The sequence below is a fragment of the Macaca thibetana genome, chromosome 2, assembly GCF_024542745.1.
Source record: "Macaca thibetana thibetana isolate TM-01 chromosome 2, ASM2454274v1, whole genome shotgun sequence".
NCBI lineage: Eukaryota > Metazoa > Chordata > Mammalia > Primates > Cercopithecidae > Macaca > Macaca thibetana.
Window position 1 is genome coordinate 98916426 of NC_065579.1, and position 71103 is coordinate 98987528.

Consider the following 71103-nt stretch of genomic DNA (forward strand, 5'->3'; position numbering starts at 1 on the left):
AAATAGCAAGACCCAGTCTCCACAAAGCAAGAAAGTAAAAGAGATGGAAGGAAGGAAGGAATGAAGGAGGGAAGGAAGGAAGGAAGGAAGGAAGGAAGGAAGGAAGGAAGGAAGGAAGGAAGGAAGGAAGGAAGGAAGGAAGGAAAGAAGGAAGGAAAGGAGGGAGGGAGGGAGGGAGGGAGGAAATTTTCTTGTTTCCTTTGCACTTGCATCAAAGTCTGGTCTGAAAACTACCCCTGGAACTGTGATTTGGGTTCAAAAAACATGCCTGCAGCCAGTTTGGATAGGAGTGAAGCGCTCACCTCTTTTTTTAACTTTCAATAGCCAAAAAAATCATATGGAGCAGCTTGATTTTGCTTGTGATTCAAACTATGTCAGTTGTCAGAATAACTTTACTACCGTGTAAGTTTCACATATAAGAACTGCTTTGTCTTGTAATTCATTGGGAAACATTATCGAGTCTGCAACAAAAACTGAATTTCCAAAGCAATTCTGTTTTGTTTGTTTGTTTGTTTGTTTGAGACGGAGTCTCTCTCTGTCGCCCAGGCTGGAATGCAGTGACACGATCTCAGCTCCCTACAAACTCTGCCTCCCGGGTTCACCCCACTCTCCTGCCTCAGCCTCCCAAGTAGCTAGGACTACAGGCGCCCGCCACCTCGCCCGGCTAATTTTTTTGTATTTTTGGTAGAGACGGGGTTTCACCGTGTTAGCCAGGATGGTGTGGATCTCCTGACCTTGTGATCCACCGGCCTCAGCCTCCCAAAGTGCTGAGATTACAGGCGTGAGCCACCGTGCCCAGCTGCCATTCAGTTTTGATCATTGTTGAAGACGGTTCTTATTTAGAAAAAATTCAATCTTACTTCTGATTTCAAAAAATCATAATAAAACTTTACCACTCCTAAGTCATTCAACTAGCATACGGTAGGGTAAGTTGAGATATCTAGCTTTTATTTGAGACAAAAATACACAGAACTGACAATGATTTGGTCTACAAGAGCAAATGAAGTTCACTGTTGACAATACTGGTTCAACAACACATCTAAGACATTTCCACACACTACCTGCTATGAATAACCATGTGTTTTTAACAACCTACATGCTCACAAGCTTTGTGCATTTATCAACTAAGCCTTTCCTCCTTCACACATTTTTTTGTTTTGTTTTGTTTTTGTTTTACTGTCATTCGTAACACTCTTAGCAGATTCTACTTTAGGTTGTACTGAATTGGTGTTTTCTCAGCTTCTTTGAAAATATTCTTACCTGTAGTTGTTACGTGCATATTACTCATAAAGGATAATTCTTTAGTCACTTCAAACTCAGCATTGACTTCTAGAATATCAACAACTGATCAGTAGAGCAATATCAGTAACATCTGTCAACTCATCAAGAGCCAGGAATTGCTTAAGGCCAGGGGTTAGAGACCAGCCTGGGCAACATAGAGAGATCCCACCTCTATTAAAATTTTTTTTTTAATTAACTGGGTGTGGTGGCATGTGCCTGCAGTCTCAGCTACTCAGGAGCCTGAGGCAGGAGGATTCCTTGAGCCCAGGAGCTGGAGGCTGCAGTAAGCTATGATTGTGCCACTGCATTCCAGCCTAGGTGACAGAGCAAGACTCTGTCTCTTAAGAAAAAAAAAGTCCTAGGCAAGTGCTATTGAAAGTGGAAAGTTTAGAGAATACTATCTTTGAAAAATGAAAAGCCCAACTTAAAATGGCCTAATGAAAAAGGAAATGTTTTGGTATGGGTTACTGAACAACCAAGGAGGGTGGGCTTCAGGGTTAGCTAAGACCAGTAACTCTGGCTCTGTTTCACTGTGAATTTCTTGCTCTGCCCTCCTCTAGGTATTGGCTTCATCCCCAGGCAGACAGCAACCTGATTATAGTGTTATGTCTCTGATAGCCACTCACAACTTTGTCCCCTACAAGAGAGAACTGTTTCTGGATGCTTGCTCAGAATGCGAAATAATTCTTTTCAGATACCTCCTTTCTCTCTATCTTGCCCAAAATGGGTCATACGTCCTGGACAGATTACAAAAACAGCTATACATTCTTCCCCCATCTCTCTGGAATGTCACCTGCAGCTCTTCCCATTAAGTGGTGGAGTCTATTTCTCTACCCCTTGAACATGGTCTCAGCATGTGAATTGTTTTTCCCAGTGAAACATTAGCAAATTTGTTGTAAGCGGAGACTTAAAAAGTGTTTGTACATTGGGGCTTTCCATCTTCTGCTGCTCTGTGGAACTCTGAGGTTACCATGTTAAGAAGCCTGTGATTGAGGGAGGAAGAGTGACCATGTGGAGCAGAAACAAGCCATCCCAGCTGAGCACACCACCCCCACCCCAACCCTCACCAACCAGCCTTCCAGCAACAGGACATAAGAATGAGGCCGTGCTGTCCTAAACAACCCACTCTGAGCCAGCCCAGATATGAAAGCCACTTAGATGACCCACAGAATTATGAGAAGTAATAAATGTTTGTTATTTTAAGCCACTAAGTTTAGGAGTGGTTTGTTAAGAGGCAAAAGCAAACTGATATATGACCATTTCTGAGGCAGTCACAGGCAAGGGGAATTTCATTACTCTTAAGTGAATCAAGAGAGCCCTTTGGAGTTGGGATTATGTTTCCATGATGACCATGGCTGCATGGAGGAAGGGCAGATAACTAAACAAAATGGGGTTTTGACAGGAAGAAAAAGGGGAGAAAATGCATGTTGAATTTGGCAACTAATAATTCCACTAAATATACTCTACACCAAACTTTATGTTGCTTCTTTATTTAAGAAGGGAGACTAAGTTACCATTAGAAGGACCATGCATAGGAACTAACATATATTTCTGTGCAGTGAGTGTGTCCTGTAGTATGCTTTGGGAGGGCAACTGAGCTACCAAAACTTGGATTTCACTGCAGCAGGGGTTGGTCCTTAACAGAAGGCTAGTGATTATTTTAGGTTTTGAGAGTCATATGATTTCTGTCACAACTACTTAATTTCGCCATTGTTGTGTGGAAGTAGCAATAGACAGAAAATAAATGAATGAGCATAGTTGTGTTCCAGTAAAACTTTATTTTGAAAAACAAGCAATGGGCTGGATTTGGCCCACAGTTTGCCAATCCATCAACCAGAGGCTAGAGATGTATCATGTGGCCAGCTTTAGCTGAGAAAGAACTTGAGAAATCTGGGCACAGTGCCACTCTGAACAAAATTCAGTTTGGTTAGTAAGGAGGATGAGGAGAATAGATATTTTATGGGCTACTTGCAGTACTTGCCATGATTATCCTTGTTAAACTGGTGGCCAGTGGATCTAAAATTCGTGGATGTAGTTCTGACTCCCTTAGAGATGATGTGGGGAAAAAGGAGAAAATTTAGACAAGGACAACTGAAATGATGAAAAGGAAAGAGCATTGTCTGCTGTAGCCTTCACTAGGCTTGAAATTCAAAGTTCTAGCTTTCTGACCTGATTCTGTAATGTACAAACTATGTAACACTGGTTGAGTCAAACTCTATAAGCCTGTTACCCTTGTCTGTAAGACGGTGATGGAATGTTAGAAAGAAAGGGAGAAATGGATAAGCAAATGCAAATGTGTGCTATATTTGTATGCAACACAATATAGCTTTTGCATACAAATATAGCTTTTCTTTTTTGTAGCCTTGGCGATAGCCATAGGGATGTAAAATAACATTCTGTAGCAGCAGGTAAGGAAACTATGGAGCGCTCACCAGTGGTATGGAGCACCATAACAAAAAGGCACAAGAATGTATTTGGCTACTTTAGTGCAAAATGTCTAGGACAGAACTGGAAATTCAGTTCAGTTACTAAGAAACAAACACTAGAACTTGATATAACTTCCAAAAGAGCTCACTCACATAGTAGTACATATTATTCTAAGTGATAAAAAAGTGCTAAGGTATTTACAGATATAATGGTTGTACAGTACTTTTTAAATCTGCAATTTAGGTTTCTGATTTTCCATTAAGAATTAACTGCACTGAAATTCTATAAATTATACTTAAGCTATTCAGCTATGGGAGTGTACAAAAAAGAGATAAATACTGCCATCCAAATTATTAATTACAGTTCGACAATAATCTCAACATCAGCAACCATTGTAGCTATTATTATCTGACTTGTTTGGGCATCTTTTAGTCTCATGTACTTCGTGGTTCACAAAATCATCCTGGATATAGGAAAAGATCAAAAAATTATGAAACAATTAGACTGCACATCAACTTTAAAAAATCACATGCAAGACTACATTGCAGCAGATGTTTCAAATGCCTGTTTTAAGTTAAAGCACTCATTAAAAAAAGAAAAAAACCTGGGGTCTTTCAATAAAATTCTACTATGAGCTTTGTAAGTCTGAAATTTTAAGAATGACTATTTAGAAAATCTGGTTTACTTAACAGTATCTTTTGCAGAAGAGAAAAGGCGTCTGATTATAAACTACATCAACACCTAAATGAATTGCACTATGCCCTTGTGGCCAGAAAACTGCTTTTTTTCCTAAAATGAAGGCAGTCTTTTATTATTATTTTTTTGACTTCCAAAACTTGATTTATAGTGACTACAAATATCACTACTTTTGGAAGATTATAGAAAAACTCTTAGAAAAAATAATTTCAAACATTAGTCACACTATTGAAATACTCATCCAATATTAATAATTTGTTCTTCAGTAAGAAGTAGAATTCTTCATAACAAATGCCCCAGAGTTGCCTCACTCAAATACTACAGCCATTAAAAACCAAACTGTTAGAGAAATCATCAAAGTGTTTTTGTAGTCTTACTGAACACCTGTAGCTCTATCCTCTGTTGTTCCAATAGGCACCATATTTATTTGAATAAATAACAGCAGGTCGCATCTGACAGATACTAACACTAAGCTTACATACTGTATGATAAAACCTAACACTGCTACGTGTGTTTGCTGTAGGTGTACTGTCTGATGCACATGAAAGCGGACCTAGTTAACACCCTTTGGGTACAGGAGCGTTTACTTTGCCTTGACTGGTTCTCATTCTAACCAGCGAACTCTAACTTTGTGTTCATAATGACACAATTTTTTTGAGATGGAGTCTCGTTCTGTCACCCAGGCTGGAGTGCAGTGGCGCAGTCTCAGCTCACTGCAAGCTCCGCCTCCCGGGTTCACACCATTCTCCTGCCTCAGCCTCCCGAGTAGCTGGGACTACAGGCGCCCGCCGCTACGCCTGGCTAATTTTTTTTTTTTTTTTTTGTATTTTTAGTAGAGACGGGATTTCACCGTGTTAGCCAGGATGGTCTCAATCTCCTGACCTCGTGATCCGCCCGCCTTGGCCTCCCAAAGTGCTGGGATTACAGGCATGAGCCACCATGCCCGGCGAAGAATTCTTTGAAGGGCTTAATCCCAGTTGTAAGGCAACATTTTCTCTCGAGGGACTGCTTTGTTGCTGAAGAGTTGAGTCTCCTATGCTGATGTTTTTCTCTTTGACATCTTTGACAGACAGACATCTGTCGGAGTTCATGTCAACATTTTCACTACGGCTTCCTCCCTCATGACGGAAGAGATTCTGACACCTGTATTTGAAGTTACTCCACATTTTTCCCACTTTATCCATTGATTATAAAATCGTTGGGGGCGCGTGGGGCGGCCTCATCCAGGACACCTGTGGCCCAGCAGGAAAGGGCGAGTCCGCCCACCCTCCGGTGCATCCTGTGCCCTCGGACTGCCCAGCGATCGCAGCCTTGCTTCCTCTGGACGGAGCCTGGGGATCCCAGCTCCACCAGATTCCCCCACCAGGCCCCTATCACCTTCCCTGCCGCCTCCCCTTCTTCACCTGTTTCCCCTCCCCTCTCCCCCCAAACTCCCCCTGCCCCGGAAAATACCTTCATATAATCTCTTTTGGCAGGTAAGGTAAATATGATTTAGAAGGAGTTTCTATTTCTCACAGGGAAGCAATATTCATCTCTGGAGTACATATTTTAGGTAATGTGGGGGAAGAAAGATAATTTTCCAGCAGTTTTAGCTCTCAAACAAGCAATATACATCTATATGGAATAACTATTTCCTGTAACTTGTTGGAAGTTGATGGTGACTAAGTCATTCATTAAATACTGATTGAACGCCTAGTATGTCAGCCAGTGCTCTAGGTGCTAGAGATACAGTCTGAACAAAACACAAAAGGCCCCTGCCTTCAAACAGCTTACATTCTACCAAGGGAGATAACAACTGGATAGAGTGAGCTGAAGAAATGGGAATATGCCAGCTAGGTGGTACTTCCTTTCAGATGTGCAGAGAGCTTGCTTTCTGGATTTAATCTATGGCATCCTCATTTTTCAGTTTATCAAAAATGCAAATAATCTAAATTTCACCTGTATCTGATTAATGATTTCAACAAGTATTTATTTATTGAATACCTTCTCTACCAATCATTGTACTAAACACTGAGATATAATGATAAGTAATAGCTCCATATAGCTGAGTAGAGTTGTATAAAGATGAACTGATTGGGTCTTTCACAGTTGTCCTTGGGTGGGATGCTACTTGTGTGTATCTTCCTAACGATACCTATGAAAGAAGTACAAGTGTATGCATTTAGCAGGGCACTGAATAGAAGGTTAGCTAGAGCTAGAATAATTAATAGTGATATGTGACTGTAAAGACCCATAAGGGCAACCGTCTAGGTGGTCAATTGAGAATTGGCATTGGGATTTGAAGAACCAGGATAAATTGGATAGCTGAGGTTAGGGAGAGCAGTTAGAAGGAAGGGAGATTATTCCAAAGGGAAAATCCTGGGGAAAAGATCTAGAGTCAGGAACAGGCAAGGGATTTCAGGGGGCCAATGGGAATTCAGTAACGTTAGAGCAGAATGTATATGATAGGCAACCAAGAGACGTTGATATTGAGGTCAGTTTGTGTGGGCCTAGATTGGGAGTTTGTCCTTTATTCTAACATAACAGGGCATCACTCAAGGTTCTTAATAGAGACTTATTTTAAGCAGATAGAATATACTAGTTTCTTGTTGAGATGGCCCATTCCGGCTCCTACCCAGCATCCTTTCCATCCCAACGTCTCCCTATACAATTTTCCTGAGGGTTGAGGTAGCCACTGTGTTTCAGGCCAAGATAGTTGTTAATGGGATATCAGTAAAGCGACTGGGCTTGACGGGAAACAAGGCTGGAGTTACAGACTGGGCTTGGAAGGAACGCCTTCTTCTAGGGTCCCATAGAGCTGTTCCTCCCGCTTCCTAGAGAATCAGAGAATGGCCGCGCGACCCCGCTGCTGACGCACTACCGGCTGCGCCACCACTCTTCCGGTTTCAGAAGTTAAGGCTGGTGTCCTGGCTCCCGTGAACCTCCGGGAGCGCCCGCGCCGCTCCGCGGGGAGTCCCTGGATCTCACAGTGAGCGGGTTGGGACCCAGGGAAGGGAAAAGAGGGGACCCCGGTGAGCCACAGCTGGGGCGGCGGGCTGGAGGGTTATTTGGGAAGTCAGCCCCGGCCTCGATCCTCCCTGAGTTGCTGCCTACGCGTGCCGCCCGAACCTGGGACACTCCTGGCGGCTCGGCCCGCCCAACCTGCAGCCTCAGCACTGCAGACCCCAAGGCCCAGCACAGTGCCAAGCACAGAGGAGATGCCTAGAAAAATGGCAGAGTGAATGAATGAATGAGTGAGTGAAGGATGGATGGATGATGAAGACCTAGGACCCATGTCAGGAAACGAGATCCTGGGGATCAGAATTCTCAGTTCAGATACCAGTTTCTTTCCCCGGCCTATCCTGTAGCTCCGAAACTTGTTTAGAGCCTGTTTTTATAGGAGACGGCACATAGTGTAAAGTGCGCTCGTTTGGAGTCTTGAGACCTGAGTTACAATTCTGGAGGGTACAGAAATCTCTAAAGTACTGTGTAGAAGTCTGTTCCTTGCTTCTTCACAAAGCCCAGTTGACAGTTGTATGTGATAGCATGTATGCAAACCTTAATGCCTCCCAATGAAGGGTTACTATCCATTACATGCCAAACATTACACCGAATTCAGGAGTGAGGCTACAAAAGAGTGACGCCGGAGACTGCCAAATGTAAACATGCTTCCAGTCTTGTGTAGGACGATAAGTGCATAAGCAGATTTTGGTGGTAATATTTTAAACTACATTTATTTAGCACTTACTGTATACCAGGCACTATTTGAAGCATTTGTGCTAATTGATTTAATCTTCACAACAGCGTATTATGTGTAGGGTTTTTGTTTTTTTGTTTTGTTTTTTGTTTTTTTGAGACGGAGTTTCATTCTTGTTACTCAGGCTGGAGTGCAACAGCGCGATCTCGGCTCACCACAACCTCTGCTTCCCGGGTTCAAGCGATTCTCCTGCCTCAGCCTCTCGAGTAGCTGGGATTACAGGCATGTGCCACCACACCTAGCTAATTTTGTATTTTTAGTAGAAACGGGGTTTCACCATGTTGATCAGGCTGGTCGCGAACTCCTGACCTCAGGTGAATCGCCCGCCTTGGCCTCCCAAAGTGCTGGGATCACAGGCGTGAAATACTGTGCCAGGCCTATGTATAGTTTTTAAGTGAGGGAACTGAGGTACAAAGAGAATAGAAAACTTACAAAGACAATAGAAAACTTGTCCCAGATCACATTACTAAGTGACCCAAGGCTGCATAAGAGATAAAGTGTACTGCCGCAGCTTGGTTGAGTGCACTGTATGGTGCCGACATGCAGACCAAGAAGGGCTTCAGAGAGGAGTACATTTCAATGTGGTCTCATTGGAGGGATTGTTTAAAATTCTTGAAAAACTTCATCTAGCTCGCCTAGATTCCTTTAGCTAATTATTGAGGGGTAAGGAGGTAGCATCTGGGCAAAACCTTACAAGGTAGAGGGAGGAAGCCAGCTCTCTATTAGGTTAGCAGGATAGGGCTATTAAGAGCCTGTTTCCTTTTATCTTTCACCATAATACTCATCTTTCCCCAGATCTGCAGAGGGATCTTTTTAACATCTTAAAATCAGTAACAGCCAGATTATTCCACAATAGGCATTTGTAGAAGCACCCGTACATTACTTTCTGGGCAACTTATAGACCTAGGAGTCAGCAAATATGGACCAAATTTGGTCTGCCACTTTTTTTTTTGGTAAAACTGTTTTATTAAAACACAGGCAAATTTACATATTGTCTATTTCTGTTTTCAAACTACAAAGGCAAAGTTGAATGGTTGAGGCAGAGACTATATATCCCATTTAACCCATTAAACCTAAAAAAATTTGCTTTCTGGCCTGTTACAGAAAGTGTTTGCTGACCCTTGACATTGACAAACTGCTGACAGCTCAGATGATCCATGATTGGAAGGATGCGGTCATCACCAAGATGTCTTTCTTTCTCTGTAGGTTTTAGTATCAACCATAATAGCATCTAACCCCTGTTGAGTGCTGCCATCGAGTAGATATCTTTTTGAATGCTTTATGTGAATTAACTCATCAAGGATTCACGGATTATGAGAGCTGGAATGACCCATAAATATTGTCTAAGTTGTTACCCTTTTCAGATAAATGGCCTGTCATGTAGGCCCACTCACATAGGCTATTGGCAGAGCAAACTTTCCTGACTCCCAATCCAATCTACTATCATCTTGTGAATGGGAGGCCAATACCATAGCCTTTTGTTTTTGTTTTTGTTTCTGGGTTTTTAAAAAGTAACTTTTTCTAACTATAAAAGTAATATATGTTTATTGAAGGAGAAGTAAAATATATAGAAGAGTATAAAGGACTAAAGTAACCCATTAACCGATCTAGAGATAAGTGTGTAGGCTGTCTTTATGTCTTTTTAAAATGTGTGTGTTTTATCTGTTTATTAACAATAGTTTCTGTGTATTGAGTGCTTAGTCCCAGTATATGTGTGCATATTTCTTGTTTTTGTTTTAGTGTTTTGTATCTTCCTGTTTTAACATATTATATTTTCTCATGAATATTCTTTGAAATTGTGATTTTTGATACTTTCATAATCTATCTTTGGTAGTCTGTCAATGTTTATTTGCCTGTTTAACAATTGTAGTAATAGTGTGATCTTTGTACATAAATCTCTGTGCCATCTCTGATTATGCTTTTTCACTTTTTCTTTGATTACAGAAGTTAGTTATTCCTATGGGAAAATTTTCAAACATTACAAAAACATAGGCTTTAAGGCAAAAGTTTACCATAATTTTATTCTTCAGAAATGATCACAATAAATAATTTGATATATATTCTTATAGATTTGTTAGTTTTGGTTTTTTTTTAAGCAAAAGTAGAGCAAAATATAGATAATAGAGGGCATTTGGGAAAATTATTCACAATTCATTATTTTACCACAGTGATGATTATTTTTCCTTCTTGATCTTATTCAGATGTATTTTTAAGTTTTAATTTTTGAGCGGGGTCTCACTCTGTCACCCAGGTTGGAGTGTAATGGTGCTATCACAGCTCATTGCAACCTCTACCTCCCAGGTTCAAGTGATCCTTCTACCTCAGCCTCCTGAGTAGCTGGACACAAGCACGTCACATGTATATTTTAACAAACATATATTTTACATTATATTAATACTTGAAATTTTACTATATAGGGTATTTAACATATGGCATAAGTATTTTTTCCCAATAATCATATATTTTCATTTTTAATTGTCTTTATGTCTAAATAATTTTCACCAAGTAGAAGTATCATAATTTGCCAATCCTCAGTGTCCACCAATAGACAAACTTTATTTCTGTGTACATTTCAGGGGATATTTTTACAAGTAACAGAAGAATTCTGTTTCTCTTCTCTCTGGAAAGTTACTTTCTGAGAAAGTTCTAGTAGAATTACTAGGTCAAAGAATATAGTATAGTTTTTTTTTTTTTTTTTTTTTTTGAGATGGAGTTTTGCTCTTGTCGCCCGAGCTAGAGTGCAGGGGCGTGATCTTGGCTCACTATAGCCTCTGCCCCCTGGGTTCAAGCAATTCTCCTGCCTCAGCCTCCTGAGTAGCTGAGATTACAGGCGCCTGCCAGTGCGCCTGGCTAATTTTTTGTATTTTTTAGTAGGGACGTGGTTTCGCCATGTTGGGCAGGCTGATCTCGAACTCCTGAACTCAGGTGATCCACCTGCCTTGGCCTCCCAGAGTGCTGGGATTACAGGTGTGAGCCACTGTGTCTGGCAGAATATAGTCATTTTTTATGGCATACTGATGACTCTGAGGTACACTACAGATGGTGTATATACAAAATGAGCATTCTGTTCTGAATTCCTGTATCCACAAAATGTTGACCACAGCATCCTAACTATAACTAAGCTACAACTTTCACACCTGATATATATTGCTAGATTCGCTCCAGAAAGATGGTACCAACTTACGTTTGCACTGGTGTGTGAGAAACTGTTTCTCTGCACCTTTGTGAATCTTGAATGTAGCATTAAAAATAGATTTTCCACTTTGATGTAAAAATTGATTCTTCATTCTTTCAGTTTCCATTTCTTTGTTTACCACAAAGATGGAACATTGTTTTGATATGTTTATTGGCCTTTGTAATTCTTGGTGTATTTTTTGTATTTTCCGTTTTTCTCTCAGTTCACCTTTTTTTCTTACTCATTTGTAAGAAATCTTTGTTAGATCTATCTATCCCTTGATATATAACTGAAAAATACTTTTTTTAAAGCTTGTTTGTCTTCATTTCTTTGTATTTTGGATATACAGGGTATTGTTTTTATGTGGTCAGATTTATCAATTTTTGTCCTATCCATTTTGCATCATGCTTGAAAGTGCTAACCCCAGAACGAATTTTTGGTCATTTTTTTTTTTTTTTTTTTTTTTTTGTTGAGACAGAGTCTCGCTCTGCCGCCCAGGCTGGAGTGTAGTGGCCGGATCTCAGCTCACTGCAAGCTCCGCCTCCCGGGTTCACGCCATTCTCCTGCCTCAGCCTCCCGAGTAGCTGGGACTATAGGCGCCTGCCACCTCGCCCGGCTAGTTTTTTGTATTTTTAAAGTAGAGACGGGGTTTCACCATGTCAGCCAGGATGGTCTCGATCTCCTGGAATTTTTGGTCATATTTTATTTTGTGGTTTTATTTTTTATATTTAACCCTTTAATTGGTTTCGGTTTATTTTGGTGTGTGGCGCGATATAGTAATCACACTTTTTTTTCCAGGTAGTCAGCAATGGTGCCAACTTGATTTATTAATTATCTATCCTTTTGTGATTAGAAATGCTGCTTTTATCATATATTAAATTATTTTTATTTACATCTCTTAGAGGATTAGAGATATTTTATTTAATTTATTTATTTTTAAGACAGGATGTTGTTTTGTTGCCAAGGCTGGAGTGAAGTGATGCAATCTTTTTTTTTTTTTTTTTTTTTTTGAGATGGAGTTTCACTCTTGTTGCCCAGGCTGGAGTGCGATGACACGATCCATCCTCACCGCAACCTCTGCCTCCTAGGTTCAAGCAATTCTCCTGCCTCAGCCTCCCGAGTAGCTGGGATTATAGGCATGCGCCACCATGCCTGGCTAATTTTGTATTTTTAGTAGAGACAGGGTTTCTCCATATTGGTCAGGCTGGTCTCAAACTTCCGACCTCAGGTGACCCACCTGCCTCAGCCTCCCAAAGTGCTGGGATTACAGGCGTGAGCCACCGTGCCCGGCCAATGCAATCATATTAATAGCTCACTGCAGCCTCGAACTCCTGGGCTCAAGTGATCCTCCACCTTAGTAGCTGTGACTATAGGTGCATACCACTACACCCAACAAATTTTTGTTTTTTGTAGAGATGGAGTTTTCTCTGTTGCCTAGGCTGGTCTCAAACTTCTAGCCTAAAGTGATCCTCCCACTTTGGCCTCCTAAAGTGCTAGGATTACAAGTGTGAGCTACCTCACCTTGTTGGGATTAGAGATCTTTTAAGTGTTTGGACTCACTGTTGGAGTTTTCCTAGCCACATTTCTTTAAAGATTTTATCTGTTACTCCTGTGATTTCAATTACTTTTTTTATGTCTAAAACTCTTCAGGCCACACCTGTCTCTCTTTCAACTATGTATGCCCTGTTCTACCTTCTATGTAGATATTTGAAACTAAAGGTATCTTATTGCTTTCCAGACCAGTGTACCCACCGTCACTAAAGGTCACTGTCATCACCCAAAACTGGCTAATTATCCTTGACATCTCCCTCTCTCACCCCTCCCACCAATATTCATTCATTCTGGTTGATTCTTTCTTTTAATCCAGTCCCCATACTGGACTACTGAAATAGCCTTACAAGGGATCTTCAAGCCTTCACCTTACCCTCCCACTCCCCCCTACTACACACATTATCTGTTGCTGTAGACAGAGGAATGTGTTTCCATAAAACAGCAGATCTAATCATGTCATGTATTTTATCAAACTTTTCAAATCCTTATTACGGCTTTCTCTTCACTTTAGGGTAAAGTCCTTAAAATGTTTTTTAGGGTTCTGTTTGAACTGGCTTGCCCTCAGGCTTTATGTCTCATTTCTGGTGTTTAATACTTTGGGCATTACTATGATTCCTTACTTGATTCCTTTTGTATGTTCATTTTGTCTCTCTACTTTTTCCTTTCTTTTTTCTTTTTTGAGACGGAGTCTAGCTCTGTCGCCCAGGCTGGAATGCAGTGGCACAATCTCGGCTCACTGCAAACTCCGCCTCCAGGGTTCACGCCATTCTCCTGCCTCAGCCTCCCGTGTAGCTGGGACTACAGGTGCCCACCTCCGCACCCAGCTAATTTTTTGTATTTTTGGTAGAGATGGGGTTTCACGGTGTTAGCCAGGGTGGTCTTGATCTCCTGACCTCGTGATCCGCCCGTCTCGGCCTCCCAAAGTGCTGGGATTACAGGCGTGAGCCACCGCACCCGGCCTTTTTGTTGTTTTTTTTTTTTTTTTTTTGAGATGGAGTCTCACTCTGTCGCCCAGGCTGGCGTGCAGTGGCGCGATCTTGCCTCACTGCAACCTCTGCCTCCCGGGTTCAAGTGATTCTCCTGCCTCAGCCTCCCATGCAGCTGGGACTACAGTCATGTGCTACCACGCCCAGCCAAGTTTTTGTGTTTTTAGTAGAGATGGGGTTTCACCATGTTAGCCAGGACGGTCTCGATCTCCTGACCTCATGATCCGCCTGCCTCGGCCTCCCAAAGTGTTGGGATCCCAGGCGTGAGCCACCGTACCTGGCCTACTTTTCCCTTTCACATGTCTAAAGGGGACCCAGACTATATCAGGTCCCCTCTGCTCTACATTCTGTAGCACCCCATACTTGCAGTTTTATAACTCCCATATTTGAAATGATTCATTTAATGTCTTTATCCAGCTATGACACAAGTTGGAGCCAGATAGGGTGTCTGGCTTCTTTTTCCAGTGTCTAGCACTGATTAGTCACCCAAATCCCAGTCTGCTTGCATGAGTCTCTGAGTCTCTGTAGGATTGTATAGTAGCTTACAGGTCCCTTTATGTTCTTCCTGTGAATGAGAATCAGGAAAACCCAGATAGGATCTTCTTTTTTTTTTTGAGATGGAGTCTCGATCTGTCTCCCAAGCTGGAGTGCAATCGTGTAATCTTAGCTCGCTGTAGCCTCTGCCTCCTGGGTTCAAGTGATTCTCCCACCTCATTCTCCTGAGTAGCTGGGATTACAGGCACCTGCCATCATGCCCCGCTAATTTTTATATTCTTATGGAGACAGGGTTTCGCCATGTTGGCTAGGTTGGTCTCAAACTCCTAACCTCAGGTGATCCACCTGCCTTGGCCTCCCAAAGTGCTGGGATTACAGGCCTAAGCCACTGCTTCCAGCCAAGTATCTTCTTAAAACTTTAAAGTTCAATGCAAAAGCATAGACTTCACTGAGAAGTCCATAAGACCAGCTTATTATGTACTTGAGCAGACTTATTTTATTCTTTCATGTCTTCCAAGTTCTTGACTCTGGTAAAAATCATCTCTGGATCTTCCCTTTTTCCTTGAATAATGCTGCCAGTTCTGCTTCTCACTTCAAGGTTAAATGGAGAGATATTTTTGAATGAACAGTTTTGATACTGACATTTTTAAAAAGAAGCATTTACAGAAACTGGTATTTTTGCAACTTTTTTGTAAGTCAAAACTTATTTCACAATTAAATTTATTTTTGTTTCTTTTTAACTGCAGCCTGTCCTCTGACACTGAGCTATACCTGAAGAAAAACTGTTTAATTGATATGACATCTTGAAGAAAGGACAATCAGTGTGTCTCTAGTTTGTATCAAGTAGATAGCATTCCCTGACACTATCTCAGCCTCTTGGTGTTTGGTAGAAGTGGGTAAATCAGACTTAATACACAAGCCTTGCTATGAGGACATTTTGCTATATAACTTTTAACTATATTGACTGGCTTTTCATATAGATTATTGTATGATGGACAGAGTGTACTAATTGATATGAATATACCTATTCATTTAATCTTTATCATTATAAAAAGGTAATGAATAACATTCTGATTTATTTATTAAGTACTTAAATATTTGATAGTATGTTAGTCTGATGTTACCACTTTTTGGACAGCTAACAAATGGGGTATGAACCTAGGAGGCTACAAGCCAATGCTGATTTTTGCGGGTGCTTCCACATTGTTATCCTGAGAGTTGTGTGTGTTATTAGATAGTGTCACTAGGCAACAGTTCTTTGTTCTGTTTACTGGGACAGTAATATTCCCTCTCTCCCTGCACCTTTTTTCCCATGAGCAGGGCTCCCAGTTTTTCAAGCCTGAAGTGTTTTCCAATCAAAGTGAAGAGAGACAGTCTGTGGATGTTGAATATGCAAGGAACCGAAGAGAGAGAGATTAGAAGAGAGACTTGTCCAGGTGAGTGAGCAAGGGACAAGCAGTGGAAGAAATAGCCAGCCAACAGGAAGCCTTTGGAAATTATAGAAGAGAAGCTGGGTGAGGCTCAGGAGATAAAATAACTGTCTCTTATAGGGATGTTGGGGGCAGGGGTGGGTGAACATGTCTGCGGCCAACTTTTTCCCAGTACTAATTTTATTCTCATTTCTAGCATTTTCCTGTTTACATTCTCCCAGTCTCCACTCTGGATATAAAGCATTCATGTTTCCTGTCTTGCCCTAATCTTAGCCTATGTGTTGGTTGTTGTTTTTCATTTATCTCCATTGTCTCATTCTCTTGCTCCTTGGGTGTCTGTAGCTACCCCTTCTATGGGAGTTCCTCATTAATGGTAATCATATTTCCCTGATACATATCTCTTCTACCAGTTGCAACTCTTAAGTTACTTGCCACACTTGTTGTTACTGGCCCTTCATCATAGGCCATTACTGAGGTCTGCCAAAAGTAAAGATCAGGGGCTTTCACTCTGCCCTGTATAGGAGATATTCATTCTGCTCTTTTCTTTCAGGCTGGGTAAACAAGAACAAGCCTGCTCCAGAGCAGGATGTCTGTAAAACTGATTCATCAGGGATAGTAGTAAAGGGATTCCAAGAGGATGAATACCAAGATTCTACATTTGAAGAAAAATATGCATGTGAGGGCATGAAGGAAAACTCTCCTAGGGAGATTGCTGAATCATGTCTTTTCCAGGAAGGAGGTTTTGGGGGAATAACTTTCATCCACAAAGAAGCACCCCCTGAAATTATTAGTCAAAACTACAATTTTGAGAAAAGCTTGCTTTTGACCTCAAGCCTTGTTACACGTCTCAGGGTTTCTACAGAAGAGAGTCTGCATCAGTGGGAAACAAGTAATGTACACACCAATGATTTTTCAGACCACAGTAAATGTCCAACTCTCTGCACACAGAAGAAATCTTGGAAATGTAATGAATGTGGAAAAACCTTTACTCAGGGCTCATCCCTTACCCAACATCAGAGAACTCATACTGGAGAGAGACCCTACGCATGTGAGGAATGTGGGAAAGCCTTTAGTCGTAGTTCATTCCTTGTTCAACATCAAAGAATTCACACTGGAGTGAAACCATATGGATGTGAGCAGTGTGGGAAAACATTTCGATGTCGATCATTTCTTACTCAGCATCAAAGAGTTCACACTGGAGAGAAACCTTATAAATGTAATGAATGTGGGAATTCCTTCCGCAATCACTCACATCTCACTGAACACCAGAGAATTCACACTGGAGAGAAACCTTATAAATGTAATAGATGTGGGAAGACATTCAATCAGAATACACACCTTATTCATCATCAGAGAATTCACACTGGTGAGAAGCCTTATGTATGCAGTGAATGTGGCTCTTCTTTTCGAAAACATTCAAATCTTACACAACATCAGAGAATTCACACTGGGGAAAAACCCCATAAATGTGATGAATGTGGGAAAACTTTCCAAACAAAGGCAAACCTCTCTCAGCATCAGAGAATTCATACTGGAGAGAAACCCTATAAATGTAAAGAATGTGGCAAAGCATTTTGTCAGAGCCCATCTCTTATTAAACACCAGCGAATTCATACTGGAGAAAAACCATATAAGTGTAAGGAATGTGGCAAAGCATTTACTCAGAGCACCCCACTCACTAAACATCAGAGAATACACACGGGGGAGAGACCCTACAAATGCAGTGAATGTGGTAAAGCCTTCATTCAGAGCATTTGCCTTATTCGGCATCAGAGAAGTCACACTGGAGAAAAACCCTATAAATGCAATGAATGTGGAAAGGGCTTTAATCAGAACACCTGCCTCACTCAGCATATGAGAATTCATACTGGAGAGAAGCCCTATAAATGTAAAGAATGTGGGAAAGCCTTTGCTCATAGCTCATCTCTTACTGAACATCATAGAACTCACACTGGTGAGAAGCTCTATAAATGTAGTGAGTGTGAGAAAACCTTCCGCAAGTATGCACACCTTAGTGAACATTACAGAATTCACACTGGTGAGAAGCCTTATGAGTGCATTGAGTGTGGAAAGTTCTTCAGACATAGTTCAGTCCTTTTCAGACATCAGAAACTTCACAGTGGTGAATAATGCTGGCATTTAGGTTATGACAGTTTCTCTAGTGAGGATGACTATGAATGTGACTGGGAGTAGAGGGGCAGGTAGAGTTCCTGGAGGGAAGGAAGAAGGAGCCTTGGCTACTGTACTCTGAGAGGAATGTTTCCAGAAATGGAGGTGAGAGCTTAGGGAATGCAGAGCCTACTCGAGGTGGGCATCTGGGAATACAGGGTAGAAAGAAATTCCTGCTTTTCAGATAAAGCCTACACATTGCCACTGTCTCCCCATGTGACTCTTACAGCTTGAGGGGGCATTTGTTAAGTTAGCACTTCTGCTAACTTTACTACACCCTGCCCCATCTTCTGACTTATCACCCATTTTTGTTGGCTGGCAGGTTGAGATGTTTTTCTTAAACACTGCCTGTCAGTGTGAAGTGGCACAGTTCTGATGTAGTGCTAAGTCTAGCCTCCAGATTTGAGGCAGCCCTGACCATGCTACCATGGGGAAAGCTCCCAACCTGTGGAAGTGGTCCTGTAAAGAGGAGACAAACAAATAAGAACCAAAAAAAAAAAAAAATCCATATTCATTCATTTAAAAAAAGGAGATATAAAGCAACAACTGGGCTGACCTCTATAGATCTGCCAGTAAAGAAGGTCTTTCCTGATTCTTCCAAGCTTTGGGGTGACTCAGAGCTAAGAATGAAACAGGAGACCAAGTTAGAATTCATGATTTTGGTTTCTGGGAAGGCAGTCATACCTGTTCAGAGAACCAGTAAGACCCAATATCTATCTCAGAGGAATAATGGTTACCCAGGAAGGAAATGGTCTGCTCAAGTGACAAGCCTCAGAACAGGAAGCCTGCATGTGACTGAGCAAGTCACCTACATAACCCTGCCTGTGCTAAGGTGTACACCTGTCTGTTGTAACTTTGCCTAGGCTCTTGGTGTACAGAGACCAGAGGAGAGAGACCCACTAGGACTAACAGCATCTTAACAAAGTGATAGTTAGTTTGTTGGTCTTTAGGAGAAAGCATTAGTAATGAAAGAAGATAGAATTTTCAGTTGATTGGACGTTGGGGCCGCTTAAGAAAGTGTTGACATTTGTCGTGGAATGATTTTGGAAAGACTTCTAAAAGAATCTTTTTCAAATCCCTGAAAATCAGGATAGTACATTTTGCCACTGACTGTGAGAGTATTTTATTCTTTTGAGAGAAATGACATAGTTTTCCCTTTATTTCCCAAATTCCTTTCATGTTCTTAACTGCCACCCAGAAATTGAGCTCCAGAAGATTGAGGATAGCCTTTGACTGGTATTTAAAATAGTTTCTAAGCTGTGAAGCTTATAGCATTTTTAAAGTGTGGCTATTAAAAACACTAAATTAAGTTGATTCTGGAATACTTGGTTATTTGGAACTCATCGATTTTTCTAGAGCAATTGCCTTCTAGGGATAGGTTTGGGCCGTGAATTATCATTAATGGGAATATGGTATAAATATCATATATCTTTTTCACTTTCTATGAAGATTATGTTCTTAAAACCTACCACCAATGAAGTCATAATTGAGGAAATTAATACATTATGGGTAAAAATGCTGTAAAAGCTTTCTAAATATGTTCATGAAAATATTATTTTACCAAAAACAAACAATGTATTTATACTTCCTAGATAAAAACACTGTATAATTAATTACTGGCACATAATACATGTTCAGTAAATATTTATTTCATGAGTTAATATATCAACCATTCCCCAACAGAACCTTTCTTGGAACTTCCTGATGAATATTTATAGCAATATTTGTACACTATCTTGAGAATTATGAGTGGAGACTAGAGAGAATAGGGAGAGTTTTCTTAACAAAGAAACAAGAAAACTTTAAAGATATCTTGGGAGGCTGAGGCACGGCGAATCACTTGAACCTGGGAGGTGGAGGCTGCAGTCAGCCGAGATTGTGCCTGTGTACTCCAGCCTGGGAGACAGAGTGAGACTTTTTCTCAAAAAAAAAAAAAAAAAAAGATATGTGTAAGTTCTTGTGGGAAAAATTTTCTCAAATGGAACAGACTTGATCCTGGATTTTTAATTCTCAGGCTGAGAAAATCTGGCATGTTTTCACATTCTGGGGAAACAAAGGTAAATAACTAGTCTTTCCACTACCATGACCCCATATTCTCACACTTGCACTTATGTGCTCTGATTTTCTCTCAGTTGCTGGCCCATGATGTGCCTAGTCACTCCAGTGTGGCCCCAAACCTAGGCATTGCCCTCACCCTCAATTTTCCCGCTTACTCAGTCTTCATAGCCATATAACCACTATGTCCTGTTGAAATTATCTCCTATCTCTGGAAGCCATCTCCACTGCAATTGTAGTCCAGTCTCCTACTCCTTTAATTTTAATTCTTTCTTTTTTTTTGAGACAGGATCTCACTCTGTTGTCCAGGCTGGAATGCAATGGCATGGTCTCTGCTTACTGCATACCCTACCTCCCAGGCTCAAGCGGTCCTCCCATTTCAGCCTCCCAAGTAGCTGGGACTACAGGCATGTGCCACTATGCTTGGCTAATTTTTGTATTTTTTTTTGTAGAGATGGGTTTCACCATGTTGCCCGGGCTGGTCTCGGACTCCTGGGCTCAAGCAATGTGCCTGCCTCAGCCACCCAAAGTGCCGGGATTATAGGCATGAGCCACTGTGCCTGGGCTTCCTATTTTAAAATTTATCTTACAGTCTTCCGGTTTCTTGCCCCACTACGCCATTTTCCCATTTCTTCTTGATCTTTGTAAGCATAACTGGCTACTTACTGTTTTCAGAATAAAGTACTAGTCCTTTAAAGAGGCATTTAAGGCCCCTCATCTGGCCCATGCCTGAATTGCCATCCCCAGCTGCCATTCCTTGCCTGGCATGTTCTATTCCATAGTTCAAATTCCTGTGATTCTGGAATATCACCTCTGGACTCTACTTTGGCACTTTTGCACATACTATTCCTGTTGCCTCAATTCCCTTCCCTGCTTCTGCTTGCCTGCAAAACTCCCATTTTTCACTTAGGAATGTGCTCAGGCAATATCTCAAAGCTGTCTCTAACCTCATGGATGTTTTATTCTGTCTTGTATTTTTCATCATTTTATTATGTTACATTATAATGGTTTGTCCAAACATCTTTCCCTTTTTCAGCTTTGCTAGGGAAGGAACAATGTGAAATTTGTTTACCTTTGTATCAACAGTGCCTGGTACTTAGGAGGTGCTCAATAAGTATTTGTTGAACTCAGCTGAAGAGTCAGACATTTCTGTGTGCCAGTCTGCAGGTTGTGCCTTAGGTCCCCAGTTGTCAGCAGGAAGGAGGCATGGTGAGTATGTGTATCCATGAAGTGTCTGCCAGGAGCAAGAATTCTGCAACTTTCCCTAAGATAAGGTATGTGGTTTTATTAAACAGAAGATCCCATAAAAAACAGTATTTTTCAATTAGAGATTTAAAAGTCCTATCACAATTTAACAAAATGCTTTCAATTATATTGATGTCAGGGTCAGCAGGAGGAGGAAAATGCATGCAACTGCAGAGACATACCTGTGTCAACTGGAATAGCTATGAAATAGTAAACAGGAACGGAAGAGTAATGCTGGCCTAGCAGGAGGGCATTTGGAGCTTACAAATCCTAAAGTGTGCCAGGCATGGTGGCCCACACCTATAATCCCAAATACTCAGGAGTCTGAGGTGGGAGGATTGATTCAGGCCAGGTGTTCGAGAGCATCCTGTGGAACATAGCAAGACCTTGTCTCTAAAAAAAAAAAAAAAAATGCCAGGTGTGGTGGTGCATGCCTATAGTCCTAGCTATTCTGGATGCTGAGCCTGAGGTGGAAGGATTGCTTGAGCCCAGGTGTTTGGAGCTGCAGTGAGCTAGGATCACGCCACTGCACTCTAGCCTGTGTGTCAGTGAGACCCTCTCTCTTAAAAAAAAAAAAAAAAAATTCCAAAGTGGAAGCACTTCCTGAGATTTTGGGCTCTGGGATGATAAAGAATTTGAGTGTCTTGCTTATTGTGCACTGAAATTTAATTCATGACTTCAGAAGGACACAGTGGGATGGAGCCACATCAGATCCTCAGAACAAAAGAGGAAAGATGTGATTGGGGTTGCTCAAGACTACACAACCAGTGTCAGATGAGGTTCAAACTGCAGTGTCGTTGTATTTCATTCACTTTCCCCTGTATTGGTTATACCTCTATTCCATATGCCTCTTTATCTTTTGTAGAACTGACCACTTTTTTTTTTTGTTTCTGAGATGGTTTCACTCTGTTGCCCAGGCTGGAGTGCAGTGGCATGATCCTAGCTCACTATAGCCTAGACCTCCCAGGCTCAAGCGATTCTCTCAACTCAGCCTCCCAAGTAGTTGGGACTACAGATGTGAGCTACCATGCCTGCCTAATTTTTAAAAAGTTTATTTTATGGCCGGGTGCGGTGGCTCACGCCTGTAATCACAGCACTTTGGGAGGCAAAGGCAGGCGGATCACACGGTCAGGAGTTTGAGACCAGCCTGACCAACATGGTGAAACCCCATCTCTACTAAAAATACAAAAATTAGCCAGGCATGGTGGCGCATGCCTGTAATCCCAGCTACTCAAGAGGGTGAGGCAGGAGAATCGCTTGAACCCGGGAGGCGGAGGTTGCAGTGAGCCAAGATCATGCCACTGCACTCCAGCCTGGGTGATAGAGCAAGAGCCTGTCTCAAAAAAAAGTTTATTTTATTTTATTTTTTGGTGCAGACACGTTCTTGCTATGTTACCCAGGCTCATCTCAAACTCCTGCTCTCAGGTGATCCTCCTGTCTTGGACTCCCTTACAGGCCTGAGCCACTGCATCCAGCCTAGAATTGACCACTTAGTGCTCCAGTCTTTTCCTTATCCTGAGGATGTGAGGAGCTCACTTGTATAAGATTGAGAGGGTTTTTGTTCTCAGAATCTCAGACTTTCCTGAGTGTGAGGGTGACAAGTAAGTTGATTATACCTTTTGGCCCCTACTTTTTCTACATAAGGCAGAAACCTAATCTTGACCGTATGTGGCATTAGTTTCATTTCTTTTATCCACTGGCCACATGAGGGCTAAGGTTATTTTAGTGTTATGGAATGTTTTTGGTGTGCATCCCTACCATCTATTTTACACCTCATTGAAAGAAGCTCAGCCCAAACTGCTATTAAACTCCAGATTACGGTTTCTAGTAACCTGCTCTACCTAGGGTACCTCACTCCAGACTTAATGTCCTCCACACACTAGAGCCTGCTGATTTGGAGATTCTTTGAAGCCTGATGTTTGGGGAATGAATAATTAGACCTAGGCTCTCTGGCCTGTGAGATGTTAGGGCTGGAGGGAAGAACTTGCTGATTCCAAAAAAGTGCTGAGAATGTGACACCTGGAAAGAGAAACTTAACATTATTGTTACATGGCATGTCAACTGACAATTTTACGAAGGGTCACTTTTTAGCCAAAGATAGTGATGGCCCCAGTCTGTGGCACCACCATTCCTGATTTGTGTTCAATAGGGACTCCATTTTGGGAAAACTGCCAATCTGAAGATTGGAATGGATAATTTTTTTTTTTTTTTTTGAGACGGAGTCTCACTCTGTAGCCCAGGCTGGAGTGCAGTGGCACTATCTCGGCTCACTGCAAGCTCCCCCTCCTGAGTTGACACCATTCTCCTGCCTCAGCCTCCGGAGTTGCTGGGACTACAGGCGCCCACCACCACGTCCGGCAATTTTTTTTTTTTTTTTTTTGTATTTTTTTAGTAGAAACGGGGTTTCACCATGTTAGCCAGGATGGTCCTGATCTCCTGACCTCGTGATCCATCCGCCTCGGCCTCCCAAAGTGCTGGGATTACAGGCGTGAGCCACTGCACCCGGCCAATTTTTTTTTTTTTAAGGTGGAGTCTGGCTCTGTCACCCAGGCTGGAGTGCAGTGGCATGATCTCGGCTCACTGCATCTCCACCTCCCAGGTTCAAGCGATTCTCCTACCTCACCCTCCTGAGTAGCTGGGATTACAGGGGCGCACCACCACACCCGGCTATTTTGTGTATTTTTAGTAGAGACGGGGTTTTGCCATGTTGGTCAGGCTGGTCTCAAAACTCTTGACCTCGTGATCCATCCTCCATGGCCTCCCAAAGTGCTGGGATTACAGGCATGAGCCACCACCCCTGGCCTGGAATGGATAATTTCTCTGCTGCATCTCATTAATTTACTCAGCAAGTGTTCTTTACTATATGCTGCACACTAGGGATATGATAGTATGCACGCAGCCCCGTTGTCCTGAGCTTGCAGATCAATAGGAATGCTTGGAAGTGAATAAGGTACTCTCCACTCATGCCTTTATCTCTAGACTTTACCTGTCAAGATGAGCCCATGTGTGCAAATATTTCCTGGTTAGGGCCAGCAAGATCTGAAGTTTTGTAGAAAGGGATGAGTGTGCTGTCTTGAGGCCCTAAAAGGTCACTGAAGCCAAGGCAGAACAATAGCACTGGAGCTGGGATTTGAGAAGCAGATAATAGTTCTAACATTTATTGAAGATTTTAAAAATACTAGATGTTAGTAATTCACACGTATTAACCTCATTTAATCCTCACAACAACCGTATGGTACCATTATTATACCTGATAAGTGAGGAAGCAGGCACAGAGAGGTAAAATTGCAAAGTTCATACACTGAGAATCAGGGATTTGAGCCCAAAGCAGTGCTTTTTTTTTTTTTTTTTTTTTTTTTTTTTTTTTTTTTTTTTGGCCACCTGAACAAAGATCCTGGGTCAGTAAGGTGTCAGGGGTTTCTGTGAGGAGGTCAATTTTCTTCCAGGTTAGGATGTGTGTGAAGAAGGTGGAAGCCAGTTTTGTGAAAAGCCTTGATAATCCCCAAAGGACAGTAACATAGGAAGTTAAATGTGGCGGACTTGCAGGATGAAGTGATGCACAGTAAGAGCTCCTTGTGGTCGACCCTTCTGACTTCCATTCCGTTTCCCTGTACTGGAAGACGCGCGTCAGGTGGGCTCGCAGGTTGTTTCTGCAGGTTGCTTATCCCGCACAGCACCGAAACCCGAAACCCGTAGCTGCGTCGGGGGGAGGAACCACAGAGAGGAAGCCGCTCCCGCCTTCCTAGAGAGGAGACGGCCGTGGTTATTGGCCGAGGCGCGGACTGCTGACGTCACGCCGGCGGGGCGCGTCCGGGAATTACTCCTTTCCACAGAGCAGACCCAGGCACCTGTCGCAAGGTTCGTGAGGGGAGCGCCGCGGGAAGTGCATGGTGAGCAGTTTCCGCTGTGCCGGGCTGCTGCGGGTCGATTCCAGCGCCTCCCTCGGGAGGCAGGGCGTCTTCCTTCCTGGAGGGCCTTTGGAGCAGAGGCCCGAGGCCTAGCGCAAACTTGCCATGAAGGGAGGAGAGGCTGTTCGAGAGCCCTAGGCTGGGAGTCGGGGGACATGCGTTCGATTTGTACATACTTGAGCAAGTTAGTGAACTTCTGGACACTTCAGTTTTCTGATTTCCAGAAGTAAATACTGTTTCTTGCCTTGCCGGTTTCCAAAGTTGTGCGGGTTGAAATAAGTGTATGCAATAATTATCCACTTCCTTTCATTATTTATTCTTCTCTAATAGCAACAAAATAGGTACTGTATGAAGACATACAGACTCAATATTTTAACAGCAGGCACTATTTATTGAATGCTTACCAGCTGGCATTCTTCTAGGTAGTTGCCATGTAGTAACCCACTTATTCATGACCACAACCCTATAGAGTGGTTATTGTTATCGTCTCCATTTAACAATTGAAAAAACTGGAGCAAAGAAAGGTTAAGTAACTTGTTCAAAAGTCCTAGCCCCAGAGCCCATGCCATACTTGTAAGTTTGGTGGAGGAAGACAGAGTGTAATCAGACTAGAAAGTCCTGCAGTGGAAACTTGTAAAATTCTTTGAGAATGTAGACGAAGAAGTGCCTTGGAAAAGTCAAGAAAAATTTCCCACATGGAAGAGGTGTGGAGGTTCACATTTGAGCTAAATATTAAAGGTTGACTGCAAGCTTGAAAATAATTGCTGGCTTATTTGACCAAATGGGGGAAAAAAAGAGAAGTTTGAAAATAATTAAACAGTTTGTTCAGTGTCAGTTAAGAGATGCTAGTAGATTGGCATGTATTAGACAGGAAACCAGGTTCCTGCCTTTGAATACAGTGTTCTTTACATTAGGAGGGGTTCTTGAAACCTTTCCCTTATGAAGGGTCCTTGACATCTTACAGCAGATACTCTTCACAAAAAGGCAGTCCTCTTGTTATTTTCGAGAAATTCCCCCAATTCTAATTGGAGGATAACTGACAGGAAGTTTCCCTGCTGTTGATTCAGTGTGGGGAAAAGAAAGATCAGACTGTTACTGTGTCTATATAGAAAGAAGTAGACATAAGAGACTCCCTTTTGTTCTGTATTTGAGATGCTGTTAATCTGTGACCCTACCCCCAACCTTGTCCTTGCCAGAGACATGTGCTATGGCAACTCAAGGTTTAAAGAATTTTGGGTTGTGCAGGGTGTGCTTTGTTAAACAAGTGAAGGCAGCTTGCTGGTTAAAAGTCATCACCATTCTCTTAATCTCAAGTACCCAGGGACACGCACACTGCCAAAGGTCACAGGGACCTCTGTCTAGGAAAGCTAGGTATTGTCCAACGTGTCTCCCCATGTGATAGTCTGAAATATGGCCTCGTGGGAAGGGAAAGACCTGATCGTCCCCAGCCTGACACCTGTGAAGGGTCTGTGCTGAGGAGGACTAGTACAAGAGGAAAGAAGGCCTCTTGGCGGTTGTTGGCAGTTGAGACAGAGAAAAGCATCTGTCTCCTGCCTGTCTCTGGGCAATGGAACATCTCGGTATAAAACCCAATTGTATGTTCAGTTTACTGAGAGAGGAGAAAACCGCCTTAGGGCAAAAGGCAGGACTTGCTAGCGCAATGCTGCTCTTTATGCAGTAAAAAGGTTTATGGACATGTTTGCATATGCATATCAAGGCACAGCACTTTTCCTTAAACTTATTCATGTCACAGAGATCTTTATTCATATGTCTTACTGCTGACTTTCTCCCTGCAATGATCCTATTATCCTGCCACTTCCTTTTCTTTAAGATGGTAAAGATTAATTATCAATAAATACTAAGGGAACTCAGAGACGGGTGCCAGCGTGGGTCCTCTGTATGCTGAGCGCCGGTCCCCTGGGCCCACTTTTTCTTTTTCTATACTTTGTCTCTGTGTCTCATTTCTTTTCTCAAGTCTCGTTCCACCTAACGAGAAACACCCACAGTTGTGGAAGGGTAGGCCACCCCTTCATTCAACCTGTTCTTAACAAGACCCACTCACCTCACTGCTAGCTCCTTTAGTACTTTTCAAATAAATGAATAAACAGACTCAATCAAAGATGGACTGGAAGGGCTTGATTTTAGGTTTTTGCTCTTTTCCCATCTATATAGAATCAAAGCATCATAGAATGTTGATATTAGAAGAAGCTTTAAATATTATCTAGCTTTTCACTTTCATTTAACAAATAAGAAATGGATGAGACTGAGTGACCTGCGTTAGGTCACTGAACAAATTTGTGGCAGAACTGAGACTAGAATCCACACCTCTTGACTGAGTCTATTACTGGTCCTGCCCTCTGTTGTAGCCCTGCAGCCTTTGACTTTTGGAATAAATGGCTTTTCCAGTAGGCTTAGGGGAGCCATTGGGCTCCAACCTGATCTCCTATAAAGAAATTTTTACCCCCAGATGCTTAGTCCTTAGAACAACCTGCCCTCTTTGTGCATTGCCACATCGCTCTGAAGTGTACCCACTCACTAATTTTTGTCATTGGAGATACTCCTCTAGGATAATAACGATATTCTTTCATTTAAACTTAAAATGGTCATTTGGTTAGAGATGGGATGTTCTTGAGTTACCCCGAATCCAGAATATGTAGAAAAGTCGGCTGGCAATTTATGGGTGGCTCTTTTTCCTCCCTCAGTGCCTCAAATTCCTGCCTTTCCTCAAGAAGAGTCCCCAGGAGAAAAGCCAGTATTGCTTGTGTGCCTAACAACCTGTCTCTTGGTAAGTTAATTCTAACTAGATGGTGGTGGTTGTGAGACTGCCATCAGAAGTGATGGGACCCACCAACGTCCACTATATGTGGACCCAGGAGACTGAAAATGCAGAACCACGCAGAAATGGGTACCATATTACTCAAATCAGTGAGAGTGGCCCACTGTGAAAAAGGCTATGGAATAATTGGTTAGAGTGCACTAAGTTCTTATCAGAGTACCTGAACTGAAGACTCTACAGTCATCTGGTAGCACATCTTTAAACTACTTACTGAACTGCTAAGTATGATGCCTTAATGATGTAGTGGTTGGATCTAGGAATATGGGTAGTAAATTATTGGAAGACCCATTGCAAATGTGATTAGGTGTTTCCTCAGAGAATATGGAATGGGTTTCTGGCCGTGTTTAGAACAAGTGCTTAAGTTACTGCAACTGATACTGTCACTGGCTATCAAAAGGCAATTGGAGCCTGGGTGTCTGTCAAACTCAGTAAAATAATTCTGGGTAAATTGTATTCTTAGGTTATGGGAACTCTGTGAAGAGAATATGACTGTGTCCTGAAGAATTTGGCCTAGTTTAATATGTATGCATAATACATGAACACTTATGTATGTATCTGTGTTTATATGCATCAAGAGATACCTAGAAGAAAGTCCATCAACATACTAACTCTATTTTCTGTGGTTGGGTTTCAAGTGATTTCCTCTTTGGAGTAGCTGACCATTTAATAGAATGAGTATGCATTCTTTGTATGATAAGATAAAAACCTTTTTATTTTGGAAAAATATGCGTAAAGGAATTAAAAATGTGCTTAGAGTTTTGGTTTTACATCTAGTTGCTTAAACCAACTGGAGTTTGTTTTTGTATATAGCATATCCATGCTGTAAGTTAATACATCAGATAAAGATAGGTTTAGGTAAGGTAGTCGACATATTTAACAAACAGTATGGTACAGGCATTGCCCAAGCAGGTAGTCGTGAACAATTTGTACAGATATACCAGTATGTATCAGTTGACTCTTAGCCCCAGTAGATCCATATGTACCAACATGAAGAGATCTCTAAGACACATTTTTTAGTGGGAAATAAAAGCAAATTGCAGAGCAGAACCTGTAGAACTGTTTCATTTATGTAAAGAGAATTAAGTGCTATATGTATGTAGAAAAATATGAAGAAAAAAGGAATGAAAAAAGATACTCCAAACTTGATAATCAAGGAATAGGTTTATTTTGCTAACAAAAATTTTTTTAGGGACGGGGTCTTGCTCTGTGTCCTAGGCTGGAGTGCAGTGGTGTGATCATGGCATACTCCAGCCTCAACATCCTGGGCTCAAGTAATTTTCCCACCTCAGCCTACTGAGTAGCTGGGACTACAGGTGCACATGACCACACTCAGCTAATTGTTTATTTTTTGTAGAGACAGTATCTCACTATGTTGCCCAGGCTGCTTTTAAACTCCTGGCCTCAAGTGATCCTCCTGCCTCAGCCTCTCAAAGTGTTGAGATGATAGGTGTGAGCCACCATGCCTGGCCTATCTTATATACTTCTATATTATCTAAATATTTTAAAGTGAGGATATATAGTTGTGTAATTTACATGATTAGAAAACTAAGACAAAAATGGGCCTCAGAGAAAAAGAATGTGTGTCTCCAGCACCTACTAGGGAAGAGGTTGCTCTGATGTGCAGCACCTGAATATTCATTCTTTAATTCCGTGTAGCTTATTTAGGGCACCAGGGTTTCAAAATTTGATGATCGTTTAGTTATGATCAATTAAATATTTTGTTCTTTCTCCAGTTCTTTGTTTCCCAAAGAGTGCTCTAATGACAATGATTTGGTTCACATACTGTTTTTCTAAAGTCCAGAGAATGTGTTAACCAGCTCTATATTGAGCACAAAAGTTTTATTTATTTTTATTGTAAATAAATAAAGTGACTTTATTTTCTCTCTCATTCCCCTTATAAATCTGATTAGTATACTTCAGATTCTGAAGTATTTCTTTGGCTACAAAGGTGAGGGCCAGCACCTGGACCAAGATGCTACAGTCAAGTTACTGTCCAATTAAACCTTCTTCTTTAAGGACCACTTCTCTAATTTTCCTGAAACAAAAGAGCAACATCTTACTTTCTTCCAGTAAGCAGGACTCTAGTTTTCAAACCTGTAGGTTTCCAGTTAGACTTAAGGAGAGAACTATAGATGGTGAATGTTGTGGAGAGAAAGAGATCCAGTGAGACACCTGTAAACGTGACTGAATAAGGAAGGACTGGTGAGATAGGCCTAGTGAAAGTTACAGCCTGAATCACATTTGAAGTTTTAGAAGGGCAACTCTTTGAGTATCACTAGTCTGCAATGATTATAGGCAACCTAAGAAAATAGAATTATTATTCCTCTGTTTTTTGAGGAGTAGAGACTAAGTGGACAGTAAGTTTCCCTAACACTTATATGTCCAAGTCTAGTATACTTATTCCTTTCATATTTTCCAGTTATTTATCACTGTGGATGCAAATCTGAATGATCCCAAATTACCTGGGTTAGTTTTTAGTATTTGATTGTTTCAGAATCAATCGTGATACGGAATTTTATAGAATTCCTAATACCTGTCACAACTTAATCTCTCTCTTCAGAGAGGCTGATCATCAGGGGTTCACTTTTGGAGAAGTTGAGAATACAGGCTGAACAAGGAAGAGGAAGGGGAATCCTGCAGGGATGAATGAGAGGACAGCAATGCATGTGTGATGTGTGTGAGCACACACACACAGTAACCTTTCCTAGAACAGTATTACTCTAATGATAATCATCTGTGAGGAAAAAAAAATTTTGTAAGTATGAATTTGGTGTTACAAGCAGCATGAATTCCAGCCAAATATCACTCAAAATGAAACATCGGAGAGTTAACATGCAGAAGAAACCTTCAAAGTGTAGTGAATGTGGAAAGTTCTTTACTCAGAGATCATCTCTTACCCAGCACCAGAGGATTCACAGAGGAGAGAAGCCCTATGCGTGCACTGAATGTGGAAGTTGTTTCCGTAAACAGTCAAATCTTACTCAACATCTGAGAATCCATACGGGAGAGAAACCTTTTAAATGTAATGAATGTGACAAAGCCTTTCAAACAAAAGCAATTCTTGTTCAGCATCTGAGAATTCATACTGGAGAGAAACCCTATAAATGCAATGAATGTGGAAAAGCCTTTTGTCAGAGCCCATCCCTTATTAAACACCAGCGAATTCATACTGGAGAGAAACCGTATAAATGCACAGAATGTGGCAAAGCCTTCAGTCAGAGCGTATGCCTTACTCGTCATCAGAGAAGTCATTCTGGAGATAAACCTTTTAAGTGTAATAAATGTGGGAAAGCCTTTAATCAGAGTGCATGTCTCATACAGCATCAGAGAATTCATTCAGGAGAGAAACCCTACACATGCATTGAATGTGGTAAAGCCTTCACTCAGAACTCTTCCCTTGTTGAACATGAAAGGACTCACACCGGAGAGAAACTTTATAAATGTAGTGAGTGTGAAAAAACTTTCCGCAAACAAGCACACCTTAGTGAGCATTACAGAATTCATACTGGAGAAAAACCTTATGAGTGTGTTGGATGTGGGAAATCCTTTAGGCACAGTTCAGCACTTCTTCGACATCAGAGGCTTCATGCTGGAGAGTAAAATTTGGAATGTAATGACTATGGAAAGATTTGTATGAAAGCTCCTTTTTTTCTCCTAGATTCCTAGGAATGTAAGACTCAATCTGTAGCTAGTATGAATATTTTGTGTTTTGAACAAAAAATGTGTCCTAATGTGTCCTAGTCTGGAGTCTGATGCCTTATCTGCTGCTCAGTGGGTGTAACCTTATCCCTTCTGAGCCTCAGTTTACCCATCCCCCCAATAGAAAAATGGGGATATTTCCTAGGGTTGTCCTGAGAATAAAATGAGTTCTGCATGACAGTTAACTGCCATTAATTAGCCATTCTAAAAGTTTATTTACAATATCAAAATCTGACAAGTAAATCAGCATTGTTGTTTGGTTCTCAATGTATTATTTCTTAAGAACATTTTGTAATTGGGCTTTGATTTTGTGATTAATCTACAGATGTCTATTTAAACTCTAATGTCTAGGTTTAAATAGGATAATACAAGCTAAGACTGGTTTGTCTTTGAGAAATTTCAGATTTAATCAGAGAAAAATGTACTGATTGGGATTTGAGTGGACGTGAGGTATATTTCTGGATACCCTCAAGATCTTCATTTACATTTTGATACTTTCTATTACTAGGTCTAATTTGACTTTAAGCTCTACGTTTCACTTTTCCATTAAACAGAAAGCCTCCCTAACATTAGAATAAAGCCTCATGTTGTGGGACTTCTGTGTGTGTTTAGGGTTGGCAGCAGATGATTAGGAGAAGGCATATGACAGTAGAGAGTACTAGAATATAGAGGAGAATATAAGCATGTAGATGAGGATGTGACTATATTTGTTTCCAGTTCTAGGAGCACAGCACCAAATGTGGTCTCTTAAGGGAAGATGAGGGTAGAAGATGTTAAGATCTCAAGTTCCAGCAGGCAATGCCACTAACAATTAGCCACTTGCCAAAGGAAGAAGAGAACAGTGTCTTGGGGATGCTGATGGGATGGAGTGCTTAATGGCTGTTAAAAGCCATAAAAAAGCAAAGAAATCAAAAGATACTTTTGGTGGAGCTTTAGGCTGTGCTAAGCTCTTTAAACAAGCACCTCTAATACTAAAAGCACCCTTGCAAGGAAGATAGGAGTTACTATTCACATCCTAGAATCAAGGAAAAAGAGAAGATGTTTGATTTGCTTAAAGTCAAACAGGTAATGTCAGAATTGAATCTCAAATCTATATCTTACCATAAATGTAGTTCTGGTTTATACAATACCAAAGTCACATACAGGTAATTTCCCACCACTGAACCTTCCTGTTAGTGTGAGATGCCAAATCTGTGAAAATCATTTTTAAAAAGTAAAGACTTATTTTTTTCAGCTTAATGTGTGCTTATTTAAATACATTGATAAAATTAGAAAAACGAAAAAAATTAAAATTGCATGTTTTCAGCAAATAGTCACCTTAGTGTATTTATTCTAGCCTTTCTTTTCTGCATAGCTTTTTTTTCTTCCCTTTTAACAATAATTAGACTTGTAGTATATTAGAGTACTATATAGAGTACTATAGCCTGCTTTTTTATTTTTTTATTTTTTTATTTTTTTTGAGACGAAGCCTTGCTCTTGCCCAAGCTAGAGTACAATGGCACAATCTCGGCGCACTGAAAGCTCCGCCTCCCAGGTTCACGCTATTTTCCGGCCTCAGCCTCCTGAGTAGCTGGGACTACAGGCACCCGCCACCATGCCCAACTAATTTTTTGTATTTTTAGTAGAGACGGGGTTTCACCATGTTAGCCGGGATGGTCTCGATCTCCTGACCCTGAGATCCACCCGCCTCTGCCTCCCAAAGTGCTGGGGTTACAGGCGTGAACCACCGCGCCCGGCCGCCTGCTTTTTAACATAACAATTTAGCAATATGTTACAGACTTTCTATAAACTTTATTTTAATGGTTGCCAAACATTTCATTGGTCTGTTCATAATTTTTTGACCTGTTCCCTGTCTGTGTGATATTTGTATTAATATATTTTTCTTATAAATCAGAGAATCTAATGGTGCCTGTCACGGTATGAGCTCCTGTTAGTAATATTAATTTGGCAGTGAAATATATTTGTATATAATGTTTTTACCATCTTAAAATTATTTTCTGAGGATTTTCAGAGGGTATAATTTTATTTTTAAAATTTAATTCATCTTTTTGACTTGATAATATAAGCTTATGGCTTAAAATTCTAAAAATATAAAAGGTTGAACAGTGAAAAGTCTTCCACTCAGCCACCCGCTTGTCCCCTCATTCTATCCTAGACAACCAACATTACCCATTTTTTGTTTTTCTTACAAAGATATGAATAAGCAAACATCTTTCTCTCTGTTAAAGACTATTTTTTAGAGCAGTTTTGAATTTACAGTGAAATTGAGTAGAAAGTTCCCATATATGCCCTGCCACAAGACATGCAAAGCCTGCCTATCCTCCACCAGAGTGGTACAACCTACTTTGACACATCATCATCACCCAAAGTCATAGTTTACATTAGGGTGCACTCTTGGTTTTGTATATTCTATGGATTTTGACAAATGTATAATGATATGCATCCATCATTATAGTTTCATAAGGAGTTTCACTTCTCTAAAAATTCTGTGTTCTTCCTATTCATCCCTCCCTCCATGGTAACCCTTGGCAACCACTGATTCTTTTTTTTTTTGAGACGGAGTCTTGCTCTGTCACCCAGGCAGAAGTACAGTGGCACGATTTTGGCTTACTGCAACCTCCGTCTCCCAGGTTCAGGTGATTCTCCTGCCTCAGCCTCCCGAGTAGCTGGGACTACAGGCGCATGCCACTACAACCAGCTACTTTTTTGTATTTTTAGTAGAGATGGGGTTTCACCATGTTAGCCAGGATGGTCTCAATCTCTTGACCTCGTAATCCACCCACCTTGGCCTCCCAAACCACTGATCTTTTTAACTGTCTCCATACTTTTGCCTTTTCTGGAATGTCATATAGTTGCAACCATTCAGTATGTAGTCTTTTCAGGTTGGCTTTTTTCACTTAGTAGTATGCATTTAAGTTTCTCCCATGTCTTTTCATGGCTGATCAGCTCATTTCTTTTTAGTGCTGAATAATATTCCATTTTATGGATGTGCTATATTTACCCATTCATCGACTGAAGAACATCTTGGTTGCTTCCATGCTTTGTCATTTATGAATAAAGCTGCTGTAAATATTTGCTTGAAGTTTGTGTGTGGACATGTGTTTTCAGCTCATTTTAGTAAATTACTAAGGAGTGAAATTGCTGGATTGTATGGTAAGAGTATGTTTAGCTTTTTAAGAAACTGCCAAAATGTCTGCAAAGTGACTGTACCATTTTACATTCCCATCAGTGATGAAGTAGAGTTCCTGTTGCTCCACATCCTTGCCAGCGTTTTGTGGTATTAGTGTTTTGGATTTTAACCTTTTTTTTTTTTTTTTTTTTTTTTTTTGAGACTGAGTCTCGTTCTGTTGCCCAGGCTGGAGTGTGGTGGCACGATCTCAGCTCATTGCAGTCTCCACCTCCCGGGTTGTGATTCTCGTGCCTCAGCCTCCCAAGTAGCCAGGATTACAGGCACCCGCCACCATACCCAGCTAATTTTTGTGTTTTTTGTAGAGGCGGGGTTTCACCATGTTGGCCAGGCTGGTGTCGAACTCCTGAACGCAAGTGATCTGCCTGCCTCAGCCTCTCAAAGTGCTGGGATTACAGGTGTGAGCCACCACACCTGGTCGGATTTTAACTATTCTAATAGGTATGTAGTGGTAATCATTGTTTTAATCTGCAGTTCACCAATAATATATGATTTTAGCATCTTTTCATGTGTTTGCCACCTGTATAGCTTTGGTGAGGTATCTGTTAGAGGTTTTGCCCATTTTTAATCGGATTGCTTATTTTCTTATTGGTGAATTTTAAGTGTTCCTTGTATGTTTTGTATAGCAGACCTTTATCAGATAGGTCTTTTGCAAATATTTTCCTCCCAGTCTGTGGCTTATTTTCTCAATCCTTGATTCCCTCTTTTTACTTTTTTTTTTCTTTTTTCTTTTTTGAAAGAAATGATAGCATAATATACACAGTTGTCCATTTTTTTTAAGACTAATCCATCTCACAGATTGTTCTGTATCAGTAAATAAAGATCTTTCCCCCACCGTTGCCCAATGTGTCATTGTCTTAATAGACCATTATTAGTTCCCTATTGGTGGACATTTAATAGCTTTTATTTTTCTGTTGTAAGCAAAACTGCATATGTAGCATCCTTGTCTTTAGGCACATGTGCAAGATATTTATAAGATAATTCCAGGTTGGGCACGGTGGCTCACGCCTGTAATCCCAGCACTTCGGGAGGCCGAGATGGGTGGATCATTTGAGGTCAGGAGTTCGAGACCAGCCTGGTCAACACAGTAAAACCCCACCTCTACTAAAAGTACAAAAATAATTAGCTGGCATGGTGGAGGGCACCTGTAGTTCCAGCTACTCAGGAGGCTGAGGCAGGAGAAATTGCTTAAACCTGGGAATTGAAGGTTGCAATGAGCTGAGATTGCGCCACTGCACTCCAGCCTGGGCGACAGAGCAAGACTGTGTCTCAAAAAAAAAAAAAAAATTAGGAGGAGGAGAAGTATGTGCCTTGGTAGCTTTGATAGAGATTGTGACCTCCCAGATGTTTAGTTATTCCTGCCACTAACAATGGATGAGAGGTGTGCTCAGTAAAGCAAATAAACAATTGCTCAACAATTCTTTGGTACCAAAAAATTTTTTTTGAATTTCTAACTCACCCCACATTGTTGACAGAATTTCCATCTGTTAGCTAGGAGGCTGAGGAAGGAGGATCAAGTGAGCCCAGGCATTTGAGACCAACCTCAGCAACATAGCAAGACCTCAAAAAACAAACAAAACAAAACCCTGTTTACCCTGATGTGATGCATTTTATGCCTGTATCAAAATATTTCATTTATTCCATACATATATACACCTACTATGTGCCCACAAAAATTGAAAAATTAAAAAAAAAATTTCCAACTGTTATTTGAGTAACCAGCATAACACACTTGAATCCATTTGCAATGTAGTTGTCACATTCATAGTGATTCTGCATAGGATCAAGCATTTTACACCCTGTGTGTTATATTACAGTCGTGCTCAAGCCTGTATATACTGAAATAATATATCGTTTTTATTATAAATTACATTATTTTTAGGACTTTTTCCATATTAAGCTAGGTGATTTATTGGTTTTTAGAAATGTATATATGTAGGTAGTTTATATTTCCTAGGATTTTCATTTTAGGGTGGTAAAGGTGGTATTATAAAAATATCTGTGTAGGCTGGCGGCATGGTGCACACCTGTAATTCCAGTGTTTGGCTGGCTAAGGCAGGAGGATCGCTTGGGTGCAGGAGTTCAAGGCTGCAGTGAGCTGTGATCTTGCCACCACACTAGAGTCTGGTTGACGGTGAGACTCTGTCTCAAAAAAACTCTGTAGGGCATTGGGTTTGATGGGGGCTTAGTGAAAGCTTCATGGCATATATTAGAGAATGCAGAAAATATGCTCATTATAATGAGACTAGACTTTGAGGCCTAGAAGTATGGCCTTAGCTAAAGTTCTGAACATTGCCCCCTTTTATTTGTAAAATGGAAATGAGATGCTATTAATAATACTCCAGGACTTCTGTAAAAAAGAAATACACAATAACATTTGAGATGAATCCTAGATGTATGCATAAAACCCAAAACCATAAAGCTTCTAGATGAAAGTTTAGAACATTATTTTTGCAAACATTAGGTAGGCAAAGATTTGTTGGACAGGAGAAAACATTAGCCATAAAATAAAAAATATAATTTCATAAAATCAATAAATTAAAAATGAAGAATATTCTGTCACTAAGAGAAACCTTTAAGAAAACAGACAAGCCACAGGCTGGGGAAATTTTTTTTTTTTTTTTGAGACAGAGTCTCGCTCTGTCGCGCAGGCTGGATTGCAGTGGCCGATCTTGGCGCCCTGCAAGCTCCAACTCCTGGGTTCACGCCATTCTCCTGCCTCAGCCTCCCGAGTAGCTGGGACTATAGGCACCCGCCACCACGCCTGGCTAATTTTTTGTATTTTTAGTAGAGACGGGGTTTCACCGTGTTAGCCAGGATGGTCTCAATCTCCTGACCTCGTGATCCGCCCGCCTCGGCCTCCCAAAGTGCTGGGATTACAGTCGTGAGCCACTGTGTCCAGCTGGAGAAAATATTTATAACAGATATGTTAACAAGGGATTTGTACCCATGATTTATAAACAGCTCCTATTAAGGAGAAATAAAAATATAAACAACCCAATTAAAAATGGGCAAAAGAAGAGACATTTAAACAAAGATATACAACTAGCCATTCATACATAAATATGATGCTCAGTGGTCTGTGATGGTTAATTTTATGTATCAAGTTGACTGAGTAAGCTATCGTACCCAGATGTTTGGTCAAACATCAGTCTAGATGTTGATTTTTAGATGTAACTAACATTTAAATCAGTAGGCTTTGAGTAAAGCAGATTACCTTCTACAATATGGGTGGGCCTTAGCCAATCAGTTAAAGGCCTTAAGGGAGAAAAGACTGACATCCCCTGAAGAAGAAAGGATTCTGTCTCCAGACTCCCTTGGGACTTGAGCTGCAACAACTCTTCCCTGGGCCAGCAGCCTGCTGGCCTGCCCTGCAGAATTTGGACTTGCCATCCACCAGCCCACACAAGCATGTAACCAATTCCTTAAAATAAAATCAATCTGTATCATTCTCTCTCTTTCTACCCCCGTCTATGGGTTCTGTTTCTGTGGAGAACCATGCATGATAACACAACATCTTTAGTCATCAGAGATAAGCAAATTAAAATAAGATACCATTTCTTATATTCTTAAATCCCTAAAACAAAGACTAACAACCCCAAATGTTGGTGAATTTGTGTGGCAACTGGAACTCTCAAACATTATTGATGGCAGTTAAAATGATATACTCATTTTGGCCGGGCATGATGGTTCATGCCTGTAATCCCAATACTTCAGGGGGCCAAGGCAGGCGGATCACTTGAGGCCAGGAGTTTGAACCAGCCTGGCCAACATGGTAAAACCCTGTTTCTACCAAAAATACAAAAATTAGCTGGGCGTGGTGGCACACAGCTGTAATCCCAGCTACTTGGGAGGCTGAGGCAGGAGAATCGCTTGAACCTGGGAGGCAGAGGCTGCAGTTAGCTGAGATCGCGCCACTGCACTCCAGCCTGGGTGACAGAGCAAGACCCTGTCTCAAGTAAATAAATAGTAAAAATAAATAAATAAATAAAATGGTATTATCATTTTGGAGAACTATTTGGTAGTTTCTTAAAATGGTAAACATACATTTAGCTTATGATCCAGCAGTTCTAGTCTTTATTAACCCAAGAGTAATAAAAACCTGTTCACAATAAACTTTTAGAAGAATGTATATAGCAGCCTTATTCTAATAGTGAAAAACTGGAAACAACCCAAATGTCTATCAACAGGTGAATAAAGAAATTATGCATGGCTGGGTGTGGTGGCTCACACCTGTAATACCAGCACTTTGGGAGGCCAAGGTGGGTGGATCACCCAAGGTCAGGAGTTCGAGACCAGCCTGACCAATGTGGTGAAACCTTGTCTCTACTAAAAATCCAAAAATTAGCCGGGTGTAGTGGTGCGTGTGCCTGTAGTCTCAGCTACTCGGGAGGCTGAGACAGGAGAATTGCTTGAACCTCAGAGGTGGAGGTTGCAGTGAGCAGAGATCACGTCACTGCACTCCAGCCTGGGCAACAGAGAGACTCCATCTCAAAAAAAAAAAAAAAAAAAAAAAAAAGAAATTATGCTATATTCATATAATGACGTATTACACAGCAATAAATAAATAAATTACCAACGCACATTCAGCATGGGAACTCTCTGGGACGATTGAAATGTCCTATAGTTTCTTGTTTGCGTGGTGACTACACAGGTAAACACTGGTCAAAACTTACCAAACTGAACATCAAAGATATGTATGTTAATTATATCACTATAATTCACATGCAATAATTTATATTATGCCTCACCATGAACATTTTCTAAGGATTAAATGAGTTTAAATATATTCTTATAGATTTAAAAGACTGTGATAGTAAGTATTGGAACTTGAAATCTCACAACTTATTCACATATGGAGCCTCCACTTGGAGAGTAATAATTTTAATACACTGATGACAGAAAGCAAAATGAATGGTACAATTCCTTTGAAAAGATTGGCAGTTTTTCAAAAGATGATATACCTGCAATACAATCCAATATTCAACTCCTAGGCATTTACCCAAAAGAAATGGAAACATGTTCAGAAAAAGACTTGCACGTGAATGTTCATAGCAAATTTATTTGTTATAGCCAGAAAATGGAACCAATCCAAATGTCTGTCAGTTGTTGTAGAGCCTCTCACTGTATGGGAGTGGCTACTAAAGAAAGCTAGAACTTGGGCTGAAGATTTGCCAGGTCAGTAAAATAGGATGATATTTGGAAAGAGAAAGGTAAAAGTTGCAAGGCCAGACAGGGAACATGTTGAGTTGCAAAAGAGGCACAGTGGTAACTAGATACATGAGGTGACAGGGAGAAGTCAAGACACCAAGCTTATAACCCTGAAGCTGGGATTCCTTAAATCCTTTACCTGCCCCAAAGCCCAGGCTGTAGCTCCCTTGTTGCCCTGCCCATCACCGTTTCCATTCTGCCAAGTCCAACTTCCATTGCTCATGGGGTTACAGAGAATCTCCTCTGAGAGGCAGACAGTCCTGCTGCATTTGTGCCAGAGACTCAGGTTGACTTGATGACTCAGGGAGAAGCAGGGGCAAAGGGAAAACTGATGCCATGCCACCATCTGCACAGGGTGTGAGGGGAAAAGTGGACTGGTCCAGCTGGATTGGTGCAGAATGGAGAAGGTTGGTAAGGATTGAGAGTCTCAGAGCAACTGGGAAGATGGTTTGCATTCTAGGACCCTACACTGCGGGTTAAGAAGGATCTAGGCTCTGGAGAAAATGGAGGCTATGATCAACCAAGTAGCAAGAAAAGTTATAGCTAGGCATGGGAGAATTTGGGGAAACAATGATTAAAAATATAAAGTTCAGGGTTTCATCCTGTAGCTAAAGAACCTAATCAGCTGTCCCCCAACAGCTCCAGGCACCAGGCTTGTCTTAGCCATCGCCGGTCTCTAAGACAACATTCAAATTGATTATACTTAATGGTCCCTTCTACCCCAGCTTCTAGAACCATATATGCCTAAGTCATATTAAACCTAGAGCTGCCATTAGCCTAAGAATGACTGTGGGGCCAATGGGGAGGGTTCCTAACCTCAAACCTGGACAGATGCCTTCTCTCTGCCCTTTCTCCTCCCTGAAAGACTCCATGCATGATCTGGGAGAAGCCATAGGTTGGTGAAAGTAGGTGTCAGTTGAAAGATAGTTTCTATCGCAGAGTTTATTGCTTTCTGCGGGAGAGAGCAGGCCCAGGACTGGTGAAAGGGCCACAGAAACAGGAGCCTGGAAACTCAGACATGCATCTTCTTTCCCAATGTGACTGTCTGGCCCTGGTTGTCTTGAGCCATCCAGCCAGATATGACTGTATGTTGTGCTGTTTTGTGTCAAACATCAGAACGTCCCTGACCTTCACAAAGTGGGAGGGAATCCCTTGTGGGCTGCAGGACTCTTAACAATTAAAAAAAAAAAAAATCCCAGTAATACCTAGAACTGTACTAATACAGTAGCTGCTACCCATTTGTGGCTATTTAAATTTAAATTAATTAAGTAGAAGCAAAAATTCAGTTCCTTGGTTACTCTAGCCACATTTAAAGTGCTTAATAACCATAGGTGGCTGGGGCTATTAACATTCCATTATTGCAGAATGTTCTATTGGACAACACTTGGCACTTGATGTTTGGAATTCCCAGACAGTAAATTTCAACATATTCTTTGGAGGCTGGTATAGATTTTTCAACCTTTTAACAAAGTAAGTACAATAAACTACCACCTGTGAAAATCATTATTTCACAAAAGAAAGTATATTTTAACTTCAAAGAAACAAGAAAGATATAATCTCAGAATAAAGGACTCATTCTGAAGAGAGGATAATCTGACATCTTTACACTGACCCTTTTGCCACCAGACAAGCCCTGGAGTCTGTATTGGCATTCATGTGCCATTGCCATACCCTAGGATTCTGGCCTTTTTAGTGCTGGACATTGGTTGCCCTTGTGCCCTATCCTTGAAAAGGACATCAGGAAGGCCCTAGCAGGATCTTTGTGGCCTTTGGAAGTGAGGTGTCCTTCTCAGTGCATATCAGTAGGTCATGATGTCAGTATGACTTTTTTTTTGAGACAGACTCTTGCTCTTGTTGCCCAGGTTGGAGTGCAATGGCTCACCACAACCTCTGCCTCCCAGGTTCAAGCAATTCTCCTGCCCCAGCCTCCCAAGTAGCTGGGATTACAGGTGTGCACCACCATGCTCGGCTAATTTTGTATTTTTAGTAAAGACAGGGTTTCTCCATGTCGGTCAGGCTGGTCTCAAGCTCCCGACCTCAGGTGATCCACCTGCCTTGGCCTCCCAAAGGGCTGGGATTACAGGCCTAAGCCTGGCATCAGTATGACTTATTACTGGTAATATTAACTTTGATCATGCAGTTAAGGTGACATTTGCCTAGTTTCTCCACTGTAATGTTACTAGTTTGTTTATTTATTTATTTTTTTGAGATGGAGTCTGGCTCTGTCGCCCAGGCTGGAGGGCAGTGGCCCAATCTCAGCTTACTGCAAGCTCCGACTCCCAGGTTCATGCCGTTCTCCTGCCTCAGCCTCCTGAGTAGCTGGGACTACAGGCGCCCGCCACCACGGCTGGCTAATTTTTTGTATTTTCAGTAGAGACAGGGTTTTACCATTCACAGGATGGTCTTGATCTCTTGACCTTGTGACCTGCCCGCCTTGGCCTCCCAAAGTGCTGGGATTACAGGCATGAGCCACTGCACCTGGCCACTAGTTTTTCTTTTGTAATTAGTGTCTTGTGGGGAGATACTTTGAGACTATGCAAATATTCTGTTTTTGAGCATAATTTTGGCCACTGATTTTGGCATCCTTTGATGAATCTTGCCAACAGCACTTGTGTATTAGTTTCCTATGGCTGCTATAAAAAATTATCACAAACTTGGTGGCTTAGAACAACAGAAATTTATTCTCTCAGAATTCTGGAGGCCAGAAGTTTCAAATCAGCTACTATGCTGAAATCAAGGTGTTGGCAGGGCCATGTTCTCTCCAAAGGCTTTAGGGGCCAATCCACTGCTTGTCTCTTCCAGCTTCTGGTGCAGCCAGTATTCCTCAGCTTATAGCCACATCACTCCAGTCTCTGCCTCCATCTTCACATTTCCTGCTGTGTCTAATCTCCCTCTATCCGTCTTTTATAAGGAAAGGTGTGAGTGTAATGGCATTTAGGATCCACTTATATAATCCAGGATAATCCACTTATCTCAAGATTATTCGTTTAATCACATTTGCAAAAAACTACCACATAAGGTACCATTCATAAGTTCCAGGATCAATACCTGTTGTCTTTAGAGACCATCATTCAGCCCACTAAATTTTTTTTACTGTAGAATTTGCCAAATGCTAAGTTTCTATTTCCATAATTCCTCCTAACTTTTCTTTTTTTTTTTTTTGAGACGGAGTCTCGCTGTGTCGCCCAGGGTGGAGTACAGTGGCCGGATCTCAGCTCACTGCAAGCTCCGCCTCCCGGGTTTTTACGCCATTCTCCTGCCTCAGCCTCCCGAGTAGCCGGGACTACAGGCGCCCACCACCTCGCCCGGCTAGTTTTTTGTATTTTTTAGTAGAGACGGGGTTTCACCGTGTTAGCCAGGATGGTCTCGAACTCCTGACCTCGTGATCCGCCCGTCTCGGCCTCCCAAAGTGCTGGGATTACAGGCTTGAGCCACCGCGCCCGGCCAATTCCTCCTATCTTTATTAAAATTCTACTATAAGGAAGACCTAGCCCTTCTCATGTGTTAAAAAGTATATATATTGTTCATATCAATAAGAATTTTATGAGTTGTAATCTACTATCATTAATTTCTTGTTCAAATTGCCCCAGATTTGGCCATTGGTAACTCCTGCTAGTTGGCTCCTATATCCTTTTGACATGCCTTCATCATTTTAATTTTTTTGAGACAGGATTTCATTCTGTCTCCCAGACTGGAGTGCAGTGTTGTGATCACGGCTCACTACAGCCTCAACCTCCTGGGATCAAGCAATCCTCCCACCTCAGCCTCCCAAGTTGGTGGGACTACAGGTGTGCACCACCAGATACTGCTAATTTTGTACTTTTTTTGTAGAGATAGGGTTTTGCCATGTTGCCCAAGCTGGTCTTGACCCCCTGGGCTCAAGTGATCCACCTGCCTTGGCCTCCCAAATTGCTGGGATTATAGGCATAAGCCACCTCTCCCAGCCGTTCATCATTTTTTAAACACCTTCTTATTTTTTGGCATAAGATGTTCCAGGATCAGCTTTTACTATCCCCACTTTAGCCCCAGAATCAACTATTTCTCCAAGGATCCCTAGTTTCTTTTTAGGAGAATGATCTTTAGAAACTTTCCAAGCAATGCTGCCACCATCAGTGTTACAAACTTCAGGGAGCTCATCTCTCTCCTATCCAATTCCAACCTCAACCTAGGACCTTGGTACTACCTTTAATTTCCAAAGACCAGCTAAATCTTGACTGTCACATTTGATAAGGTTTTACCAGTTTGGGGGCCACAAAAAAAGGGAAATACTGTACACTAACATGGCCCAGTTCTATTGGGATTTCCTAAAGTTGCCTCCCTGCCTAGCCTTTGGCTTACCTGCCTTATGCTTAGCAAAGAGCATCTTTCCTCTTAAAAGTGAGAGTCTCCTAGGTTGTAGGGCAGTGTGGTTCACACCCTTGGCTGAAATTTGAAATCACTGGAAGCTTTCAGAACTACTGGTTTCACCACCAGAGATTCCGATTTAATTAATGTAGGTGTGGTTTGGGTATGAGTGGCTCTGTTTCTCATCCCTAAGTTATACATGAGAATCACATAGGGAGTTTTATAAAAAAGAATTGGATGTCCAACTATTAGGTTAAGGGTTGAAAAGAAACTTTATAATGAGCAGTTCAAGCTTGTCTTAATCCATTTTTTGTTACTTAGAATACCTGAAACTGGGTAATTTATTTTAAAAGAGAAATTTATTTATTTTTGAGACAGGATTTTGCTCTGTTGCCCAGGCTGGAGTTCATTGGTGCAAACATGGCTCACTGCAGCCTTGACCTCCTGGACTCAAGTGATCCTTCCACTTCACCCTCCCAAATAGCTGGGACCACAGGCACACATCACCATGCCTAGCTAATGCTTTCATTTTTGTAGAGATAGGGTCTCGTCATGTTGCCCAGGCTGGTCTCAAAACTCCTGGCTCAAGCAATTCTCCTGCCTTGGCTCCACAAAGTGCTAGTATTGCAGGTGTGAGCCACCACACCTGGTCTGAGGGATTTACTTCTTACAGTTTTGGATGCTAAGAAGTCCAAGGTAGAGGGGCCACATCTGGTGAGGGTCTTCTTGCTGGTGGAGACTCTGCAGTCCTGATGCAGTGTATCATATGGTAAGGGGACTGATTATGCTAGTTCAGGTCTCTCTTCCTTTTCTTATAAAGCCACTAGCCCCCTCCCATGATAGCCCACTAATCCATGAACCTATTAATCCACTAATGCATGAATGAATTAATCGATTAATGAGGGCAGAGTCCTCATGACCTAATCACCTCTTAAAGGCCACACTGGGGATTAACTTTCAACATGATTTTGGAGGGTACAAATATTCAAACCATAGCATTTCATCCCTGGCCTCCCCAAACTCACATACTTCTCATGTACAATCCTGTAACTCCAAAGTCTTAACAACCAGCTCAACTCAAAAGTCCAAAGTCCAGAATCTCATCTATGAGCCTATAAAATCAAAACAAGTTATCTACTTCCAAGATACATTGGTGGTACAGGCAAAAGACAGATATTCCCATTCTAAAAGGGAGAAATAGGCAAAAAGAAAGGAGTAGCAGGCCCTAAGGAAGTCAAACCCAGGAGGGTAGACATTAATTTTTTTTTTTTGAGGCGGAGTCTCACTGTATTGCCCAGGCTGGAGTGCTGTGGTGCAATCTCAACTCACTGCAACCTCCTCTTCCAGGGTTCAAGTGATTCTGCTGCTGCTGCCTCAGCCTCCCGAGTAGCTGGGACTACAGGCATGCGCGAGCAACACCCAGCTAATTTTTGTATTTTTAGTAGAGATAGGGTTTCACCATGTTGGGCAGGCTGGTCTCTAACTCCTGACCTCAAGTGATCCTCCTGCCTCAGCCTCCCAAAGTGCTGGGATTACAGGCATGAGCTACTGAACTGGGCCAAATCTTAAAGCTGGAGAATAATCCCTTTTGCCTCCATGTGCTTCCTTCTGGACACACTGGGGCAGGGATTGGACCGCCAAAGCCTCAGGCAGGCCCACCCCTATGGCATTGCTGGGTGCAGCCCACATGGCTACTCCTACAGGATGGAGTCTGGTGCCTGTAGCTTTCCCCAGCAGGTGCTGCATACTGCCTGTGATTCTACAGCTCTTGGTGGTGGTTCTGTTCCCATGGCTCCACTATGCATGGCCCTAGTGAGGACTCTCAGTAGTGGCCTTGCTTCCACAGCTCCACTATGCATTGCCCTGGGTCGGGACTTTCTACAGTAGCCCAGGTCATCTCTGCTCGGTGTTGCTCTACTGGGGGCGGCTCCACTCCTTGCAACAAGTCTCTGCCCGGGCAGCCATCCTTTGAAATTTTGGTGGAGGCTGGTAAACATCCACAGATTTTTTTTTTTTTTTTTTTTTTTGAGACGGAGTCTCGCTCTGTCGCCCAGGCTGGAGTGCAGTGGCGCGATCTCGGCTCACTGCAAGCTCCACCTCCCGGGTTCACGCCATTCTCCCGCCTCAGCCTCCGAGTAGCTGGGACTACAGGCGACCGCCACCACGCCCGGCTAGTTTTTTGTATTTTTAGTAGAGACGGGGTTTCACCATGTTAGCCAGGATGGTCTCGATCTCCTGACCTCGTGATCCACCCGCCTCGGCCTCCCAAAGTGCTGGGATTACAGGCTTGAGCCACTGCGCCCGGCCTGATTTTTTTTTTTTTTCCCTGCAAGCCTACAGAATTAGCAGGTGGACACCACCAAAATTTACTATTTGTACTCTGGAGCTTCAAATACGTGTTCAACATTGCTTAGAAGCAGCATGAGAGAAGAGGCCTCGTCTTTCTTCTTTGAGCCTGTCTTCTCTGACTCCAAACTCACCACTCTTAGCAAAATAGATCTTGCAGTTAACAGAACCCACTGTTCTTAGGAAGCAGTTTCCCTAAGGATGATAAGCACATCTCAGGTGCCACCATGTCTTGGTCTTTGTCTTTCATCACAAGATGTGCTTCCTGGCCGAGCTTTTATGTTTACATTGCTAGAAGTATCACCTGCAGTAAAGGCTTCACCAATATGATGTTTCAAGATTTAAGACCTTTTAAACAGTTTTTCATATTCCTTGTTTAAATTTTCCATCTTTTTTTTTTTTTTTGAGACAGTCTTACCCTGTTGTCCAGGCTGGAGTGCAGTGGTGTGATCTTTGCTCACTGCAACCCCTGCCTCCTGGGTTCAAGCGATTCTCATGCCTCAGCCTCTTGAATAGCTGGAATTATAGGGAAGAGTCACTGTGCCCAGCTAATTTTTGTATTTTCAGTAGAGATGGAGTTTCAACATGTTGGCTAGGCTGGTCTCAAACTCCTGGCCTCAAGCGATTGCCCCACCTCAGCCTCCCAAAGTGCAGGGATTATGGGTGTGAGCCATTTTTTTTATCATAGTTCTAATAGAGTAGTCTTCCATGGTTTTTCTTTCTGTGGTTTATACCCAAGGTACAGTACAGTAAGATATTTTGAGAGTGAGTGAAACCACATTCACATAACTTTTATTATAGTATAGTTATAATTGTTCTATTTTATTGTTAATCTCTACTGTGCCTAATTTATAAATTAAACTTTACCATAGGTATGTACATATAGGAAAAAAACATACTACATATGAAGTTTAGTATTACCTGTGGTTTCAGGCATCCACTGGAGGTCTTGGAATATATTCCCCACAGACAAGGGAGGACTACTATAGTATTTATCAGTGGTTCTCAAATGTGAGTGAATAACAGAACCACCTGGTTGGCATGTTACAGTGATTACTGGGCCTTATACACAGTTTCTGATTCAGCAGGCAAGGACCAAGAATTTAATTTTTAGGTTTCTGGGGGGTTCTGATGCTGATTGTACAGGGTCTACACATGAGACCTACTCATCTATAAAAAGAAAATTACAGACAACACTCTCATTCATTTTAACTATGTTTATTGTGCACTTAGTAGGCCACATACTCTTCTGATATTGAGAATACAGTGGTGAATAACACAAAGTCCCTGTTTTCAAGATTCCCACATCCAGATACTAAGATATATTAAAATTTACAGTAATTATAGTTTGGTACAATAATACATATAGCAATGGTACAAATTAGGGGAAAAAACCCTGGCTTCTATAACAAGTGAGTATACATTAAAGACAGTATTGCAGAATGGCTTCGGGATTAATTTGAGTAATTTAGAGCCTATTTCAGGTCTTCCTAGCTCACCTACATACAATACCTTTAAGTGTTCTTTATAGGTACTTAAAACTTAAAAGGCCAAGCGCGGTGGCTCATGCCTGTAATCCCAGCACTTCGGGAAGCCGAGGCAGGTGGATCATGAGGTCAGGAGATGGAGACCATCCTGGCTAATACAGTGAAACCCTGTCTCTACTAAAAATACAAAAAATTAGCCGGGCATGGTGGTGGGTGCCTGTAGTCCCAGCTACTCGGGAGGCTGAGGCAGGAGAATGGTGTGAACATGGGAGGTGGAGCTTGCAGTGAGCTGAGATTGAGATCACACCACTGCACTCCAGCCTGGGTGACAGAGTGAAACTCTGTCTCAAAAAAACAAAACAAAACAAACTTAAAAAAGATAATGTGGCATCAAATTCGTAAGATACTTTGAAATTCATAATTTCAGATAGATGTGGCTGGTGAGGATCTTAACAAGCCCCCAGTATGGGCTTTTACTAATGAGGAAAATTGTTAGGATTAAGCAGGGTCTTGAGGAATCACCTGGAAAGGCTCAGACTTTACAGTGCTTCCCTCCCTTCCCTACCCCAACACTTGGAGAAATCTCTCACTAGATGACCTTTCAAATAAATGAGAAACACATGGTTCTAGGACAATTGATTATTTGAGGAAAAAGTATACTCAAATAAATTCCAGATAGAATAAAGCTTCAAATGAATAAACAAAAACAAAGAGAACATGGGTAATTCTTTTTTTAAATTTATTTTTATTTTTTTAAATTTTATTTATTTCTTTATTTTTTTGAGACGGAGTCTCGATCTGTTGCCCAGGCTGGAGTGCAGTGGCACGATCTCAGCTCACTGCAAGCTCCGCCTCCTGGGTTCACGCCATTCTCCTGCCTCAGCCTCTTGAGTAGCTGGGACTGCAGGTGCCCACCACCACGCCCAGCTAATTTTTTTTTGTCTTTTTTAGTAGAGATGGGGTTTCACTGTGTTAGCCAGGATGGTCTCAATCTCCTGACCTCATGATCCGCCCGCCTCAGCCTCCCAAAGTGCTGGGATTACAGGCGTGAGCCACCGCGCCCAGCCCATTTTTATTTTTTATTTTTTTAAAGAGACAGTTCTTACTCTGTTGCCCAGGCTGGAGTGCAGTGGTGCAATCATAGCTCACTGCAGCCTTGAACTCCTGGGTCCAAGCCATCCTCCTGCTTAGCCTCCTGAGCAGCTGAGATTACAGGTGTATGTCGCTACACCTGGCTATTTTTTATTTTTTGTAGAGATAGGGGTATTGCTTTGTCGCCCAGGCTGGTCTCAGGTTCCTGGCTTCAAGCAATTCTCCCACCTTGGCTTCCCAAAGTGTTGGGATTACAAGCATAAGCCATTGTATCTGGCCTGGGCGATTCTTTATCTGACGTAGAGGTTGGGGAACAGAACAACAAAAAATTGATAAATTATATAACTTACAAATAAGTAAGAAAAATATGACCATACTAATGGAAAAAAGTTAATTCGAAAACTTTTGACCTTAAACTAACTTTTTAGATATCAGGCTTCCTGAAGTCCAAGAGTGACATATTAGGCTCATTTGTAATGTTAGAATTACACAGGAAACACTGTCAAGTGTGAGGTGGTGTTTAGCTTCCTTTGGGTTATACTGATAGAGATTTGTTGTTAATATATGTTCCAGGATTGTATGAGATTTCTAAAATTCTGATGTCTTAATATATGTTGTAATGATTATGTTAAATTGTTGTAAGCCACATAAATAACCAAATTTCTTTGTCAACTGTGTCTTTATGGCTGTCTTAAGACTTTTGTCATCCATAATTGATGTTTTGCTTTGATCCTTCTCAACAACAACAACAAAAAAAAGTGACTTATAATCAGCTACAGTCCAAGGCTTACTTCTTTGGAGGAGTTCATGAAAGAACTCTTGAATGCAGGTTTCTGATAACTTTGGAGAGTGTGCCATTGGATTAGACAGAAAACTTCCAAGGCACTAATTGAAAGGCTGATGTGTTCATAAAGATGAACATGAAGTACAGCAGGAGTTGATTACAATGGACTGAAATGAACTAATGGAAGACTGAAATAATTTGTATGGCTTTTGTTGTCTGAAATATTGCTAATTCTTTTTGTTTTTTTTCAGTCTGAATAATCTTTTTATTTTGAACTATTTATAGCCTTGAAATATACTTTAAGTATATTGAGTATTCTAATTTCTCCAGAATTTGTAAACTATTTATGAATATTCTTAATTCATGGTATTTGTTTGTATAACGTTAATAACCACGTTTTCTTTTGTAATAGGACACAATTGAAGAAACCAGTTACTTTCTCAGGACTTTGACTGAAATGGCCTTGTGAAATGTTCCAGCAAAGCCAACCTAGGAGAGTCTATATGGACAACGATTCTTGTTGCACTTTGTGTGGGTAATCAGGCCAAGTATACAGGACTGAAGCTTATTTTGAAGTTAGATTGGTTCTGCTGTGATTTGTCTTTGTATGTCCTGAAATTAATATAGCTCCCAACAACCAATCCCTCATTATACTTTAACTGCAACCACCAAGACACAAGGGCTAGGAATAACAGCAAGGGTAGGAATGGGAGTTAGTGGGACTGCAACTTCCCTATCCTATTACCAATGCTTGTCCAAGGAATTTATGGAAAGCTTAAATGACATTGCTCAAAGTATTGCCGCCTTACAAAATCAGATAGGCTCCTTGGCAGTGGTCGCTTTGCAAAATCAAAGGGAACTAGATTTCCTAACTGCTGAAAAAGGTGGCTTATGTCTTTTTCCTAGAAGAATGCTGTTTTGACGTCAACCAATCAGGGTTAGTAAGGGACACCACCTGAAAACTAGCTGACTGGGCCTCCAAAATATGGTACCAGCTGTTGGGTCATGGGGCAGCTAAAGGGCACTAAGTTGGGTTTCATGGTTCCCTCCCTTGGCCAGCCCATTATTAATGATTATACTTGCCTTGGTTTTTGGATCATATTTGTTAAATCTTTTAACCAAATCCATTTCCTTTTGCCTAGACCACCAAGTTAGATGATCATGTGACAAGATTTCTAGCCAGTTTCAGGTGAACACCCCACCGGCCATCAAGAAGCTACCCTGTCTCCACTAGACAAAACAGGGTGAGAGTTACGTGATCTCCAATAGGTAGGGAGTGTGTCCCAAGTTAGCATGAAGCAGTTACAGAAGAAAGACCCTCAGTCTCTTAGCCTCCCATAAAGATTTGTGAGGGTCACCTCTCTCAGGGGGAAAATGAGGCAGGAGAATAGGGTCTGGAGGCAGGGAACCTAAGGCTGATTCACATTGACTTCCTAGAACTGAATCAAAAGGAAAACCCCACCTCTCCATACCTAAGTAACAAAAGGATGAGAGGCTACTCCCTTTGCAATCTCCTTGCCTTTTCTGCGTTGCAGATGAAAAACGTAAGTGCCTCTGATTTGTCCCCTCCTGCAACCAATCAGACTGGTCATAGGCCAAGTCTTCATTTACACAGGAGTATAACTTTGTAACTTCACTTCAGCCTCTGATTGGTCACTTTCTGCACCAATCAGACAGGTCACGGGCCACTACTTCATTTACATAGGGTGTATACCAAGTAACCAATGGCAGACCTCTAGAGGATATTCATTGCTTTGTGCGTTTTGTCCAATTATTTGTCCAAAATGCCAAGAACCTGGACACCCTCCACCAGTAACAGTTTGACCAGTTATTTATTGTATTATTTAGGACTGCATTTGGTTGCATATAAGAGAAACCTGACCGAGGCCTAATTAAGCACAGTGTTTACTCTTCTCACTACCAAGAAGTCAGAGGTCAGCAATTCAAGCTGGTGTAGCAGCTCCTCGAGGCATGTCAGCAAGGAGCCAAGTTCTGAGTCTTTTTACTAACATGACCCAAAACACATGGCTGCCTTCCTTATGCCTAAAAATGGCTCTGCTACTCAGGTTTTATCTCTGCATTCCAAGTAGGATGAAGAGATAAAAGCAAAGGCTCATGCTTGCCAAGTCTGTCCTTTTGTATCAAAAAACCCAGCAGCTTTATCAAGCAGATTTCCACCTGTATTTCTTAACTTGCCAGAGCTGAGTCTCATGGCCACCCTTAGCAGGAGTTAGGGAGGTACTTTTAACAAGGCACATTATCATCTCCCCCACCCAAAGTGGAGCTATTGCTAATGAAAAAGATACAATGAGATTATGAAATTCTCTGTAGCTATTAATGTCGGTTTTTGAAATTTACTGACCTGGAAGAATACTCATAATGCAATGTCAAGTGAGAAGCAGGACAAAGAATATTTGCAACACAACTGTATTTATAAAATTTTGTTTACACACAAAAAAAGTATTCTGCTTAAAAATATAATTTACATACATATACAACCACACAAGGGAAATAAAATGTTAATACTAGCTAATTTCTATAGAGTTGGCATTTTAAGTCAGAGGGGTCAATACCCCTCTGATTGATGAATAAACATAGTTTATTAAATTTTTTTCTCTATTTCCTAAACTTTCTATAAGGAACTTGTAGTATCTTTATAATAGGAAAAAATGTTATTTTGAAAAACACTCCATATACTTTCAAAGTAGACTACATTCAAAATATTTACACTTACTCATTTTCATCTTCGTTGTCAAAAGAAAGGAGGCTACTATTTTTAATTTGTTTTTGTGAGCTCTTTTTGACTGAGTCCTGATTTATTTCATCTTCATTTGGCTTCTTCTTTTTTGAGCTTGCTGTTAAACCTGAATATTTTTCATCTGAGGGACGCTTGACTGGTTTTCGGTATATGATTCTTCCATCAGCTGGAGCTGGTTCTTCATCTGAGCAAAAACAGAATTTTTAAGAACTTTCTTCTCCTCATTATTTTGCCTTTATCTTAGAAGCAAATAACAAGAAAATCTCATATTGTATTTAAGGATATCCCTGAATCTGATTCGGTCTGGTCTTCTACATTGTTTCTAGCTAAATTGCCCTCAAGACATGCAGTTACTTAATAAAAACTCACACGCTAAAGTATTCTATAATATTGTCAGTTCCCAATTACAATCAGGTTGTATTTTAAAGTATTTTGAAAAGTGATCGTTTGGAACTACAGCATTTTCCCCTAAAGCAATGTAGTAAATGTTCAGAAATAATGAAAAATATACTACATAGCATACCAAACTTAAGGCAGTAATGAAATACACCTTTATCGACTGGTTTATAAGTCTAACCACCTATTTTTTTTTTTTTTTTTAAAAAGGATGCTTTTACTTAAATTCACACTTAATCCTGATAACAACCCAGTAGGTACAATTATTTCCATTTTACTGATGAGGAAATTAAGGCTGAGAGGTGTAATAACTTGCTCAAGGTTACACATCTGGTAAGTGTCAAAGCTAAGGCTGGAACCTGGAACTGCTGCCTTGAAACATACCACACTACTAAATAAAATAAACAATTTCATACCCCGGGCTCCTTACATTGTCAGAAAAACCAGATTACTTTCAGACCTACCTGCTTTGGCAGCCTTTATTTCTGCTTTAATTTTCATGACTTCTTCAACTGACAGGTCTCCCTTTTTCAAAACCACCACTTGAGGCTGTTCATCTTCTTTGTCACTGTGATCCCCATCTTCATCTGGGGGCTGAGGCTGAATTCTCTACGGAAAAACACAATGCAATGCGTATAGATCACTGATCTTGAGACAAACAGAACCACTGCCTCTAAGAGAAACTGTAATTATTCACGAGAAGGGTATCTTTATTGAGTAAATAAGGGCAGTGAATTTTAAGGTAACTCCAAAGAGACTTAGCTTGCCACACAAGGGAACAGGTTTAACTGCCATTCACCCTGGAGTGCCTGTCTGGTGGGATTCATTTCCATCTCAGCACGACCCAACTTGTACTTGCTAGTGTGAGGGACCCTCTGCTTTGGGTACTGCTGTCATTCCTAGCCTACTAAGGGCAGTACTGTGCCATGTCAGTTGTTTGCTCCTCATCAGCACTTTTCACCTGCCTCTTCTCTGAGTTAGACAAGAAATAAACACCATCAAAGTATAGAAAGAAGCTAGTAAAACGGACTCTCTCTCACCTCTGCTCATCTTTTTCCCCTCCTAATAGCTTCAGTTTGGTGGATATCCAACAGCTATTTTCCATGTCTATACAACTATGCAAGTACATAAAACTTTTTGTATACCAACAACACTGTACATATTACTGTGACTTGCTTTTTTCGTATTTATGAAATTTCTCAAACATAAAGTACAGAGAATAATATAAGAGAAACCATGTACTCCCCGTATATGTGTAACAGATGGTAATATTTTGCCAGTTGATTCAGATTTTTGAAATGTCAGACACCATAAGAGCCCCATTCCCACAACTTAACTCAAAAAATATCTTTGCACAGTACTTTAAGATACATATAGAATTATCTGATTTTTAAAAAAATCACTGCCTTGCATTTACATAGTCACCTCAGGATTTATTTGACCAGTATCTTGTAAATATAAATTTTGCTTGTTTCCAGACTTTTTTCTACTATGAAAAAACCTCATGCACCTTTTTTTGCTCATTTTTGGGAACTTATATACAAGAACTTTTTTTTTTTTTGAGATGGAGTCTCGCTCTGTTGCCCAGGCTGGAGTGCAGTGGCACAATCTCGGTTCACTGCAAGCTCCACCTCCCGGGTTCACACCATTCTCCTGCCTTAGCCTCCCGAGTAGCTGGGACTACAGGCACCCACCACCACGCCCGGCTAATTTTTTGTATTTTTAGTAGAGACAGGGTTTCACCGTGTTAGCCAGGATGGTCTCGATCTCCTGACCTCATGTTCCACCCGTCTCAGCCTCCCTAAGTGCTGGGATTACAGGCGTGAGCCACTGTGACCGGCCAAGAACTTGTAATGTTAACAGTTCACTAGAGGTGGAACTGTTGGATTGAAAGGTATGCATAACAAAATGTGTTTTCACATGTTATTCAAACACAATCACTCATTAATTCACTTCTCACAGAGACTTCCTTGTCTCCCAAACAAGGCAACAAAGCCCTGCAAGAATTAGCCTCAGCCCATAACCACAGCTTTATCCTGTACCACTCTCTCATGGCATCTAGACTCTGGCATGGCAAGGTTTGAGTACTTGGAGATTTATAAATATATTAGCTCCTTTGCTTTCCCTGTCTCTGAACAAATTCCTACTGCCTTTTAAGCCCCACAGCCCCTGACCAACTTCTTGAAGTTGCCTTCCAGATTCAGAGCCTCTTGAAGTACTTACCTAAATCTCACCTCCTCTTGTTTCTTACACTGTGCATAGCTCATAGGCAGCATGTACTGCACTGTGGCACCAATGTTTTTCTGCTGGTTTCCATTGGGCAAGTGCCTTCTGGAGAGGCAGGACTTCCAGAACTATTTGTTGATCTACTCATGAATGATAAACAGAATGGAAAATGATGAACTACGTGAAGCCCTGGCAAGTTGCTTTGCCATTCTGACTATATCTCAAAGTTCCCAAGTCTGCTCTATCACTGGACAAGTACATTCTCTTTAATGGTATTCATGGTACTTCACTGATTATTCATCAGTTTCTGCCTGTTTTTCTCTGAAAGTCTCCAATAAATGACCACAAATAGGTAATAAGTTTTTTTAGCCAAAAATATGGGAAGGTGAAATAAAATCATTCCTTTTGTTTCTTAAATTGAGAATAATTAATTCTGACTCTCTTCTTCTTTTTTTTAAATGTGACTGCCTGGAAAACAAGAGAAACAGTCTAAGGACAGTGGCAGGAGCCACTGATGACTGTTCAAAGACATTTCTGAATTAACTCTCAAGCAAGTGAATAGGGCCAGGCGCAGTGGCTCACGCCTGTAATCCCAGCACTTTGGGAGGCCTAGGCAGGCGGATCACTTGAGGTTAGCAGTTCAAGACTAGCCTGGCAAACATGGTGAAACCCCCCATCTCTACTAAAAATACAAAAATTACCTGGGCGTGGTGGTGGGCACCTGTAATCCCACCTACTTGGGAGGCTGAGGCAGGAGAATTGCTTCAACCCAAAAGGCAGAGGTTGCAGTGAGCTGAGATTGAGTCACTGTATTTCAGCCTAAGCAACAGAGCAAGACTCCACCTCAAAAAAAATAAAAATAAAAAAAGTGAATAGGATGATTTAGCTTAACTGCAGAATGATTTCCCATGAAACTCATTTATTTTTGTTAATAGATGACTAAAATCCTGACTACAGTAATCCCCTCCTTATCCTCAATTTCATGTTCCACAATTTCAGTTACCTGTGGTCAACTGTAGTATGAAAGAAGGGTGAGTACAGTATAATAAAATATTTAGAGACAGCAAGCAAACAAGCAAATTCATATAACTTGTACTAGAGTATATTGTTATAATTGTTCTATTATTAGTTACTACTCTGCTGATATTCCTAATTTATATAGTAAACTTCACCATAAGTATACATGTATGGGAAAAAACATATATAGAATTCAGTATTATCCACGGTTTCAGGAAGCCACTGGGAGTCTTGGAACATAATAGGGGAATACTGTATATTGCCAAACTGATTAAAAATGAAGTGGTTCTTACACTGAAACATGGCGTACTTCTCTAAGGGAAATTCCCTTGAGTACATAAATAAGCAAAAATCACTGACATTACTTGGAAAGGATTCCCAAAGTTCTCTTAAGAGAGCATTCCAGGCCGGGCGCGGTGGCTCAAGCCTGTAATCCCAGCACTTTGGGAGGCCGAGACGGGCGGATCACGAGGTCAGGAGATCGAGACCATCCTGGCTAACACGGAGAAACCCCGTCTCTACTGAAAAAATACAAAAAACTAGCCGGGCGAGGTGGCGGGCGCCTGTAGTCCCAGCTACTCGGGAGGCTGAGGCAGGAGAATGGCGCAAACCCGGGAGGCGGAGCTTGCAGTGAGCTGAGATCCAGCCACTGCACTCCAGCCTGGGCGACAGAGCCAGACTCCGTCTCAAAAAAAAAAAAAAAAAAAAAAAACAGAGCATTCCAAGCTGTAACCTTCAAGCTGTCAACTGTGTGTACAGGGTCATCACCAGGACCTCAAGCAAAGTAAAGCTGAGTCTCGTCTTCTCATTGCTGAATCTATGTCCCTTTTCTCAAACCTTATCCTCTTTGTCATCATCCCTATTTTTAGTCATGGGGATCAGTCATTCCCTGTGTTACCTCTAAGAAAAAAATGGCTCCCTGTTGCTTACTAAATAGTCCACATGACCTCACCTCCACTAGTCCCTCTAATACTGCTATATATAGTCCATGACTCTCAAATCTCTACACCTTTACCCATGCTATTCTCTTCATCTCTACCTACTGACCTAACCATGCTCAAGAGTCTACCTAAATATCCCTCCTCCACGAAGTCTAACCTGATAACAAGCAGAGTCATTAACAAATACAACACCACTACTTAGTGCCAGGCACTGTGCTAGGTGCTGGGAAAATATGGAAGGATTAAGATCCTAACTTAAAGAGTTCAATCTAGTGGTGAAGATAAACAGGAAAGCAAGTAGTTGCAATATAAAATGAGTGTTATAGGTAAGATATGGATAAGGTAAAGAGAAAAACAGAGAAAGAGTAACTGTTTGGAGAGCTTTGAAGGGTTTCGGAGAGATGGTGACCTATGAAAATAGGGCAGGAAGTGTTAAAGAACATGGCATTTTGGAGATCCATCTCTTCATCCTTTCAGAGCCTGGCACAGTGCATGGGGTTAGCACATACTCATCCTACTGGCATACCTTGAAGATACCACAGATTTGGTTCCAGATCACCACAACAAAGCAAGCATCAAAATAAACTGTCACACAAATTTTCTGGTTTCCCAGTTTACATAAAAGTTATGTTTACACTATACACTAACTACAGTTAGTATTAAGTATTCAGTATCATTATGTCTAAAAAAAATCTAGATCCCATTAAGAACATCCACGATTCATGGGAGAAGGCAAAATATTAACATTAACAGGAGTTTGGAAGATGTACCTACCTTAATTTAAAAATACTTTATTGCTAACAACGTTAAAGCTCATCTGAGCCTTCAGTGAGTCCTCATCTTTTTGCCAGTGAAGGGTCTGCCCTTGATGCTGATGGATGTTGACTGATGAGGGTGGTGGGTGCTGAAAGGCGGGGTGGCTGTGGCAATTTTTTAAAATGAGACAATGATGAAGTTTGCTGCATTAATTGAGTCTTCCTTTCACAAAAGATTTCTCTTTTGTGATGCTGCAATGCTGTTTCATAGCATTTTACCCACAGCTGAACTCCTTTCAAAATTGGAATCAGTCCTCTTAAACCTGCTGCTGCTTTACCAAGTAAGTTTACTCTAAATCCTTTGTTGACATTTCAACAATGTTCACAGCATCTTCACCAGAAGTAGATTCCATTTCAATAAACCACTTTCTTTGCTCATCAATAAGAAGCAACTCATGTGTTCAATTTTTATGAGACTGCAACAACTTAATTACATTTTCAGGCTCTACTTCTAATTTTAGTTCTTTTCCTTGTTCTACCACACCTGCAATTACTTCCTCCACTGAAGGCCTGAACCTCTCAAAGTCATCCATGAAGGTTGGAATCAACCTCTTCCAAATTCCTGTTAATGCTGATATTTTGCCCTCTTCCCATGAATCATGGATGTTCTTAACGTGTCTAGAATGGTGAAACCTTTCCATAAAGTTTTCAATTTACAATATCCAGATGCATCAGAGGAATCACTATCCATGGCAGCTGTAGCCTTACAAATGTTTTGACTTTTTTTGTTTTGTTTTGTTTCGTTTTGAGACAGGGTCTGGCTCAGTTACCCAGGCTGGAGTGCAGTGGTACGATCATGGCTGACTGCAGCCTCAACCTACCTGGGGTCAGGGGATCCTCCCACCTCAGCCTCCCAAGTAGCTGGGACCACAGGTGCATGCCACCACACTTGGCTAAATTTTGTATTTTTTGTAGAGATGGGGTCTCACCATGTTGGCCAGGCTGGTCTTGAACTCCTGGGCTCAAGCAATCCACCTGCCTTGACTTCCCAAAGTGCTGGGATTGCAAGTGTGAGCCACTGTGCCTGGCTGTTATTTCCTAAATAATAAGACTGAAAATAGAAATTACTCCTTGATCCATGGGCTGCAGAATGGATGTTGTGTTAGCAAGCATGAAAACCACATTAATCTCCTTGTAGATCTCCATCAGAGCTCTTGGGTGACCAGGTGTATTGTCAATCAGCAGTAATATATTGAAATAATCTTTTTTTTCTGAGCAGTAGGTCTCAACAGTGGGCTTAAAATAATTCAGTAAACCATACTATAAAGAGATGTGCTGTCATCAAGGTTTTGTTTTTCCATTTCTAGAGCACAGGTAGATTAGATTTAGTGTAATTCTTAAGGACCCTAGGAGTTTTGGAATGGTAAATATTAGCTTCAACTTAAAAGTCACCAGCTGCATTAGCCCCTAACGAGTGTTAACCTGTCCTTTGAAAATTTGAAGCCAGTCACTGACTTGTCTCTAGCTATGAAAGTCCTAAATGGGACAGGCATAGTGTTTTTTGAGAGGCTTTGAGAGGCTAAAGTGGGAGGATTGCTTGAGTCCAGGAGTTTGAGACCAGCCTTGGCAACACAGTGGGATCCTGTCTCTATAAAAAAATACAAAAATTACCCAGTGGTGGTGCGTGCCTGTAGTCCCAGCTACTTGGGAGACTGAGGCAGGAGGATCACTTGAGCCCAGGAGGTCAAGGCTGCAGTGAGCTGTGATTGCACCACTGCACTCTAGCCTGGGTGACAGAGTGAGACCCTGTCTCAAAAACAACCACCACCAACAAAAAAAACAAAGTCCTAGATGGCATCTTTTTCCAATAGAAGGCTGTTTCATCTACATTGAAAACCTGTTTAGTGCAACCATTTTCATCAACTATCTTAGCTAGATCTGAATAATTTGCTTCTTCATCTCATACTTTTATGTTATGGAGATGGCTTCTTTCCTTAAACCTCATGAACCAACCTCTGTTAGCTTCACTCTTTTCTTCTGCAGCTTTCTCACATGTCTCAGACTTCATAGGATTGAAAAGAGTTAGGACCTTGCTCTAGATTACACTTTGGTTAAAGGGAATGTTGTGGCTGGTTTGCTCTTCTATCTAGACCACTAAAACTTTCTCTGTATCAGCAACTTAGCTGTTTTGCTTTCTTGTCATTCATGTGTTCAATACTGATCCCTCCAGCCCTAAACAACAGTAGTCAGGTGTGGCTCTTTCCTGAAGCTCCTCTTCTTCTATTTAGACCCAGGATATTTAGGGCTTTTGCCTACTTTTTTTGTTTGTTTGTTTTTTTAGACGGAGTCTTGCTCTGTCGCCCGGGCTGGAGTGCAGTGGCGCGATCTCCGCTCACTGCAAGCTCCGACTCCCGCGTTCACGCCATTCTCCTGCCTCAGCCTCCTGAGTAGCTGGGACTACAGGCGCCCGCCACCACGCCCAGGTAATTTTTTATATTTTTGGTAGAGACGGGGTTTCACTGTGTTAGCCAGGATGGTCTAGATCTCCTGACCTCGCGATCCGCCTGCCTCGGCCCCCCAAAGTGCTGGGATTACAGGCGTGAGCCACTGTGCCCGACCTTCTCTCTATATTTTTTAATTTTTTTTTTTTAACTTAACAAAGCATAGAAACAGATTCAGGACATTCCTCCGAAGACGTTCCACACTCGAGTCCTAGGACACGGTTCGGGCGGGGGTCATTTGATCGAGTGGCCTGTGTCCTTATCTGGAATATGGGACGACGCTGTAACTCTAACTCACCCTGCGAACTCACAGCTTTTGAGGTAAACAAGAGAGAAAGAAGAGACAAGAAAGTGATCTTTCTTTACCATCTACCAAGGACCAGGCGGTTTACATGTAAGGTCATTTTTAGGAAAACAGCAGCGCTCTGAAACCTACAGAGCTTTCTGGGCGTAGGGGGCTGTAGTCGCTTGAAAAGAACCAGGCTGGGGGTCCGAGTTCCACCGGAATTGGTGCCGAGCGCGGGTGAAAAGAGGGACCCGACAGCACCCACCCTCCAAGTAGAGGCAAAAGTTGAAAGTGGCAGGCTGGCCGCGCTTCCGAAGTAACACGACTGGCGAGGGCTCACCTTAGTCTCTATGGTGGGTCCCTCCCTGTAGCCGACCCGTTCCTTGAAGCGGGCCAGAAACGCTGGCTCGGCTGGCCGTACGTACGATACCTGGTTCCGCTTGCTCATGGTAGCTCTAGGTAAAGACAGGTTCCGCGACCGATTCGCGACGATACAGAGGCGCTTAGCTGTGACGTCAACTGGACCACGCCCCTGATGCGTAGACCGGGCAACATGGCGGCCTCCATTCGGGCGTCAACGTCGGATACAAGCGCCAAATTCAAATTCGCGGCCATCTTGAGCGGGAGGAATTCAGTCGCGCGCGGTGCAGTCGGGAGGTGGAGGCGTCGGCTGCATTGTTCCCGGGATCGAGGGGTGAGGGCGCTATGGCACCCGGCTGCAAAAGTAAGTCTGGACCCCAGACTTCGTTACCCTATCTTTGCCCCCAAATACAGCTGTGAAAGGATGGCAACCTCGGACCGCCGGCAAGGTTCTTGCTGGGCATGAACTGCAGGAGCTGAGTGACGGGCGGGGGCGTTTGGGAATCCCTCTCTGTCGCTCAAAGACAATACGCTAGCCGAAAAGGTCATCCCTTCCGTGTCCTGTGCGCATGCTAGGAGTCTGGCGCAGTTGTAGGCGCTCGGGATGAGCAGTGGACCTGCCGTTCTTCCCTTTCTTTCTCTCGGTTCTGCTGTTTCTTCGCAGGCCTCTTCCCACATCCCGACCAGGGCTACCTCTCTAGATATCCTTGTTTCAAGATCGGCTTTTGCTCCCACCAGCGTCTGCGTATTTCCACATTTCTGACCTTCCTATAGGGAAGGGTTTATTTATATTCCAAACACTTCTTTCTCTTTTTTCCTTAAGTAAATGGAATGTTAAAACACAGATGTCAGCAATGTCTGTGTTGTCACAGTCTCTATTTTCACTTAAAGGAGACCCGTCCGATTTCTTTCTCTTTTTCACGGAGGAGAGCACTGTCATTTTTGCTTATGATAAACCCTACAGTTTTCACTAATGTAGTCTTTTGCTGTGCCTGTGTACGTGCGCCACTTCTTACATTGCCACATCTCTTAAGGAGTCTTGTTTTTGTGAACCTGATTATGAGCTGATTTAATGGGATCTTTGTGAGTGGTCTGAATGGTAATAAGGAGAGGCCTAGATCAGATGATTAAGAATTTGTGAACTTCTGTCATTTGAGCTTTCCAACAGCGTTAATGTTTCTAGCTTTCTGTCAATTATAGTTGTTTTTGATGGGTTTGTTGTTTCAGTAACCTTTTAGGTCGATCGCACTTTTATTGGAACACCTCTTTATGCTACCTTTTTCCATCTAAAATATTCCTTTTCCTTCATCATTTTCAGTATTCAAGGACTATGAGCTCACAAAATGGTACCTTATTGGAGAGAAATGTTCATCCTGCTTTCTGAACAATCATACTGTTTGTTCTTTGTTTCCACCTTATGGATCTGGACTCAAGCCAAAAAAATTGATGCCTGTTAAATAAGTAAAGTATCTGCTTATTTAATGAGATATATGTATGTGACTAAGGGCTCTTGTCTGAAAACCAAATTTGAGAGCCTTTCTTAAAGTGGTGGGAGCACTCCCCTTTATGATGGTGGTGATGCCATGGGGAACTTTTCCACTCCCTTAAGTTTGTTGGCAAAATTGAGGTTGATGACTTCCCAGGTAAAGTGCTTCTTGCTTTCCCAGCAGCCCAGAGACCTGGAGCATGAAGTGGGAACACATGGGAGAAGAGAGCCCATGCAGTGGTCTTTACAACTTTTACTTTGTGCCCTGAAGGCTTTTTTTTTTTGAGACAGAGTCTTGCTGTGTCACCAGGTTGGAGTGCAGTGGTGCAATATCGTCTCACTGCAACCTCCACCTCCGGGGTTCAAGAGATTCTCCTGCCTCAGCCTCCCGAGTAGCTGAGATTACAGGCACGGGCCACCACGCCCAGCTAATTTTTTTATTTTTAGTAGAGCTGGGGTTTCACCATGTTGGCCAGGATGGTCTTGATCTCCTGACCTCATGATTTGCCCACCTTGGCCTCCCAAAGTTTTGGGATTACAGGTGTGAGCCACCACACCCGGCCCCATGAAGGCTATCTCTAGTGACATTGACACCATGAGTTGCTGACTGTGAAATCAGAGAAATGAAAAAGTGAAATATACAATTCCCTTTTTTTTTTCTTTTTTTTTTTTTAAAGACAGTGTTGCTCTGTCACCCAGGCTGGAGTGCACTGGCACAATCTTGGCTCACTGCAGTCTCTGCCTCCTGGGTTCAAGCAGTGCTTGTGCCTCAGCCTCAGAGTAGGAGATCTGGATTTAGCATGCCTTTGTTCAAATTCTAGCACTTCTCAGTGATGGTTCCTTAGATCTCAATTAGAAATAATGCCAGAACTATCTACATTTGTGTCGTTTTAAATTTCACTTTATCTCGCTATTTGCTCATTAACTTTGCTTCTTTTTTTATTAAGTAAACATTTTACTTTGGGTTCCTTTTAGATTTACCAGGAAGTTTCACATAAGCGCAGATCAGTATCCATCTATTTAGTTTCCATCTGATCAGTTACACAGATCTCTGCAGAGATGAAGAGCTGGCAGCCTACCTTCTGGGGCTTCTTGTTGTTGTTTGATTGTGTATTTGCTTAGCAACTGGCTGGATCAATTTAGTGAAGTCTATTTCCCTCCTATACTGTTAAGCCTTTGATGTTGCTCCTCAGGAAAGCACAGCTTTGGATATGCCCACCTGTATCCTGGGATCACAGTGGTTTTGGTAGGGATCTCTTTCTTTCCATGACTGCACACAGCTGTGAAACTCCAGTAATTGTTAGCTGATTACTCTATTGTTTTTTTAACAATGTCCTGGGGCATAAATTGTCTTACAAACTACTTCAGTTCTTGCTCCATTGAAGGAGTAGTTTCTGAGGTTGTCTTTCGTATTTCTTCTGACTCCACTGTAGCTACTCCTAGTTGATCTTATATCCCCATTGTCTTCTGGCAAGCGAACAGGCCTACAATTTAGCTTGTATCTTGAATGTCTTCCTAATTACTTTCACTAAAACCTACACTGTTCCTGAGAGTGCCCTTAGGTTTGAACTTCTTTCCCCCACACCCCACCCCAAGACCGAGTCTTGCTCTGTCACCTAGGCTGTACGGCAGTGGCGTGGTCTCGGCTCACTGCAACCTCCACCTCCTGAATTCAAGCGATTCTCCTGCCTCAGCCTCCCAAGTAGCTGAGATTACAGACGTGCCACCATGCCCAGCTAATTTTTGTTTTGTATTTTTAGTACAGAGATGGGATTTCGCTATGTTGGTCAGGCTGGTCTCGAACTCCTGACCTCAAATGATCCGCCTGCCTCGGCCTCCCAAAGTGCTGGGATTACAGGCATGAGCTACCACACCTAGCCAGGTTTGAACTTCTCTTTTTTTTTTTTTTTTTTTTTTTTTGAGACAGAGTCTCGCTCTGTCGCCCAGGCTGGAGTGCAGTGGCCGGATCTCGGCTCACTGCAAGCTCCGCCTCCCGGATTTACGCCATTCTCCTGCCTCAGCCTCCCGAGTAGCTGGGACTACAGGCGCCCGCCACCTCGCCCGGCTAGTTTTTTTGTATTTTTTAGTAGAGACGGGGTTTCACTGTGTTAGCCAGGATGGTCTCGATCTCCTGAACTCGTGATCCGCCCGTCTCGGCCTCCCAAAGTGCTGGGATTACAGGCTTGAGCCACCGCGCCCGGCCAGGTTTGAACTTCTCTATGCTCTGTTGCAAATGAATTCAGCTCATTTGGGAAGAGAATAGGAGTTACCTGTTTATGGGCTGATTCTTCGTCTAGGCAAAATCTCTGAGCCTGGGCACTATAGTTGGGGATAGGGATAATGGCAGTCTTGTCTCTGAGTGATACCCTTTCTAGTTGCCGAGCATTTTGTGGGGAGGGTGGGGAGTGCAGCAGCCTTGTGTGGAACCACTGCCTAATGAGTTGGGACAAGGGTGATCAGGGCCCCAGTGTTCTCAGCATGCAGTTGCAAGATGAGGGCTGGGTGGGAGAAGGGAGAGCCCTCACCTCTCAACCACACTTGTCTAGGACTTTACCTCAGCATCAGGTAGCTAGCTGGAGACACAATGATACACTGACATCCTGCTACTCTGTGGAAGACACCCTTGCAGTTAGGAGCTGGAGGGGGATCCCTGTGTTCTTGGCTGCTGCAATCGACAGTGGAGTGTTTGCCTTGCTCAGATGGGAGGAAGAGAGCAATCTTGGTTCAAATAACACAGGACCACCTTTCTTGATGAATTTTCATAAATGTTCTTGAACGGATGTTTCTTTGTTTGCTGTTTGCCTTTGGGAACATTTCCAGAGGCTTTAATTTTCTTTTCTTTTTTTTGTTTTTTGAGATGGAGTCTCACTCGGTCGCCCAGGCTGGAGTGCAGTGGTGTGATCTCGGCTCACTGCAAGCTCTGCCTCCTGGGTTCATGCCATTCTCCTGCCTCAGTCTCCTGGGTAGCTGGGACTACAGGTGCCTACCACCATGCCTGGCTAATTTTTTGTGTTTTTAGTAGAGATGGGATTTCACCATGTTAGCCAGGATGGTCTCAATCTCCTGACCTTGTGATCTGCCCGCCTCAGCCTCCGAAAGTGCTGGCATTACAGGTGTGAGCCACTGCGCCCCGCCAATATTCTTTTTTTAAATTTCTTTTTTTAAGTTTCACTGGGGAGTGGGTCAGTGGAGTTCCTTATAACGTCAGTCAGAAGTCAATCTCTGACTTCTTTTTTAACAGAATTATTCTGCCTGCTAGGTTGAGAAAAGATGGGAGTGGGGGAGAAAGAGAAGCAGAGAGACTGTTATAATAACACAATAAAGAGATGTTGCTGGCTTGGTTCTACACTGTGGCAGTGGATTTAGCAAGAAGCTGTTGGACTGTGGGTATATTTTGAAATTAGAGCCAAAGCTTTGCTGAGATTGGATATGAAGAGTGAGAAAGAACAGGGTCAGGGATGACTATATGGTTTTTGGCCTAAGCAACTGGAAAGATGGAGTTTACGGAGATATAGAAACACATTTGGGGTAGAGGTGGGGTATTCAGGCGCTCAGTTTTGTACACATTAAATTTGATTCATTGCCCACTGCATATCCAGTTAGAGATATCAAATAGGTAATAAGTTGTAAGAGTGTGGAGCTCAGGAGAGCAGTCCAGGAAGAAGATTTAAATTTGTGAATCATCAATTTATACCTAGCATTTAAAAACAGGCCAGGCATGGTGACTCTGGTGACACAGCGAGACTCTGGCTCAAAAAAAAAAAAAAAGAACCATTGATGCAGGATATTTTGCTCCTTAGCTCAGCTAAAATCCAGGTTCTTGTTGCATGCCCAGGAAAAATCAGGCACGCGGACACATTGAAAGATGAGGAGAGTGGAATTTATTAAAAGGAAGCTCTCAGTGAAAAAAAGTGTGTCCTGCCAACAAGCTGCCACCTCACAGATTGAATACCAGGTCACCACACACCAGCTGAAGAGGCCAGGCTTCTCCCCCTGCATAAGGTGCAAATTCCCAGTGGCTCCACCCCATTCTCTGAGTGCGCATGTGGGCCTTTAGTCTGAGCCACTCCACATTGATTTATTTTCCTTACTGTGTGTGTGTTAAGGGACAGAATTTTTTTTTTTTTTTTTTTTTTTTTTTGAGACGGAGTCTTGCTCTGTCGCCCAGGCTGGAGTGCAGTGGCTGGATCTCAGCTCACTGCAAGCTCCACCTCCCGGGTTCGGGCCATTCTCCTGTCTCAGCCTCCTGAGTAGCTGGGACTACAGGCGCCCGCCACCTCGCCCGGCTAGTTTTGGGACAGAATTTTTCAATGACCTGGGTAGCGTTTGGCTGTCTCCTGTCTCTTATCATTCCCCCTTCTAAAGAGTACATCTAACTGCCCTTAAAATAAAGATAAGAACAAAGACCAATCTTAACTGTTTCCTGCTGACAAGGGATGCTGTGTTGGGAAAATGGCAGTCAGATCTCCCTAAGAAGCTGATCTAAGGGTTCCTGGCAAAAGGGACTGTTGGAACCGAACTGTCGATTCCTTCCTGGGCAGGGGTCGCCGCGAAGGATCACCGACACGAGATTCACAGCAGAGAGTTATTTATTACTAGCGCGCTAGGGTCCCAAGCTCTAAGTTGGCCCTGGGACCCCGACTGCTTGTTACAGGCTGTTTATATAGGCAAACACAAGTTCAAACACAGCTTAGGGTGCGAAATTCAAACAAAGCTTAAGGCGCAAAATGATTGGGTCTAGCTATGGCCTGAGCAAGGTGTCTTATGCTAATTGGTTAGAGCAGGACCTTATGAGGTTTTTTCCTGGAGTTGTTGATTCCGGGAACTTCGAGGCAGGGTGGGACCCCCGGAATTGGCAGGGTGGGACCCCATGAGGTTGTTTCCCGGAATTGGCAGGGTGGGACCCTATCAGGGTGGGACCTTATCGAGGCAGGGTGGGACCCTATCCAGAGCCACCTGGTGTTAATTTTTTAAGTTCTTTTTTTATGAGGCCTAGTTTCTAAGTTTTATGCGGCCTAGTTTCAGGACCATTATCTGAGGCTCCAGTTGCGCAACTGGAGTTTGATAGCCTGAAGGCAAGAAGAGACAAGCTGGGTTATTAGAAAACATGTATCAAAACAAAACAAGGACGGGGGAAGAACAGCTTGAAAATCCTGAGGCCTTTTACTGGTTTGCACAGGGTGAGGGAGGCCAAAAGCCCGATTGGTTAAAAAAAACTTTTACCCTTTTGCCTGCATGTCAGTCTTCTGGGTTCCCTTCCCCCAAGCCCAATCCTAAACCAATCTCAAGTTTAAGGTTTGGGAAATTAACTTTTCACAGTTTAGAGGATGGATTCGAGGGGAGTGTCCTGTAGTAAGGAGACACAATTACCTATCTGTGAAGAGAGGACACAATAGGAAATGGAAAAAAGAAGGTGTTTTTTTCAAAGGAGTCCCAGGGGTTCAGGATGCATTCAAAAAGGGGACAGATTGAAGATGAATGGCTATCCATCAAGAAAGAGGGGAGCAGGTGTCCCTGGTTCCTTTCTCTTCCTAGCGAATACCCAGGGTAGGTGAGGGAGGGAGAAAGCGAGGTGTCCCTTTTTATTTCTTTTGTCCTTATATCCCCAAGACCCGGTGACCATCACAGGGTGCCACCCATGGATGTCAAAGCGACTTTCCCCCATGTTAACAGGGGGGTCTAGGAGGTGGAAATATCCACTCTTACCCACATATGCCCTATCTCCCCTGCTGTCAGTAGCCTTCAAGTTCTCTAGACCTCATTTATGTCATGGATACTAGCATGATGTTTATCCATGAAACAGGAGGCTTGGCTTAATTGGCAGGAATTAGTCATGCTCACCTGTGCTGTGCTTTTTAACTTCTGTTACCATCTGCCTCTGGATCCCTCAGATCCAGTTTTTTTTTTTTTTTTTCCTTAGGGACCTGATGTTTGGAATTGAGTTTGGAACCAAAAATGTGTCTCAGGGGTTGTATGGACTCCTTATCATAAGCTGAATGCTAAGGTGAAGCTGTGGAAGTGAGCCCTCCTCCAAGGGAAAGAAACGGATGTCCTGTGTCACACCCAGATAACTGGTGGCTATGGTTATGCTAAGATTTGGGTGCATGGAGCTTGGTTTTGGTTAGCTCCCTTGGTCTTACTTTCCCAAAAAAGAAACCTCTAGATGACAGGCACCCTATTTATTCCCACCACCTAGCAGGATTTGTAGGATAATTGCTCAGAACTAGAATATAGATTCAGATTTTTACATTACCCGTCCCCCTTTGTTCCTTCTGGGCTATAGTCGGAGATCTCTGGTTGGATCACAGGAATAAGCAGGGTTAGTTTTTAAACAAACTAGGCAAAAAACTTGAAAACAACTAGTGGGTCTAGAATTTAGTGATAAGTTTTGAAACGTAATTTATCTCTCTCCAGTCCTCATTTTTCTTAAAAACAAACCATGATAGGACTGAGTTGTTTGCAAAATAGACTTTAGTCTTACACTTGGCTTGATTATTTGCATGAAGTGCAGCAAGAATTATTTTTACAGAGGACTTTTAGATTGGCTTTGATGGAACTGTATTCCACAAGGAATCTCAGATAGGACTTTCTAAAGCTGAGCCGAGCCATGGGTTTGTACCCTCAAATACCTGTGAGTTGGGTAAACTCCTCTCTTCTTGAGGTCCCAAGAGCATGGGGTTCTTGGGCCTGTTAAAAAGTGACACTTTTTACTCACCACAGATTAGGAACCATGTACGGGGACTGTGTAGGCAAGGTATGAGGCCAGTTTTCCCAAGGAACTTTTTTTTTTTGAGACAGAGTCTTGCTCTGTCGCCCAGGCTGGAGTGCAGTGGCTGGATCTCAGCTCACTGCAAGCTCCGTCTCCCAGGTTTACGCCATTCTCCTGCCTCAGCCTCCCGAGTAGCTGGGACTATAGGCGCCTGCCGCCTCGCCTGGCTAGTTTTTTGTATTTTTTTTAGTAGAGACGGGGTTTCACCGTGTTCGCCAGGATGGTCTCGATCTCCTGACCTCGTGATCCGCCCGTCTCGGCCTCCCAAAGTGCTGGGATTACAGGCTTGAGCCACTGCGCCTGGCCCCAAGGAGCTTTTATCAGCTCTGCAAGTCAAGCTTGACTCCTTTAAGGGAAGCATACCCTTCCAGTCAAAGTCCTTGGCAAAACAACTAGTGTCTTCAGTTGTGTCCTGTTGCAAAGAAAATGGACTCTTATTGCACTGATGCAAACAACTATATTGTCATAAGTTAAGAATACTCACAACTAGTTTCCAAATTCTGGAGAAGCCAGGCAGAGAGGGAGAGAGACAAACACGCTTCAAATTTTGTTCACAGGAGTATACCTTACTCAATTATTAAAGGCTGTAAAATAGTTCAAAATAGTTTCCTTGACTCTGAAAAACAAAACAAGGATTGGCAATGTTCCAAGCAAAAGTCAAGATTACTTCAGTTTTGTATTCATTAAGTCCATCCAGTTAACTCTTGTTTAGCTTGATATTCATGAACATTTCAACTCTTCATGAGTCCTGTTTGTTTTTTCTTTATTCTAATGTCACAATCTCCATAGTTATCAGAAACCTGCATTTGAGAGCACCTACGAAAGTTCTATGGCTGATTATAAACCATCTTTTGAAGAGGATGAAAACAAGACAACAATTATCTGTGAATAACAAAATGTCCAGGGTACTTACAGTCAGAAACAGAATTGACAAATAAATGTGGTTATCTGTGGTTTATAATAACATAACAACCTTAATTGTGATTGATAGCATATACTCCTGATGGGGCCCAAAGATAATTTCTGATGGCCTGGGACTCCTTGGAAAAAACAGAAAAGGCACCACAGATTCCATTTTGATGGTCAGACACCAGAATTTTAGAAATCCCATACAATTTTGGAACATATATTAATACTGTTCCCTAAAATATAACCTGAAGAAGATTAAACATTATTTTGGCAATCTCATGTCAGGTAATCTGTTTACCTAAACATGTCAGGTAATCTGTTTACCTCTCTTCTGGATGTGCCAGGGCCCTCTGTAGCATCCAAAAGCTAGGTGTCAGGAAAGACAATTTTGAAACTGAAGCTTGATTTTGGGAAGCCTGTTGAATATGTTAGAGGTTTAAAACATTTGATTTTCATGAAATAGAATTGATTACCATAAGTTATTTATTTTGCCAAAATGATGGCTCAGAAATTTTAAAAAGCAAAAACCTTTTATGACAGCCCTTTACAGATTTAGCTA

The 71103-nt window shown here is 42.0% G+C and overlaps 4 protein-coding genes across 13 annotated transcripts in view; 3 read left to right on the plus strand and 1 right to left on the minus strand.

The window, feature by feature from the left end:
- The first annotated feature begins 7280 nt into the window (after nt 1-7280).
- Nucleotides 7281-19253, plus strand: ZNF502 (zinc finger protein 502). Of its 5 annotated transcripts, none has more exons than XM_050780500.1 (4): nt 7292-7415; nt 8265-9342; nt 15668-15783; nt 16328-19253. In XM_050780500.1, the coding sequence occupies exons 3-4, from the start codon at nt 15729-15731 to the stop codon at nt 17905-17907; spliced, it is 1635 nt and encodes a 544-aa protein (XP_050636457.1). In that variant the 5' UTR covers nt 7292-7415; nt 8265-9342; nt 15668-15728; the 3' UTR covers nt 17908-19253. The 5 variants fall into 5 exon arrangements, with proteins under 5 accessions (XP_050636458.1, XP_050636457.1, XP_050636460.1 ...); XM_050780503.1 differs by having other exon boundaries at nt 9245-9342; XM_050780504.1 differs by having other exon boundaries at nt 7299-7372; nt 9245-9342.
- A 5379-nt stretch (nt 19254-24632) lies between these two features.
- ZNF501 (zinc finger protein 501) lies at nt 24633-35710 on the plus strand. Of its 2 annotated transcripts, none has more exons than XM_050780524.1 (3): nt 24633-25136; nt 27857-27939; nt 30551-35710. In XM_050780524.1, the coding sequence occupies exon 3, from the start codon at nt 30775-30777 to the stop codon at nt 31588-31590; it is 816 nt and encodes a 271-aa protein (XP_050636481.1). In that variant the 5' UTR covers nt 24633-25136; nt 27857-27939; nt 30551-30774; the 3' UTR covers nt 31591-35710. The 2 variants fall into 2 exon arrangements, with proteins under 2 accessions (XP_050636481.1, XP_050636482.1); XM_050780525.1 differs by having other exon boundaries at nt 24633-25104.
- Nucleotides 35711-47979: 12269 nt separating this feature from the next.
- KIAA1143 (KIAA1143 ortholog) overlaps nt 47980-71103 on the minus strand; it is a 940736-nt gene continuing 917612 nt past the window's right edge. The window contains exons 2-4 of one of the 4 annotated variants that reach the window (XM_050780528.1): nt 61361-61531; nt 53759-53903; nt 47980-53082 (exon numbers count right to left, since the gene is read on the minus strand). In XM_050780528.1, coding sequence (XP_050636485.1) covers nt 52871-53082; nt 53759-53903; nt 61361-61468 — 465 coding nt within the window. In that variant the 5' untranslated portion in view covers nt 61469-61531 and the 3' untranslated portion in view covers nt 47980-52870. Of the gene's footprint in view, nt 53083-53758; nt 53904-61360; nt 61532-71103 lie in introns of those variants that run through there. The other 3 variants (XM_050780530.1, XM_050780529.1, XM_050780531.1) reach the window with 3 other exon arrangements.
- The window catches only part of KIF15 (kinesin family member 15), a 123401-nt gene continuing 113874 nt past the window's right edge, over nt 61577-71103 (plus strand). The window contains exon 1 of one of the 2 annotated variants that reach the window (XM_050780505.1): nt 61577-61744. In XM_050780505.1, coding sequence (XP_050636462.1) covers nt 61726-61744 — 19 coding nt within the window. In that variant the 5' untranslated portion in view covers nt 61577-61725. The remainder of the gene's footprint in view (nt 61745-71103) is intronic. The other variant, XR_007723487.1, reaches the window with a different exon arrangement.

Coding starts and splice junctions, on each gene's coding strand:
- ZNF501 (XM_050780524.1), top strand. CDS start 30,775: ATGAATTCCAGCCAAATATCACTCAAAATGAAACATCGGAGAGTTAAC.
- ZNF502 (XM_050780501.1), top strand. CDS start 15,729: ATGTTGAATATGCAAGGAACCGAAGAGAGAGAGATTAGAAGAGAGACT. Junction 15,784..16,327: donor TAGAAGAGAGACTTGTCCAG/GTGAGTGAGCAA, acceptor CTTTTCTTTCAG/GCTGGGTAAACAAGAACAAG.